The sequence below is a fragment of the Rosa chinensis genome, chromosome 2, assembly GCF_002994745.2.
Source record: "Rosa chinensis cultivar Old Blush chromosome 2, RchiOBHm-V2, whole genome shotgun sequence".
Classification (NCBI taxonomy): Eukaryota; Viridiplantae; Streptophyta; class Magnoliopsida; order Rosales; family Rosaceae; genus Rosa; species Rosa chinensis.
In genome coordinates, this window is record NC_037089.1 from 62725568 (window position 1) to 62797437 (window position 71870).

Genomic DNA, 71870 nt, shown 5'->3' on the forward strand with positions numbered 1-71870 from the left:
GCAATAATAAGTCCTTCCAATAAGGTAGTTGAAAAAAAATACTTTGCTTCCTCCACGGTCCTGTGTATTTTGTGTTATCATTATTTTGAACTCGTTTCCTTTTACGACTAGAGCTTGTTTCCTTTCCCTTTCCAAACTGGAACTCCAATGCACTTAACGCCCTCAAACAATCTAAACCTGTCATTGGTTTAGGGGGTTTACGATGCTCAGTTGATCCATTGAAGTTATTATACCAGGTGCGAAAAATATGGTTATCTGGCAGCCACTTTCGATGTCCCATGTAGATTTCTTTCTTACCGTGATGCAACCTAAAAGAATCAGTCTCTTCACCACAAGTTGGGCAAGCTTTAGATTCTTTTGTGCTATATCCAGACAACATGGCATATGCTGGGAAGTCATTTATAGTCCACAATAATGCAGCTCTCATCTGAAAAACCTCTTTTTTGAACGCATCATACGTAGGAACCCCTTCTATCCATAGAATTTTCAATTCATCTATCAAAGGTTGCAGGTACACATCTATGTCATTCCCTGGACTTTTAGGGCCTGGAATGAGCAACGATAACATCATGTATGACTTTTTCATGCATAACCAAGGAGGGAGATTGTAAACAGTAACGATAACAGGCCAAGTACTGTGGGACAAGCTCATCATACCGAAAGGATTGAATCCGTCACTGGCTAGACCCAAACGAACATTTCGACCATCAGAGCCAAAATTATTGTCAATTTTGTCTAATTCTTCCCAAGCAAGAGAATCGGCTGGATGACGTAGAACCCCATCTCGTGGTCTCTTTTCAGAATGCCAAACCATAAATTCAGAGGTGTGGCGAGACATGTACAACCTTTGAAGCCTTGGCCCTAATGGAAAGTAACGCAAAACCTTGGCTGGTACCTTCTTTGTAGGGGAGGTATTCTCTTTGTACCGACTTGTACCACATACATGACAAACTGTGTTTGAAGCATATTCCTTCCAATATAACATGCAATCGTTTGGACATGCATCGATTTTCTGGTATGTCAGCCCGAGACTTTTGATGAACTTTTTTGTTAAATAGAAAGAAGCAGGAAGAGTTTCCCCTGGGGGCAAATAAGCCTTTAACAATTCAAGCAACTGTGTGAACGATACATCACTCCAACTGTTCAATGCTTTTATTTGATACAGCTTTATCAAAAAATCAAACATCTTTTTTCCTGCACCAGGGTATAATTCAGCGTCAGCTTTTTCTAAAAGCTGGTAAAATCTTTGTGCATCAGGGGTAGGGCCGTTAGGCAAGGATGGACCTTCAGTAGTCTCTGCTGGTTCTAGTAAATCATCTTCACCTTCGTACATACCAAATACATCGTGCAACATATCTTGCACATCAGAATCTGGTTGATGTGATGACGGTCCCGACAAATTAAAATCTGGTTGATATGATGAAGGCCCTGCCATATTATGATCAACTGCAGCTGGTAAATGCTCACCATGCTCAGTCCAGGGGATGTTAACATATTTTGGATCCATGCCATCCACCCAAAGATGCTGCTCAACAACAGCAGGCAGTCTATTGTAGCCATTATGACACCTTTTACATGGACACTTGATTGTACCTTCAAAAGAAGCATGCTCTAAGGCATAATTAAGGAATGCATGCAATCCAGCATTATATTCATCAGTGTGCTTATCTAAAAATATCCATTCCTTGTCCATATTGTTGATCAAAGATTTGTTATCAAGCTGCATAGAAAAACAAAAGGAATGAGTATTTAGTTTTTGGTGAAAATAAAAATTGATTTCTAAAGTCATAAATGATACTAAAAAAAATCGATGAACAGATGTCAATAATAATTGGAATAAAAATTGATACCTTTTGTTGATCGATGCTATCTCTTTTTCAACTGAAAATTTGTTTGATTAAATTTTGTTTCCTGAACCTCAATTCATAGCACCTCAACATCAATGTGATTGAGTGGTTTGCATTGGATGTGCACAACGTGCACAGTTATTAAACATGGAAGTGCTCCCGTGCACAATTAGTATTGGATTTGGAAAGTTATCAATGCATAATTAACATTGGATATGGAAAAGGGTGCACAATTTGCATTGGATATGGAAACTGAAATTGTAGCTATTGGTTACCATATTGGATACAAAAACAAGGAAACGTGGCTAATAAAAACTAAATATGATTATCCGTATGTTAGAGAAAAATATGGAATCTTATTTGTAAGTCAATTCAATTGAAACTTTTTTTTTTTAACTCATTCTCAATTTGCACCTAATATATTAGAAATAATTGATATGCTGCAAATTAAAATGGATAATTATGTCGGCGAATTAAACCTGGTTAATAATTATACTTGAAATACCACCAATTTTTGCTAAACGTATGACAATTTAATGGATACATATTGCATAATTTATTTTGCAATTATGCCCATTAACTTATAATACTAAAACTCTAATAACATATTAAATCTAAAAACATAAGAAAATAATGAAACATATATTTTTTGCAATACGATTGAATATGGAAGTGCACCAATGCACAATTAGAATTGGATTTGGAAAGTCAATGCGTAACTAACATTGGATACGGTAAAAGGTGTACAATTAGCATTGGATATGGAAATTGAAATTGTAGCTATTAGTTACCATATTGGATACGAAAACAAGGAACGTGGCTAATAAAAATTAAATACGATTATATGTATGTAAGAGAAGAATTTGGGATCTTATTTGTATTTTGACTTTTAACCACTACATTTAAAACTTTTTTTTTTTTGAAAACTTATTCTCAATCTACACCTAATATATTAGAAATAATAGATATACGGCAAACTAAAACTCATAATTATGATGGCAAAGTAATCTGGTTAATAATTATATTTAAACAACCATCAATTTTTATTAAATGTTTGACAATTTAATGGATACAGATATGCATAGTTTATTTTGCAATTATGCCCATTAACTAATTATACAAAAACTCTAATAACATTTTAAATATAAAAACACAAGAAAATAATGACACATATACTTTTTGCAATACGGATTGCAAGGAAAGATGATTAATTTGTAAATTTGAAAAAATTAAATACAATAAATAATTAGATATTATTACTTCACACTCTTAACCGTATCTATATCAGATACTTATCTGAATATTTAATATAATATATTAATTTAGTATTTTATTTAGCAATGAATACGGATTTTTGTCTTTAATAAATGTATTAACTTACTTTTATTGATTATATTTTTTATTTTGTCACTGTTATCTGTACCCATAAAACAAAGAATACTAAAAATATAAAAGGGTGTCATTTGCTTTACTCAAATGATACACTTAGAAAAGTGTATCCAAAATGGGTGGCCGCTAGAGATTTTGCTAGTAGTGTGTGTATCATTAACGAAGACAGAAGTAAAAGGTCTAGATTCCTATTACTGCACTTTGTACAAAAGGACCTCTGTACATTATCATTCACATCAATATACATAATTCATTTTCTTTTTCTCTTAATATAATCAAACTAGCTTTCATAAACTTCATTTCCACTGTCTTCAGAGGATTGTGTAGTATTTAAAGCAGAGAAGTGGTCTGACTGAAAAGTACTAAACCAAGTTATTGCTTCAGACAGGAGGTGAGCAGTCTTCATCTAAAACTCCGTTAGTTGACTCAAAGTGTGTTTGGTTAAGATACTAGTTTTGATAATTCAAACTGAAACGACCAATATTTGTGTGAAGATGTGGATTGTTTGTTGAGAAAGTGACTTAAAATGGCGGGTTTTCTGTCGGTTAGAATCCTAGGCTGTTTTTTCTGTTTTTCTGGCAGTAGAGCAACATCAAGGTCGTTCATTTATTATCCAAAAAAAAAAAAGGTCGTTCATTTACTTACAGTTCAGTGTGAGTTTTCTTAGCCCCATAATTAAGTTTATGTCTGTGGATTTTTTGTTTTTGTTTTCATGACATATGTCTGTGGATTTTCTTATAATCCAAACTTTCTGGTTTGACAAAAATTACAAAAATGGTAAATCTTGTTTAAGGAAAAAGAGATTCGAAAGAAATTGTAGAGAGAATTGTGTGTCATATTATTGAGAATAGATAGGGAATACAAAGTACTAGTTCTAATGTTACAAGGAATACCAATCCGTATAGGATTGGGAAATCTAGAACCTTCTCTCCTATTTCTACTCCTAGTTTGATAAGGCACACTAAATCAATATTCCTTCAACACTCCCCCTTGTGCTGCTCAAACTTGGTGGTGACGCTTCATCCGTTGCCTCGTTAAAAACATTGCCAGGTAACAAAAACCCTGTGGGAGCGGACAAAAATAACCCTGGTCGAAGGACAAAAAGAGCACAACACGTCCTTCACTCTTCGAGATCGAACATGTAGACATCATAACTCCCCCTGATGTCAATATCTCCCCCTGATCGCTACAATCGTGGGAGTTCAGATAACTTTCTCAATCCGATGCTCCTTACATGTTTCTCGAATGTGGATTTAGGTAACGACTTAGTGAATAAGTCCGCTACATTATCCTCTGATCGGATTTGATTCACTTCAATCTTTAGAAGTGCTTGTTGTTGCTGATTATAAAAGAATTTAGGCGATATATGCTTGGTGTTGTCACCCTTGATGAAACCTAACTTCATTTGCTCAATACAAGCTGCATTATCCTCATAAATGCATGTAGGTTCATCTGTGGTAGACTTCAAACCACAACTTCGTTGAATATGTCTAATTACAGACCTTAGCCATATGCATTCATGCACGGCTTCATGTAGAGCAATAATCTCTGCATGATTTGAGGAAGTAGCAACAAGGGTCTGTTTCGTAGACCTCCAAGATATCGCAGTGCTTCCCATGGTAAAGACATAACCCGTTTGGGAGCGACCTTTGTGAGGGTCAGAGAGGTACCCTGTATCAGCAAAACTCATCAAGACATCATTGTCGTTTTGATGGAGGGGGATAGGGTGAGGCAGGCCACCCCTGGTGGTGGTGACGGCGTTGGCGGCAACATGGCCAGCCACCTTGTCATGGTGGACGGTGGCTCCATGCCTAATGGGGTCCGATCCCATTCTTCCGTCATTCCTCTTCTCTCTGTAGGGATAAAATAGGCCCATATCAATCGTACCTCTTAGGTATCGAAAGATTGTCTTTGCACCAATCCAATGGCGACGTGTTGACGCAGAGCTATGTTTAGCTAACAAGTTCACTGCGAATGAGATGTCTGGTCTTGTGCATTGAGCTAAGTACAATAATGTGCTTATTGCACTTAAATAGGTCACTTCTGCCTCTAATAGCTCTTCGTCCTCATCCTTTGGACGAAACGGATCTTTTCCTGGCTCAAGACTACGACCGATCATGGGAGTACTCACAGGCTTTGCTTTATCTTCATTAAAGCGCCTTAAGATTTTCTGAGTATATGCAGACTGATGGATCAAAATCCCATCACTACGGTGCTCGAGTTCTAAACCGAGATAAAACCGTGTTTTCCCAAGATCTTTCATCTCAAATTCGGATTTCAAGTATTTAGCAGTTTCCTTTAACTCATCTAGAGTTCCAATTAGGTTCATGTCATCGACATAAACTGCTACGATTGAAAATCCGGAACTTGTTCTTTTAATGAACACGCATGGGCATATTTCATTATTAATATATCCCTTCCCAATCAAGTAGTCACTTAGACGGTTATACCACATCCGTCCGGATTGTTTTAATCCATATAGTGAGCGTTTTAATTTTATTGAAAACGCGCTCCGTGGTTTAGAGCCACTTGATTTGGGTAATTGAAGTCCATCTGGAACCTTCATATATATCTCTGAATCTAGATCCCCATAGAGATATGCTGTAACCACATCCATAAGCTGCATGTCAAGTTTTTCGGAAACTACCAAACTGACAAGGTAGCGGAACGTTATAACGTCCATTACGGGAGAATATGTCTCCTCGCAGTCGATTCTAGGGCGTTATGAGAAACCTTGCGCCACGAGGCGGGCTTTATATCTAACCACCTCATTTTTCTCATTACGCTTTCTAACAAAGACCCATTTATGGCCAACAGGTTTTACATCTGGGGGTGTCTGCGTCCAAATACCTGTCTCTTTGCTAGTGAGTCCAATTCAGCCTGGATCGCATCTTTCCATTTAGACCAATCCGCTCTTCGTTGACATTCTTCGACAGAGCGAGGTTTGATATCATCATATTCTATAATTCCTTTTGCAACATGATATGCAAATGCATCATCAATTGCCATAGAATTTCTATCAATCATCTCATGTACACTAGTGTAATTCATGGAGATCTCGCTATTCTCTGGAATTGGTTATGACATTGGAGCGTCCCCCAATGATGTCTCTTGGACATAACCATAATCCGGAATATTCTCATGAGATGGATTATTTACACCGATGATTAATGGATTATTTTGTGCCAAACTCGCTTTCTTTCTTGGGCGAGAGTCCATCGAACCTATGGGCCTCTCGCGCTTCCTGGCGGGAGCCGTGGGCCTAGCCACAACGTCACTACCACTGTGGACGTTGGCGCCATGCTCAAGTGCCCTTGAGGTGGCGTCATGTCCTCTAATTTTAGGGACATCAATCCTTGCAGGCACGTTTGCAGCAGGTATGTGTGATCTCGTCACTTTAGCGATATCAAAAAACGCATCAGGCATCGATTCTGCTACGTTCAGAAGATCGAGAATTCTCCGCACTTCAATTTCGGACTGTGCGGTTCGGGGATCAAGATGAGACAGAGTGGGGACAGACCACGACAATTCCTGTCGTTCCTGTTGAACATTGATGTTCTTATCTCCCCCTAACGACGGGAAGACTGTCTCATCAAAGTGACAATCGGCAAATCTTGCGGTAAAGAGATCGCCTGTCAAGGGTTCTATGTAGCGGATAATCATTGGAGAATCATATCCAACATAAATGCCTAATCGTCGTTGAGGACCCATTTTGGTGCGCTGTGGCGGCGCAATTGGCACATAAACTGCACACCCAAATATGCGTAAGTGTGAGACATCAGGCTCATACCCAGTCACCATCTGTGACGCAGAAAAGGGTTGAGTGGCAGTGGGCCTCATACGAATAAGCACAGCTGCATGCAATATTGCATAGCCCCAAGCAGAAATAGGGAGATTGGTGCGCATTACCAATGCCCTAGCGACCATTTGTAGTTGTTTAATGACGGCTTCTGCGAAACCATTTTGGGTGTGAACATGAGGAACTGGATGTTCAACTTCTATCCCAATGGACATGCAATAATCATCAAAAGTCTTTGATGTAAACTCCCCAGCATTGTCTAATCTTATAGACATAATAGGATGATCAGGGTGGTGAGCCCTCAACTTAATAATCTGTGCTAGGAGTTTAGCAAATGCAGCGTTCCTAGTGGACAATAGCATGACATGTGACCAGCGTGTCGATGCATCAACCAACACCATAAAATATCTAAATGGTCCGCATGGTGGTTGAATAGGTCCACAAATATCACCTTGGATTCTTTGCAATAATGGTATATTTTCTTTAGTGTCCTTTGCATAGGATGGTCTCGATCCTAATTTTGCTAAAGAGCAGGCTTTGAAGAACGAATAATGGGCTTTAGAAACAACCAATGAGGATTTTGGTTTAGCCATGAAGTTACATTGGACTTTAGAAGTAGAAATTGGAGACAAAGAAGCCTTGGTGGCGTCAATGCCACCCTGAGGCCGCAGGGGTATGGCGGCACCGGCCAAGGATGGCCGGATTTTGGGGTGAACGGCGCCGTGAGGCGCAGGGGCTCATTCGGTGTCCAAAAACCGAGTTTTACTTCTTTTCGTTCTGAAAAAGGGATGTCCGTGTGAAGTCTTTAATATACGGATTATCATGTCACGACCTGGGTGTCCCAAACGGTCGTGCCAAAGCCTATATGTGTCGGAATCCCATAAATCATCTCTCATGACATGGTTGGATTCAATGACTCGAATAGTGGTGGCATGCAACCCACTAGATCGACACATAAGTTTCTCTAAGACTCTTTTATTTCCGTAGTCATTAGAAGTGATGCAAAAGAACTCTTGTCCATTCTCACAATGCGTTTCCGCATGAAAATCATTGGCTCTTATATCTTTAAAACTCAATACGGTTTTCTCAATCAATTGGTCTTTAGTGATTGTTTTTCCACAGAGACTCATCATTGCTTTGATGCTGAGAGCTTCCGAATAAAATTGCATGACAGTGTCAAATTCAGAGAAGCGAAGATCGTTCCATTCTGCTTCTGTATTCGGAAGGATGGAGTCACGAATATTGCCATATCGTTAGCGAAGCGCTTGCCAAAGCTTTATAGCGCTATCCTCATTTATGAACTTAAACTGGAGGTCACTATCCATGTGACGTTTCATAAAGGCAAGTGCCTTGGAATTATCTTTCTCAGTTTGAGGGTCTGGAGCTGTTTCTATAGGAAAAAGCTCTTGGATTGTATGCAATAAATCTTGGGCAGTAAGATGGGTCGCAATGTCAATGGCCCAGTATAAATATCCTTTGCCTGCATAATCCAATGGAACAAAATCGAGTTTGTTCGTGTTTGACATCCTGAGAGATGAAACAGGAACAAGTTAGTTTCGGAGTCAATGCTTCCACGACAACTAAATAATAAGATTTCCGAGTTATGCTACCAATAAATCGATTTCCAAGAATAATTGGATTAGACCGAAACAATGATGTTTATATGGTCGTTAATTGATGCTTACGGACGCTCTTAGTCCGAAGTCTTACGAACGCTCTTAGTTCGTTAATTGCGTGAATCCCCACGATTCCGCTTTTCAAGAATCGAACCCACGTTATAAGAAAGGTGGGGTGTAGAAGAAGGGAGGTTTTGAAGTCCCCGAGAAAAGAAGAAATATTAATTTCGAAATATAGGAACTTCAAAACTTACTCTTTTGAATACTTACTTGTTGAAATTCGGAACAGATTCTCTTCTAAACAGCTTGCACTTCGATTGGTGTACCGGTCTCAAAACAACTCCGATAAGGCTGAAATTCGGAGGTTAGATGGAAGAGACAGAGACGAACAACTTTGATGAAGAAAGTTTTTCGATCTGAGCTTCCGAACTAGACGTTTCGAGGCTTGCAATAAGACGGATGTGCAGTGGGTGTGCGTTGGCTTGTTTGCACAGCAGGGATGCTTTGTTGGCACCAGGCTGGAACGCAGGGCTGCAGGGAGGGGGCAGCAGGGGCTGCTGTGCAAGGTTGCAAAAGCACGGGCGCGCGGGCTGCAGCGAAGGCTCGGCTAGCTCGGGCTAGGGGCTGCTTTGTGATTGAGTTTTGGTTTTCTGTTTTGTGGTTAGAGTCGTGCTGACAACGTGTTTAAGGAAAAAGAGATTCGAAAGAAATTGTAGAGAGAATTGTGTGTCATATTATTGAGAATAGGAGCCCTATATATAGGGAATACAAAGTACTAGTTCTAATGTTACAAGGAATACCAATCCGTATAGGATTAGGAAATCTAGAACCTTCTCTCCTATTTCTACTCCTAGTTTGATAAGGCACACTAAATCAATATTCCTTCAACAAATCTTTCAGGCTTTAGTCGAAAAGAGAAGGTGATATCAATAACAGTTAGGTTTGAGAACATTGATTCGAGTAACAGCAACACCAATAAATCAGATTGGTTAGATAAATTGATTTTAGAAGCATCCGTAGATAAATTGATTTTAGAAGCATCCATAGCTAAACTGCAATAAAAGAAATGCAGGACAGCTAAAGCTTGATAATCTACAGCATGAATTAGCTCTGAATTAGAGAAACACTAACATATCAAAGAGAAAACTTTGCCGTAATCACATTGCTTTATTCGTCTAATCACCAAATAGATACAACTCATTTACAATTACAATGGTCTCCAAACCGACATGAGTTGGAAAAAGAAGTTCAATTTACAAATTACAATACTACAGACTAGTGCAAAACTGGAATAAACCAATATTGAGTATCAATAGATCTCTCCTTCTCGAATTCCTCATTGATCTCTCCTTCCTCCAACTCAACTTCTCGTATATCATTTTCGCCTTCTTCCTTGATCCGGAGACCTAGCTGCTCCAATGGTGACAGGTGTTTCCCTGCTGCAATGTTTTAATAGTTAACTCCTCATATTTTGCTTAGTTATTTCCTTTACTTAATAATTTTTAATTTAGTTTCTATTTTCTAGGTACATTGGAGAAAATGACAAGGAAATGAGCTTAAAAACACATGAGAAGGATGTGAGACATTGGAGACGACAAACCACGGCACAAGGGATGCAGAAATGAGCTGAAATGAAGAAATGAATTATTCCTGGTCCGACTAGGAATCCCAGTCAAAGTAGGAATCCTGATAAGGCTAGGAAACCTGAGGGTACTAGGAGACCATGTGGTTTCAAGATGACTCAAAACTCAAGATTCTTCTAGAATACTTGGGAATTTTCGGCAAACTGAAGAACCCTAGATATTATAGGGGTCTTGGAGGTAAAAGGAGAAGTTTTTGGGGATAAATACATGATTTTCCGTGAAAATAAAAGAAGATTCAAGAAGGTGACGTTTTGAACTTATTCTGGAGAAATTCAAGGGATTACAACAAACAAAAAGGTTCAAAATAGGTCCAGATACATTCCTTGAGCTCCACACTCCATCCTTGGCCGAAATTAAGGAGATAAATAAAAAAATAATCATGTAATTAATGCAAAAATAATCTTCCTAGAATCAAGGTGCTAATTTGAAAGCTTCTTATTGGTTGAATGACATTGGAAGGATGATGTGGAATTATCTGATTGGCTAATGCTGTGTGGATCAATCTTGAAGACTTGGAGACCAAGTTGCCATCCTCTTATAAATAGGAGCATCATTGGGACGTTTCATTCACCACTTCACACACCAATTCTTTCATTCTTTTCACACACCAAAAATTCTTTCCATTCTCTAGTCTTCTAGTTCTGCGTTTTCAAGCAAAGAGGAGAAGAAGCCATGCAATACATCAAGATCCTACCCACCATCCACCCTTGTGTCGTCCCTAGAATGTTCCTTGCTTTTAAGGATCTTCAAGCTCTTCATCTCAAGGCTTGTCATCTATCTTTCACAGTGTATTTCATACTTTCTTTTGTTTTCCTTTGTTTGATTCGTAGAGTTATGAATTCTAGTTAACATGACGTTAAAGGCAAAGTTTAAAGCCCGTTTATATGTTTTGAAATAAAGTTGTGATTTCTATGTGTTGATTTCTTTGTAGCTTATGTGAGATTGCTTAATTGATTTTGGAATATAGAAAACTTTTTTATGTATGTGTTCTTTGGTGGCCAACTTAGGATATATACATGTAATTGGAGCTAGATTTAGGTTAACAATTCACCTAATAGTTTTGTGACCATAAATCATAAGTAGTAAAGGCTTTGGACAAAAATAGAAATCAATTAAAGAGAATTGCAAATAGATGGACTTTTTCATACTAGGTTGTGCACTTTGGTTGACATCCTTTCTTTGTTTTTCATGCGTTGAATGTGTTCTTGATTAGCTAGCTTTCTAGACTATGATTGCATGTTCAATAGGTTTAATTTTGGTGCTTTCACTTAGATTAAATACTCAAGAAAAGTAAAAAATGGGAAATTGTTTGCTTTTTAACGTTTCACATGGTCAACTTCTTTCTCATGACATAGAAGATCAACTATAGGATTTGCGATTGGATTTCATTCATATGGATGTGGTTTTGATCTTTGTTCCTTGTGTTCCACCCTTGTATATGTATTTTTACAATTTCTTTATTTTATTTATTTTAATTTTTGATTTTATAATCCTAAAATCCCCTTTTGTGTTTACTTGTATATATTTCGATTCTTTGTTTTATTTTTGTAAATAATATCCTGTACTTTTATTAATTATTTGTTTATGCAATTACATGTGTACCCTCAATCCCCGGCTTGAACGATCCCTACTTATTCTATACTGACAACTACATTTTGTAGGGTTAAATTGCGCGCTTGTTTTTAGAGTGTCACAGATCCCTTGTAATATGCTCAAGCCTTATCTTATGAGCTTTCATGATAGTTTCGGCAAAGCGGATCCTGATCATTGCATGATTGAGTGTTGTTGGTGACAATGGAGGAGCGCTGGTAGCAATAGAGGAGGATGAGTTGAGCACCTTCATCTTCTTCTTCACCTCTTTCTGATTAACACATAGGGGCTGTGGTGGAAAGGATCGCTTCTTCTTTAACTTGGGGTATTCCGGGAGGACAGAAGAAGAAGAATTCCCATAACTAAGCGAGTGATTGTAAGAAGAATAGTGAACCCTAACTTGTTGACACCCAAATTTGGGGAATTTCATCATCTGGTTTTGGTTGCTAGATGATAGCGGCATTTCTGTGGCCATGGGGGTTTAGAAACCCTAGAACAAGCTAAGGATGAAAAGAGGAAATTGAAGAAATTTCAATCTTCAATTAAAAGAGGAATTGAGATTGTAGTTTTCATATTCAGAACTTGGGATAGAAATAAGCAAAGTTTCTGTTTCCTTTTCCCAGTTGGAGATATAATCCTTCGGAAAAGAGGATTAGCTATAGCTGAGGACGCGTCAATAAAACGTGTAAACATCACTGGACAAAAAAAAAATCTTTTTATCCTTCATTTTTTTCTTTCTTTTATTTTTACACAAAATTTATCAATAACGTGAAGCAAAATAAACAAACAACAAATGAAGGATAAGGGATGTAAGCCTAAGGGAGGCTCACTATTTCTCAACCAAAGAATGAATGTAGGCCTAGGGATTCAAGAACGAGATGAAAAAGGATGTGTGGTAAAGCTGAAATTGAAGGCTGAAGATGGGCCAAAACTTTAAGAGCAAGAAGTGTCTGCTGCATGTACAACTAAGGAGGATTCGGTGTCTTGGAAGCACCGATTGCTTTTTCTTGAAAGGTTTAGGTCATAAAGATAATATAAACTTTTTTTTTTTTAATTTTCATTCGGGATTTCTAGTTTTCTTTGTTTTGAGCTTGATCATAAAAAGTGGGTGTGCTAGATTTTTGTTTTTGTACGTAATGCACTCTATTGACAACTCTTTCTGATGACCCTATTAGGTAAGTCGTTTTAGTATAGTTTGTTGAACGGTAGGATGATTTTTATAAGTCAAAAAAGAAGAGGTTGAAATCAGGTGCAAATCATAACATTTTCATTTAGTTTATAAATGGGTGGTTCTAGTTGGACCTCTAAATTTACTATTTAGACCTCTCATACTTAGTACACCTCTAATTTACTTTTTAGAATACTTGAAAAGCTAAGTAGACCTCCTTATATTTACTAAAACACCCTTGAACATGAGATACGTAACATAGGAAGAATGAATGAATCACGGGAAGAAGAATGAATCAAATCACATGATATTACTCTCTTATGAATAGGTCTCTCCTCCACCAAAATTAATCAGAGGGTTGGTTCTCGATCGTGATATGTTGTTGGAATCCCTTTTAATTTGCTAAAAGAAGGATTTCAAGGGTTTTCGGTTGGAAGATTAAGTATAACTATATCATAATATACATTAAATTCAATTTAATTTAATTTCAAATCATATTGTTTTGAATTTACTTTTGTAGAAAATGATCGGTCATCTATAGAAATGATTATTTTTACTTAATTGTTTTAGGTAAATTATAAAACTATATAGGCAATATAAGGAAATTTCAAAAATAATAATAATTTAATTGAATGTTATATTTAGGGGAGGTAAGAGCATCTTTAGCAATGCTAGTCATTTTTTAGTCAAATTTTAACCAAAATAACTAAAAAGTCATTTTAGCTAGCCATTTTAGAAATACGTCTGCATCAATATTCTCTATTATAGCTAGTTTTGAATTTATATTATTTTTTAAAGGAAAGTTACATAGTTTAAATATATTTAAAAATTATATAAAATAACTAAAAATCAATGATTTAAATTATAGAGAGCCTCACTTCGCTCTCTATATTTAGGAGCGAGATTGCTAAAAGTTATAATGGAGAGCCACTTAGGACTTAGGAGTCTGGTGCAGCTGCTAAAATAGATAAAAAGCTAAACATGCTCTCCAAAATAGCTAAGGAGACAAAATAGAGAATCTGCTAACTGGCTTTGCTAGCCTCGCCGACGCTTATAGGCTGCTGCCGGACGAGATGATAGATGGTATTGTCTGGGGCTTCCAGGGATAGTTGGCGGCTCAAGGTTTGCAGGGTCGACGGTAGAGTCGGGTGGACGTCGCTACAACGCGGTGGCTGTGTTGCCATGATAAAGTAATCTGAGGTTCACATCCAAAACCAATTAGCAATGGATGGAATGACCCAAACTCTTATAAACTCATAGGCACAGTCCCATTTTTCCCATGTGGGATATTCTCAACACACCCCCGCACGTGTGGCGAATTTTCAAGCCATACACGTGGAAAATTTTGGGTGACGTAGAGACAGTGTGGCTGTGAGACATACACATGTGGGATAACCCGCTCTGATACCATGATAAAGTAATCTGGGGTTGATATCCAAAACCAATTGGCAATGGATGGAGTGACCCAAACCCTTATAAACTCATAGGTACGGTCCCATTTTTCCCATGTGGGATGTATATATATTCTCAACACGCCCCTGCACGTGTGGCGAATTTTCAAGCCATACACGTGGACAACTTTGGGTGACGTGGAGCCCGTGTGGTCTTGAGGCATGCACACGTCGGATAACCCGCTCTGATACCATGATAAAGTAATCTGAGATTCACATCCAAAACCAATTGGCAATGGATGGAGTGGCCAAAACCCTTATAAAGCCATAAGCGATATCCCATTTTTTCCATGTGAGATGTATATATTCTCAACACCGGTGGGCCTCGTCGACGGCGTCGGAAGGTGCTAAACACGGCGGCATGGGTCATGGGTGCTAAATCGAGCGATGTGGCGTCGTGGCGGGATGGGTCGAGGGGCTTCGAGGGCATGGGTTTGGTGGGTGCTAGATCAGCTGGGGCAACTTCATGGCAACATGAGTCAAGATGGCGTGGTCCTGCAGACTTGTAGTAGTGAAGAGTCAGGTGGCACTGCATCAGAGCAATAGTAATACGTCCGTATGGGTTGACATTACCTTCTGGGCCTTAAGTTTGGGTCCTATTCTTTGAGCTGCTGGGCTTAATTTGGCTTAGGGGTTTAGCCCTTGGTTCAACCCTATGTTTTTAGCTTTATTGTCTAATTACAATAAATTTCCTTGTATTAGGAACCTAGATCTCTAGCACCTCCAGCGTAGTACCAATGAAGGATCCTCGCTACCTCTACATAATTGATTGTATAATAACTAGGTCTATTTCTATGTACAATTATGGATATTACCACTATCTTGTTGTCTGTCTATGCCCTTAAATGGCAGCAGAAGGATATGTAACGGCCTATTCTGGCTTGAAATGAATGATATTATAATCCCTCGGGCTAATTCACACAAAAAAAAAAAATTACAAGCTGCGAACTTGGCGTAGTGGCCAACTTGCAATGATAACACCATCTTCATTTTTCATTTTTTCTATGTGGTTTTTTTGAACATTAAATCATTGAACTGTATTTCTTTATAATTTTAAAAAGTTTTCTAACTCCAAAAATTATAAGCTTGATTTATAAAATAAGGAGAGCTTCCGATGAATATCTTTAGTATGAGGACTTCATAAAGACTTTCTAATCAATGGTTGTGAGTAGGGCTGTCAATTCCAACACGACTCGAAACCCGCACGAAATAAAGCGGGTTGAACCCGCACGATTAAAAAGCGGGTTAGTCATGGGTCAACCCGCTATGACCCATTTAATAAATGGGTCGGCCACGGGTCAACCCGCCAACACGAAGTGAACCCGTATAACCCTATTATGTTATACTTCTTCTTGAAATTTTAGATGTTTGGAGTATTTGATCATAGGATTAGACAATTTGAAATATTTTACTTCATAATTATTGGCTTTAATTATTTATATTCTTCGCCTTGTGGAGTTTTTAGTGAATTTAATCAATTTATGCATTTTTTTAGTTAAATGGGTCCCATTACTAGCCCTTAAATAGATCATTTTATCAAACACATATTTATTAAATAGGTTAAGCGGGTTGGAAACGGGTAACCCGTTTAATAAATAGATTGGGTTTGGGTTTAAATTTTTGACACGATTATTAAATGGGTTGAGTTTGGGTTTGTATCTTGCGATACGACAGATACCTTGACCCGACACGAACCCAACCCGACACGACCTATTGACAACCCTAGTTGTGAGACTGACTTATATTTCAGTAAATCTTATGCATGAGTAAATCACTGTTTCTCTTCTCTCTCTATTGACCAGATGGTGTCTTGTGTTGGGTTGATCGCGATGGAGATGACTAGCGAGCACTAAAAAGTTTCATTGCATTTTTGGCCAAATAAAAGACCACTGACCTCAAAATCACTAGCTTAGCATAAACCCCACAATTTATCCTCAACAGTGCTATTCATGTAAAAACACTTTGGGAGATTCCACGACTTCATTTCGAAAGCTATACCATAAGTGATGCTGACGCTAAAAGTTTTCAGAAAAAAGAATCATCCGTATGAGTCGTCTGCCCAGAGAGATTGGAAGGAAAAATGCAAAATAAATCTATAAAAATGGATGAGGGAATCGATTAGAACAAAATATAAGCGAGGATAAGGAGAGTTTAAGCTTTTCCAATCCACCTAAATTGAAACGACATTGGGCCCTATTTCTACCATTATGTTTTTGTACGTTGAAGTGCTTTCTTATGAAATTAAGCAACAAACAGGTCAAAAGAGCAATCATTTACTAATGAGATTCTAAACTAGTGGTGTTTGTTCCAAGACCATTTTTAATCCAAATCTGCTTTTGGTCATTAAAGAAGTGCAAGATCTGACCTCTCCACAAAGAAATACTGCTGGAAAATACACAGCAACTTCAAAACATACAAAACTTGCTGGCTGGGCAATTGGGGGCTCCAGTTTATACCCAAACGGGCCATTCTCAACAGAGCCCCCGCTCCCCGCCCCATTTTCCCATCCCTAGAAGTGAAAACAGTATATACAAATCTCCCATTCCACACCAAAATAAATTCCTTTTCAAAAACATGGGAAAAGAATAAAGTGCCTGGCTGAAAGTTCATATCCAAAGCACAGTATCAGGAAAGTGTGAAAACCATTAGAATCAAAAGATGAAAACCCGATCATATTTCAGCTTTTATGTTAGTCTAGAAGTAGATGTTATGATTTATGGACTGCAAATTCTAAAATATAAGTAACTAAAGATTGGGTAGAGTCGGTAGACTAATTAATCACAACAGAAAGTGCATCATAACATGCAACTCAATCATGACAAAGGTTCAAAAAATCAAAAAGTAATATCCCCAATACTTTCTTTTTCCTTTCTGTTTTACTATTCTTCTTCTTCTTTCTAAATTGGATGTATCATATGCAAGATCTATATAGATTGAAATTGAAATGGTAAACAGTAAACCATCGATCATATCATTAAGGATATCTAATTTACACAGATGTAGAAGATCCAGAGTTGAAAGTGAAGACTTCAAGGCTATACTTTTATACTGAGATTTTCACCATAGTTTGTGGCAGTAAAAATGTTGCATAAAGCCTCAAATAGATAGATATTATTGATACAAAAGAGCAACACAATCTTATAAGTTATTTCCCTCTAGTATCACAAATTCACAGCTTTTTTTTCCTTATTCAGTAATTGAAGACTGCAGGATCTATAACTACAACAGAGCTAAATTTCGAACAATTACCCGGATCTAATTCTCTTCTCACTAGATTTTCCATCCGATTTCAAAGTCCCAGCAGATTCTGCTTCTGATGAGGCTTCCATTGACCTGGAAAAATTGCTGGAGAGATCAGCGTAGAGATCTACCACCCTTCTAATGTTGTTGTTAAGCTCTCTAATTAAGCCCACATTCCTGCTGAGGTTATCAGGGATCTTGGACTCATGGTTTTGGTTAATCTCATTTATTAGCAATCTGTTCTGATCCAAAATGTCCTGTACTTGTACAAAGCTCTTCTGAAATGTCTGCACAACCTTGCTATCCAACTGGGTACCATTTCCTATGCCAGTATATATACCACCTTCCATCTAATTTGACTTAAACCAAAACCAAAACCAATGCTTGTCCTGCATCAGAAACAGTATGTATGATGAAAACGAAAAAGAACAAAACACGAAACAAACTATACTAATATTCAAATCTAATCGGCACCCATTAGTTTACTGCTACTTCCAAGTACAATTTACATGGAAATCTAAAAAGAAAAGAAAGTTCATGACTGAATTAGCAGGAAGATGTTGGCAGAGAAGAAAGTAAAGTCTCAAACCTTAGATTTCCAGTATCCCTACAAATGAACTGTGCCCGGTCAAGGTTTTTAAGTAACTTTTAGATTTTGACAAAAAGGGCCAAAAGAGGTGAATTTTGATTCCGTAGAGAAAATAGAGGTGAATTCTTCTATTCTCTCTTTTTCTCTCTATTCTTTTGATACAGCTCTGCAGCACAGGTAACTTACCAAGCAGAACCCAAAAACCTGACAAGGAGGTTTTTCTTGCCTAAAAGCATAAACCCCTTTTATCTTGAAAAGCAACCTTTGGTGTTCGACTGTTCACTAAAATATCTAATCCAAAGTTTGGATTTTGATTTCTAAAATTGGTCAATAAAAAACTCTACTTCCAGAACACAACTTTGTTTTGATTCCAAACTGTGCAGAAAACAATAAGACAAAACAAACCCTGAACTCCAAAACAGCAATCTCTAATTTGGAAAGAAACCAAGTCAAAATTGTGAGCTTCAAAGAATGATTTACCACACAACCGGGACATAATGGAAAAAAAATGATACATACCCATGATTCCAACACAACCCAGAAAAGTTTTGTAATTTTCCTAAGCATGGAAGATATGAAACATAATACCGTGAAGGAATGAAAATTTGCTAGAGAAAGTAATGGGATTTACTTATTTACGAGATTGGTGGTGGTGCTGTGGCGGCAGGGACCAGAAAAATCATGAGAGAAACACAGAGAGCAGAGAGAGAGAGAGAAATAGATAGGATCTTGTGCAGCAGAGGAGATTTGATTGACAGCCACAAGCCCACAACCCACAGCAGGAGTTGTTTTCTCTCTCTAAATCTCTCTCTCTCTTTTAGCTCCTCGTTCACTTGACGTATCTTTTTTTTAGCTTCAGTCGTTGTCGTGGTGCGGGGGGAAGGACTACTGTGTGGGAGCGTGTATGGAACATACAACTGTGTCACAAGGAACCGCAATAAGATGACAGAGGAGTGGATAACCAACATAAACTAATGGCTGTGACTTGTGAAGGACAATTGCCGAGCTCAGCCTGATGCGGGATAACTGTTTAGATTATTCTAGGGGTCCTTATTCTGTTACTCTGTCTTCATTATCGTGGGGGAAATTTTGTAGCGAGTCTCCGTCATATTTATAAGATCGCTTTTAATTTTGACGGTCTTCAAATAGAAATGTATTTTTAGTCAAAGACTGTATTATGGATTTAATGATATCGTTTATGAGATTCACTTTGTAATTACATTTCGGTAATCTAATCATTTAAGTTTTGGAAAACTAGTCAAAGTTCAAGCCAAGATAGTTAATATTGGATAGATTCTGTTTATCCTCACATTTAAGAATTTTAAACAATTTCTTTTAGAAAAATTTTGTTTTGGTTCAGACTTACAAAAGTGATATATGTAGACGTAAAATACAAGGATCGATTATCAAAATGCGATCACAAAATATAGTTCGAAAACAACAAAATAGTATAGTGAATGATTGACTGAGTGTTAAGATATCCAAAAACAAAAGAAAAAAACATTTCCAGAAATTATATTTGAGTTTAGGAGGGAGACAATAATCAATAATTTACTTAATTTTTGGGTTCATCTTGTTTTAGGGAATCGATATTTGAGAGAGAATTGTTGTGTCTTCTCATTAATAATATGGGCATCTTTATATAGAGGATTACAATGCATAGAATCTGAATTGTACAAGGAAATGTAATCATACATTGAATAGATATCTCTAAGATTATCTTTAATTAAAACTCTATTACCACTATGTCAAGTAACCCAGAGTATGAGCTAAACACAATCTGGATTTACTTAAAGAGGTAATGACCACTCACACAATTTTAGACTAAAAAATGTCCACTCACTCCATTAAGAGTTTTTTACTCTCATTTACCCGATTTAACATTCATTGACAGTATTACCCTCCTTTTAATTAATAAATTCCATTCATCTCTCTCTCAGACTCACTCTCTCACCTGGATCTCGCCGGCCCTCCCTCCTTTCACTCTCACCTCGATTTCTCTCTTCTCTCTCTCAGACTCTCACCATCTACTACGACGACGCCTCGTCTAACTGCTCTTCTCCGGCTCCGTCGACAAACCAGATCGCACTGATCCTTCGTTTTCTTCTCCCATAGCCGATCAGGTCCTCGCAATCTTCTTCTTCTTCTGCACCTTCCACCGCAATGTCGACCAAGCCCTCCACCTCCTCGACCACCTCAGCCTCTGTGGCTACCGGCCCGACCCGTTCAACCTCAGCAGCGTCATCCACACTCTCTGCGACTGCAACTGCCTCGAAGAAGCCCACAACCTATTTGCCCACTCCTTTGACTCAGATCTACAACTCAGGTCATCGGCGAATCAGACAGCTGCAATCCCTTTCTCTGATGTTGCTCGTCTCTCATCCTTTGATAAATTCCATTTCTCTTTCTTCCTCTCAGAGATCGAAGCCCAGCCATGTCCGACGAGGAGCACCATTTCGAGCCCAGCCATGTCCTTTTAATTTTGTGACGGATTAGATAGTGAAGAGAGAAAAGGAGCAGGAGGAGGAAGAAGAAGAAGGCATGGGGTGCATGACGTGGAGAAGAGGAAGGCGGTCCGGCCGGAATAGGGCTGGAGGAGCGTGGGTGTCCACAAGGGAAGCATGGGTGGCTGGAGAAAAATATAGATGATTTTTTTTTGGTATACTTTGAACATATAAATTGTGCAATTGAACATATAAATTGTGTCTGTAATGTGTTCCTTTTGGTTTTGGGTGTTTATGCAATTCTTTTGAGGGAAATAATATGATTATTGGGGGCAATAATATGATTATTAGGAAGCAATAATATGATTATTGGAGGACAGTGATATAGTTATTGGGGGGGGGGGGGGGCAATAATAAGATTATTTATTTGAATAAACCTACAAAACCTTCAAAATTATAAACATCTTCATTGTTTATTAATTATTGATCCCTAATAAACTTGTTACTGGAGGCAATAATATGTTCATTGCAGGGGGGCAATAATATGTTTATTGGGGGGGGGGGGCAATAATATGATTACTGGGCATAAAAAAGAATTAATTTGGTATTAGGGAAATAATCTCTTATAATGTTTTGGGTAAATGAGGTTTAAAAACTGTTAGTGGAGCAAGTGAGCAATTTTTAAGCTGAAATTGGGTAAATGATTATTTCCCCTTACTTAAACACTCCCCTTTGTGTCGTCCAAACATGGTGCTTCTCTCGTTGTCTTGTCAAAAACCTGTGGGACAAAAATAACCTCAGTCGAAGAGGGAAAAGAGCACAACACACCCTTCACGTTTCGAGATCAACATGTGGACATCTTCCCCTGATGTCTGTGTCTCCCCCTGATGACTACGATCATGGGAGTTCAGATAACTTTCGCATATCAATTCTTACACCATGTTTCTCGAACGTGGATCCATGACTTAGTGAACAAGTCTGCCACATTGTCCTCAGATCGAACCTGGTTCACTTTGATCTTGAGGAGCTTCTATTGTTGCTGATTGTAGAAGAACTTAGGTGATATGTGTTTGGTGTTGTCGTTTTTGATGTAGCCTTACTTCATTTGCTCAATGCAAGCAACATTATCCTCATAAATGCTAGTAGGCTCATCTGTGGTAGATTCCAAACCACAATTACTTCGAACATGTGTAACTATGGATCTAATCCATATACATTCACTAACTGCTTCGTGAAGAGCAATAATCTCTACATGGTTCGAAGAAGTAACGACTAAGGCCTCCAAGATATCAGCGGTCTTACCCATGGTAAATACATAACCAGTTTGGGAACGACCTTTGTACAGGTCAGACAGATACCCAGCATCAGCAAAACCTTCCAAAACACTTATGTCATTTTCGAATGAGGAGAGAGAGCGCAAACCATTGTTGATGGTGTTCTTGACATATGATGGGTCCGAATCCATCGTCTCTCTATAGGGATAGAATAAGCCCATATCAATCGTACCACTTAGGTATCAAAAGATATCTTTAACACCAGTCCAATGACGTCATGTTGACGCAGAGCTATATCTAGCGAACAAGTTCATGGAAAATGAGATGTCCAGTATTGTGTATTGTGCTAAGTACAATAATGTGCCTATTGCACTTAGGTAGGGCACTTCTACCTCTAGTACATCTTCGTGGTCTTCTTTTGGACGGCATAGATCATTCTTTGGGTCAAGACTATAGACGATAATTGGGGTGCTTGAAGGCTTAATTTTGTCAGTATTGAAATGCCTAAGCATCTTTTAGGTATCAGCTGATTGATGAATCAGGATACCGTCTTTGAGGTGCTCAAGTTCCAAACCGAGGCAAAATCGTGTTTTCCTAAGATGTTTAATCTCAAACTCGGATTTCAAGTGTTCAGCGATTTCCCTCAACTCTTTAAGGTGCCAATTATGTTCATGTCATCGACATAAACCACTACTATAGCAAATCCTGAACTTGTTCTTTTTATGAACACACATGGGAATAGTTCATTGCTAACATATCTGTTCCCAATCAAGTAGTCACTTAGATGGTTATACCACATCCGTCCGGATTGTTTCAATCCATATAGTGAGCGTTTCAATCTTATTGCAGACGCACTCCGTGGTTTAGAGCAACTTGATTTGGGTAACAGAAGTCCATCTGGGACCTTCATGTATATCTCTGTATCTAGATCCCCATATCGATATGCAGTAACCATATCCATAAGCTGCATGTTCAGTTTTTCTGAAAACTACCAAACTGACAAGGTAGAGGAACGTAATAACGTCCATTATAGGAGAATAGGTCTCCTCATAGTCGATTCCAGGGCGTTGTGAGAAGCTTTGTACCACAAGGCGAGTTTTGTACCTTACAATCTCGTTTCTCTCATTACGCTTTCTAACGAATACCCATTTATGACAAACTGGTTTGGTGTTGGGTGGTATTGGTACAACTGCCCGAATACCTTTCTCTTTGCTAGAGAATCAAGTTTTCTCTGGATCACATCTTTCCATTTTGGCCAATCAGCTCTACATTGGCATTCATCAACGGAGCGTGGTTTGATGTCATTGGTCTTAATAATCTCATGCGCTACTGAATACGCGAATACATTATCAATGATGATGGAGTTTGTTTCCCACGTCCCATGTACACTAGTGTAATTTACAGAGATCTCTACATTCTTAGGGATAGGTTCTGACATTGAGGCGTCCCCCAAAAATGTCTCTTGGTCATGACCATAATCCAAAACATTCTGAATGGACGAATTTTGAGTATTGATGATCAAAGGATTTGTTTGTACCTCATTCGTTCTCTTTTTAGGCCCAGTATCCTTCGAACCAATTGGTCTACCACCCTTTCTCGCAGGAATTGCGGCCATAGAAGCCATATCACTGCCAATCTAGGCAGTGGCGCCATCTCCTGGTGTCACATGAGTGGCGTTATGTCCAATATTTGGGATGTCAATCCTTGTAGGCACGTTTGCAGCAGGTATATGTGATCTCGTCACTTTAGTAACATCAGAAAACTCATCAGGCAGAGTGTCTACTACATTCTGGAGCTCGATAATTCGTCGCACTTCAAGTTCGGACTGTGTAGTACTGGTACGGGGATCGAGATGAGACATAGTGGGGACAGACCACGACAATTCATGTTGTTCCTGTTGAACATTTATGTTCTTATCTCCCCCTAACGATGGGAAGATTGTCTCATTAAAGTGACAATCCGTAAATCTAGTGTAAAGAGATCGCCTGTCAAGGGTTCAAGGTAGCGGACGATAGTTGGAGATTCATATCCAACATATATGCCTATTCGTCTCTGTGGACCCATCTTGGTACATTGTAGCGGTGTAATAGGCACATAAATTGCACACCCAAATATGCGTAAGTGCAAGATATTAGGCTAGTACCCAGTCGCTGGATGTAACATAGATAAGGTTGGTGGCAGTGGGTAGCAGACGAATTAGCGTCGCTGGGTGCAATATTGCATATCCCCAAGTGGAAACAGAGAGATTGGTGGGCATAACCAATGTCTGTGCTATCATTTGTAGTTGTTTGATAATGGCTTCCGCAAGACCATTTTGGGTATAAACATGGGGAACTGGATGCTCTACATCAATCCCTAGTGACGTGCAATAGTCATCGAACTTTTTCGATGTAAACTCTCTAGCATTATCAAGTTGAATTGACTTAATTGGGTGGTCTGGGTAATGAGCCCGTAGACTGATAATCTGGGCTAGGAGTTTAGCATAAGCATCATTTCGAGTGGATAACAGCGTGACATGTGACCAGCACTGCATGTCAACACATCAACCAATACCATAAAGTATTTAAAAGATCTGCATGATAGTTGAATTGGTCCACAGATAACCCTTTGGATTCTCTATAAGAACGGAATGAGTATTTTGGGATCATTTGCGTAGGATGGTCTCGATCCTAATTTCCCTAAGGAACAGGCTTTGCAAAATAAGCGAGGGGTCTTAGAAGTAACCAATGAGGATTTTGGTTGGGCCTAAGAGTCTGAATTGCTATTATAAGCAAAAGTTGTGACTACATCACCCATCATGGCGTTGGAACCACCGGAAATGGCACCCATGGCTCCATTGCCATGGGTGACACCATTTTTGGCATTGTCAAGGGGAACAGAGGCAGCCCTAGGCCGGCGGTGGATAGCGGTGCGCCAGAGGTGGCTGCGGCGACAGTCACACTAATTACGGGAATCAACCTTTGATTCTTGCTTCGTTTCGCTAAAAAAAATGGATGTCCGTGTGAAGTTTTTAGTATACGGATCACCATGTCAAGACCAAGATGTCCTAGTCGGTCATGCCAACGCCAAAATGTGTCGGAATCCAAGAGATCTTCTCTTATTATGTTATTGAATTCAATAGGTTGAATGGTAATGACATAAAGTCCACTAGATTGACACATAAGGTTATTGAAGATGCGCTTTCGTCTACAATCATTAGAGGTAATGCAAATGAACTCTTTTACGTTCTCAGTATGTGTTTCCACATGGAATCCATTGGCTCGGATATATTTAAAGCTCAATAAGGTTCAATTTGCCTTAGGAGTGTAGAGAGCTTCTACGACATTAATCAAGGTGTCATTTGGCAAGAGAATTGGGCCATTCCATGTCCTTGGACTAATCCTGATGGCCCATCCATCGTAGTCACAGAGGAATATGCAGGCAACATCTCCGAGAATAATTGCCTATGGCAGAGAATGATGTGTGTAGTCTTACTATCCGCAAGACATTGCAGTTCTCCATAATCCATTCCTAAAAGAAAAAACTTGTAATTAAAAAAGGAGTCATAAAGAAAAGAACTCAACTTTTATTAATAAGCCAACATAATTACATTATTGTCTCTTTTACTATAGAGAATCTAATCTAAAAGTAGGCCTGGGCACGGTCCCAGCCCGAGGGTCAATATGCTGAGCCCGAGACGGAGCCCGAAGTTTTCTGGTCGGTCTCAGATGAAGTTTTCCAGCAGTCGGGACCAGAGAGAGCCTGGACAAATGTTTTCCAGGTAGGGTTTCTCGGGTTTTCGGGCCTTTTGCACCATCTCAAGATTTGAAAAATCTGGTGAAGATCCACCACCGATTAGGTTAGAAACATATCAACCGATGAAAGAACTTGAAGAATTTGAGGAGATCGAAGAATTTGACGAAGAAATCCTGCCAAAAACATGTTCGACGGGGTTTAGATGGAGGAATTTGAGGAGGTCGATTGGTTGAGGTTGTCGCTGTAATGGCAACAGTAGCCATGCTCTGGAGAAAGGCATAGTTAACGAACCTCGTTGAAGGAGACGGGGCTGAGGAAGCAAGAGGGAGAATAAGTGGGTCATGATGGTGTTGATATATGTGGGTCGCCGGAGGTGGGTATATCTGGAAAGAGAAGAATTGAAGAGAAGAAGAAAGAGGAGAATAAAGAAAGAAGAAAATCTAGAGGAGAAAACATGTGGAGAGAGGAGGAGGTAAAGAAAGAAGAAAATCTAGAGGAGAAAACATGTGGAGAGAGGAGGAGGAAAAGAAAGAAGGGCCCAACGTGGAGAGAGAATGAGGAAGACTAATAAAAAATATTAAAATATATTTATTAATTAAAGGAGAAGACGTGTGGAGAGAGCGGGAATAAAAGAAAGAAGGGCCCAACGTGGAGAGAGAAGGAGGAAGACTTATAAAAAATATAAAAAAAATATTTATTAATTAAAAGAAGGCTCAACGTGGAGCCTATAAGAGAAAGGCATGTGGCATAATGGCATATATAACCTATTCGGGCTTTTATCCGGGCTTTCATGGTGGTGTATTCTCAGGTCCGGGACCGGCCCATTTTATTCTTAAACGGTCCGGGCCTCAAATTTTTGTGTTTTTTTTTTTCTTAAAGCCCGGCCAGAACCAGATTGTCCGGACCGGTCCAGGCCTGTTTTTAGGGTTTCCAGGTCAAAACGCCCAGCCCTATCTAAAAGCTAGCTAATGTAAAACAATGGTAGTCATCTAACTTCTTTCGGTAACTCCAAAGAGTAGAGAGATGTCGGTAGAGTAAGGCCCACTTAAGCACCACTTATCTCAAAACCTTCTTAGACATCACATTTACTTTGGGTGAGCCTACTTTGAAGAAAAACTAAACAATTGACATTTACTACAAAAATAATATGGCAATTGCCTACATCTCTTGGAAAATAAAAAAACTTAATCCAAATCGCCAAACTCTGGATCTCGGCCCTTGAAGTCTTCCACCCTTAGATCGAGATCGCCATCTTGACCTTCTTGTTCTATGTAATGTGCTTACCTTGCTTCACGATACATCTTATATGAGTTTGCAACATTCTAGGATGCTTTACTGTCACACCGTAACTCAGGGATTTTTTTTTTTTTAGTTGAAGGCATGACTTGTACTAAAGAATAGAAACATAATAAAGAAAAATCGTAGTCCATTTGAATCAGATTTGCAGTACTGAAAGAAATAACCAAGTTGTTTTTCCAGCAGAATTACTAATACAACAGACCTGTAACTTTGGAAAATCATAACTAATTCTAAAAAAATCCTTTTCAAGAGATTCCAATTCTGAAATGATCTTTAAGATGTCTACTGCAACTTTTAAGAAGACACCCACTTTAAATACCCAACTGAAATGTACAGTTTTCAACAAAAAGGCAACTGCGTCAAAAGCTTAGAAACACAATTGCAGATTTGCATATCTCTGTTCTACCTTGAACTTAACCAATGAATTTTAAACATAAGAGCTGGAAAATAATGAAACCAATCAAAGAACTTAGAATCAATTAAAAGACATAACCGATTCCATGAACATAACATGAATTATGGAAAAAGAAGAAATTTATAATGCAGCAAACATAATTATATAGATTACAGTACAAACTTTCTTGATAGTTCATTATTTCCACATAAAATTCAAACCTATATTTCAAAGGCAAACTACAGACTGGCAGCCTTTGCTCTTATTCTAGGGAACTAAACAAAACAAGTCTCACACTTCCTTCACATTAATCACAAGCTCTTCAAAAGGGAAAACTAAACTTCATGTTCAGTACCTGAAATATTTGATAGGGGTGAGCATCAATAGCTCAGTAGGAGGCTAAGCCTCTTTAAATAAACAACACAAACCAGTAATAATCAAAACAGTAATACATGGATGTATGCAATGCTATTTTCATCTATTACCTGTTAACTCACATGGTAAGACACAAAGAGTCTACATCTACCATACCATGTAATTTACCCTTTTTGAGGTGACTCTAGATCAAATAACATATGAATTAACCCCATAACCCAAACCATGATTCCCTTTTTGCTAGTCATCTTACTTAATCTCGATCACCAAAATCGTACAGCTCTATTAGCCCACATGAAATTTGGTCCTTACGGATTAAGCTCAACTACACAAAAGAATACTCCCACATATTTCATTCCCATTCTATTCTATCAAAACCATCCCTCAGATTTCATGAACATGCTAATGAAACAATATGATAAATAACAGATAACACTCATTAACTCATCCATCAATCAAATTTCATAACTGAAATCACATATAGCAACACAGCAACCAAGCAAATTAAATAGAGGTTTCCCCAGATCCCCCTACCTCGTTTCAGAAGTTAGTTTATACTTCTCAGGTTCCTCCTTAGTCTCAAAATTTCTCCTTCCCTCACTTTTTTTTTTGTAAAAACAAATATAGGGAACTCAATCAAGAAAGTAGAACAAACCTGGATATTTATAGTGTATGGCAAAGAGGACAGATTTTAATTCTAGATAGGCACAACAGAGAGTAGATTTAGATGCCAACACCATTGGCTTCCTCCATGTTTCGATAAGGACTGTCACCTCCTGGTTCTAGGTCTCCATCACATGCTTCTAGGGATCCACCTCCTGCTACTAGCTTTGATGACTCACAACTCTGGTAACTGACTCTCCAAGGCTCTTCAGCAACATCGACACCTCCAGCTTCTAAGATTAATCTTATATGGGTGGTCTATCGTAGTGGTCTTGATCCTAAATACTTTAGGTGGAGTGGTGCTTGCAAAGAAAATCAAAATAGGGGAGGAATACGATGAAGATAGCAGACAAGATTTTGAGATTGGTTTGTCGTTAAATGACATCCAACATAAGTATAAATCAATTCGTCTTGGGCTTTTAAAATTGACTTGGGTTAAAAAAAAAACAAATAATGGGCTGGTCTAAAAATATAGAGATAGCATAAATACTTATATATATCTAAACAACACGTCTTGGTGATGTGTGTGTTTGTATATATTTATATATATCACACCATAAAACAATTATACATATACACACACCCATAATTAAGAATATAAATTAATACTCAAGCTAAAATAAAATATTCACTATACCTTTTTTTTTTTAATATTATTAAAAGTATAGGTCGTCACATTTACACACCCTTGCCCAATGTCCGGGTAGTCCACACCCCTAAGACAAGCATCTTTATGGTCAAGTTCCCTTGATCGAGGCTCTTTAGGAGCACTTTGGGGACGACTTCTCTCTTTGGTGGCGTCACCACCATAGCCGGAGGCTTGGCCTCTCTCTCTCTTCACACATTTACCTCCACGGTTTCGTGTATGCCTATCTTGGCAGTTTCCGTCCTCTTGAGAGTGAGAATATGGACCAGAACATCAAGAATTATCGCTTTCCTTAGGGTTTTGCTCCTTGCGCCCTCCCTTGAGGGTGTGACTATAATTAGACTCCGGAATTGACTTGGCTCCCACGGGTCTAGAGTTATAGTTCTTCACAAGTATGTTGTCGTGCTTTTCAGCCACGTTCATGGCACTAATAAGCTCATGAAATCTTGTGATGCGTTTGGCATTGACATCAATTCGATAGTTCTTGGCTATCATCAATGCAGAGATAGGGAAGGTAGAGAGAGTCTTCTCGATCAACATAGTATCAGTGATTTTCTACCCACAGAATTTCATCAAAGATTTGATATGAAGTGCTTCCAAATTGTAGTGAACTACATACTTGAAATCACAGAAGTAAAGGCTATGCCATCTCACTTCTAAATCAGGGAGTCACGAACATTGCCAAAACACTGCTCGAGTTCTACCCATAGTTTTCTTGGGTCTTCCTCATTGAGGTACTCATTCTGGAGCGCGTCATTCATGTGCCTTGTCATGAAAATAATGGCTTTAGTTTTATTTGCCTCTCTCATATCTCTATTCGCTTCAAAAGCGACAGCTTGTTGAGGAGTAAGCACATTCTGACTTGGCTCTTGGATCATACTTAGGATCTCATCAGCCTTAAGATGCTAGCGCACATCACAGACCCACTTGTGGTATCCTGTGAGGAGCGAAGCTCAAATTGTTTAGGTTACTCATCCTGAAAAACAACAAGAAAATAGGGTTAGTTTCGGAGTGAAAAAGACTACCACGAAAACAATAAAAATTTCTGAGCGTAGTCACTTCCAAGAAATTCAATTCCAAGATTGGATTAGATAGAAACAATGATGTTTTGTGGTCGATCGTTTCTTCTCAACAAACTCTAAGTTTGGAGGACTTTACAAGCTCCAAGCTCGGAGTGAGCATAAACCCCCATAGTTCAGCTTAATTAGGTCTCCCCTATGATGAAGAAAGGGGAGGGGGTAGAAGAATTGAGTTTGCAAGTCCCCGAGAAAAAGAAGAGAAAGAGAACAAAACTTCAAAAATGATAACTTTTAGTAAAAATGATTTCGAAATATGTCACCGGAAAATTTGGCCTGAATTTGTGACGTGGCCGTCTGACGCTGACGTGTTAATGGCTTCTGGGCTGACGTCAGCGGGCTTCGTTAGTAGGCTTCTGAGCTGCCTCCTTCTTTTCCTTTTTTTTCTTCTGGGCTTTTGGCGTTGGGTTTGTAGGCTTATGGGGTTGGGCTCGGTGGTACTGTAGATGTAGACCGGCTAGGGATGTCAGGGGATCTACTGGCCCGTTCTAGGTCTCTACAGCCTGTTCCTGGGATCTTTTGGCTGGTTCCCGGATTTTGGGATAGGGCTGCAACTTCTGACAAAAGACGGCGGTGATAGATGGATAAAAAAAGTGTGAACCAGGCAGGAGATCATCTGCTTCTTCTCGGGGCCGGTTCGGTGTCCTTTTAGCGAGTTTCGGGGGTGGCGCCGCCGGTTCTGGACTCCTGGAGTTGAGGGTTTCAAGGCGGGCGGTGGAGGTTTCTGGGATTTGAAGGCTACAAATTTAGGGTTTTAGGGTTAATGCTTCGTGCTGATAACGTGTTTTAAGGAATTGACATTTGAGAGAGAATGAGGTTTCTTTATATAAATGATTACAGTGCATAGAATCTGAATTGTACAAGGAATTTATGTAATCATACATTGAATGGATATCTCTAAGGTTCTCTGAGATTATTTCTAATTAAAACCCTATTACCACTAGATCAAGTCCAGAATTTGGGTCAGACACAATCTGAATTTACTTAAACACATCTAATATTTTGACTCACATATTGCGCCGTATATTTTGAAAAATATATGAATCCACCTTGAAAGAATGATAAGAGTAACGAAATTACGCACTTTTGAAATAGTGTCAGATAAGTGGTGCGGCTGCCCAATAAAGGCAACCTTCGAGCACTTTTGCACTTCAGTTTCAAAGTTTCCAAATAAAAAAAATAAATAAAAAAAATTGCCACAAAAATAAGGGAAAAAAAAAAAAACACTAAATATCTAGTTGATCTAAACGACTGTCGTTTTTCTTTGTCTGCACACGTGCGGACAGTCCTCCCTGTTAAACTAGTTAACTCGTACCCGCTTCAATTTCAATTTACGGATTTGACCTCCACCTCCTCCTCCTCCGTCTCTTTGTTTCCTTCCCAACTTCATCACTCCCCAGAAAACTGTCCTCCGGCGAACCTGAAACTCCCACATGCTTCGTCCTTGTCCTCCATGGACTCCATTCTAAACTCAGCGATCGAAGAAATCTGCTCGTATCTCCAAAACGGCCTCTCTCTCCAGACCCTCTGGTCCCGACTCTCCTCCTCCTCCAACCTCGACCTCTCTCCCACCCTCAAGCAATCCCTATGGGACGCCCTCCGCTCCGTCCCCACTCTCAAATTCCGCGCCCAAAATGACCGTTACGCCCCCACCGACTCTTCCATTCACTCCTTCCAAGACGCCGAGAAGCTCAATTTGAAGCTCGTCGCCGATGAGGCCCTCCGGAACAACTTCATGGGCCTCTACAATGTCGACTCCGTCAATGCCAACCTGTCTGCCGTTCAACGCCACACTCTCGAACGCGTCGTCATGGCTAGGTCAGTCTCTGTGTTATCTCTAGGGTTTACTGAATTGCTTCAAGTTTAATTGTAATGTATGGTGTTGGTTGAATGGAATGTGGCTCTATCTATACATCATTGAAACTTTTCATATTGATTTTCGGAGCAAGATTGAGGAATAAAGATGTTAGTGATTGCAAAAACTTTGGGAGTTATGGTGAGGGATTAGTTTTGTGTGTTCATTTAGGTTTCGGCGGTCATTATTCGAATGATTATTGCAGGGGGAATGGGATTACACAAACTCAGCTTGCTAAGGAGCTTGGCATTGAGGGGAGAAACTTTCATTATGCTGTGAAGAACCTCGAATGTCAAGGTTTACTTGTACGGCAATCTGCGCTGTTAAGGACAAAAGAAGCTGGTGATGAGGGGGAGCTGAGGAACAATCCGAGTGTGACAACGACCAATATGTTGTACTTGTATCGACATGCAAAACCTTTAAGCGCGCAACAAAAGATTGAGATCACAAAGGAAGAGAGGGCTAAGGAGAGTTTTGTAAATGTAAAAGAAAGTCCTGCAAGTGGAGATGGTTTTGCTGGAAATGTGCTCGTAAAGGACTATCTACCGGCAATGAAAGCAGTCTGTAATAAACTTGAAGAAGCCAATGGCAAGGTCATATGACTCTAGTTTCTTGGAAGTTCTTATGCATGTATCAGTTTAGTTTTTATTTTTATATTATCCACTTAAAGCTGAACCTGTTTCATATTACTTTGGTGTTAAAGGTTCTTGTCGTTTCGGATATTAAGAAGGAACTTGGCTACAGTAAAACATCAGGGCATAGAGCTTGGAGAAATGTAAATGTTTATTTATGGTTTACTCTCAAATTTCTGAATTATCAATATTATAAGTTGTGCTGATTGCTATATATCGCATTGTCTCTTGCATATTTTGCTTTCAGATTTGTCAGAGGTTGAAAGCTGCTCATCTTGTGGAGGTGTTTGACGCTAAAGTGAATGGGAAGGTACTTTAACTTTTGCAATACTGTTTCTCAGCATTGGGTTTATTCTTTAGAAACCAAATTCCCCTGCTTCCCTGATTCACTATGGTTGTTACTTTCTTTAGAACTAGATGATCATGTTCCCTGTTTCTGTTTGCAATTACAATGTGTTTAATTGACAAGTCAGTAGTTTCATACTTTTGTATCTTCCTCATTAAATCGTTATAAATTATTACCAGAGTTGTATTGATTGTTAAGCTCTTTTTGTGTGTGATGATTTTGTAATAAATAAAAACTAAGTTGAACCTTTTCGAGGACAAGACCCTTTCATGTTAGTTCAGTTGCCACTAATTGATATCCCTTTTTCATTTTGGACAGGTTGAGAGTTGCCTGCGTTTTGTAGAAAATTCTTCTCCAATGAAAGTTGAGCCAAGAGAAGTTGTACATGTAGATGAGGATTTTGTTGAAGAACAACAAGTGAAATTCGGAAAGAAATGTAAAATCAGTGACCAGCTTGTAGAGCTTCCTATTGAGCATCAAATTTATGAATTAATAGATGCGGCAGGATCAGAGGGGTTGACCAGGAATGAGGTGTGTGCATTAATCTCTTGAATAGTTATTATTATTTTTCTCTTTTCAGTATTGTAGTATTATAATTAAGTTGATCAGTAGATTGATGCTAGCTGGGAATTTTCTTAGTATTAAAGAACCAGGGGTCTCTTAAATATCAATGTTGGTACAGTTAGTCTCAGTTGAAGCTGGTTGTTCTAAGGTGAACATATGCCTGGAACCAAAATCGTTAATGTCATTAACTATTTTGGTTAATGTACATAATTAAAGTGAAGAGGGACGTTTTAAAATGATTTTGGTGCATTTCAGTTTCAGAGACCATTAGTTATAGTATCATTTATTGCTATATCTTTTCCAACATTTACTATTTGCTGGAATTGGTACTTCCAGATTTGGTGGGGACTGAGGGGTCTTCTATGGTTTACTTGTCATGATTTATTTCTATTATTATTCCATGGTTTAACCATGTAACCCTGCCTGAATCAAATAGACATGCCTGTTCTTAAGCAGTGTGTGACTGGTTATTACTGTCCAGAAATAAGTACTGATAGATCGACTGGACTTCCTCTGCTTTGAGGATACAGTTTGTGTTACTACTTCATTCTTAATTATTATTATTTTGGAGGTGCTTGCCTGGGCTTTCTGTGCATTATATAATCCTGCAAATCCTTAAAAGTTTCTATTCGACCATAAGTTCTTAACAGAGTTTAGTATGTGCTACATACAGGTTATGGAGAGGCTTGGAATTGACAACAAGAAAAATTATACCCGCTTTGTTAGTATGTGCTCTAGATTTGATATGAGTCTGCAACCAGAAATGCACAAAAAAGCTGTGGCATATCGATTTCGGACATCTGGGAAACACAAGTCTGAATCAACTAATGCATTTCTTCGAAAATCAAAAGATGCCAATGACAGTAAAATTTTTAGTCTAAATGTTGGGAGTGTAGATGCTCTGAGATCAGATCAATTTCAAACTGGCTCAGTGTCAGATTGTTGGTCTCTGAACAGTGATACTGCTGGCCCTGAAAATATGAATAACATAGAGACTAATACTGACCCTTCTGCTGGATCTCTTGGGCGTAATGAGTTTGACGATATGCCTGAAACTTCCCAACAGTTACTTCTTGGACCAAAAGATACTACATCTGATTCTCAAGTTAGTTTAGTGAGCGCAGGAGTGGAACCAAATGGCGCCTTATCAGAAATACCAGCTGCTTTGTCAAAGCCACTTGCTAAAGGCTCAGATCCAAGGTACCCATGTATGTCTTTGACCGTGGATAACACTCGAAGGGAAAAGAGGATACTTGAACGGCTAGAGGTTGTTATCATCATCTATTGCCTTGGAAACTTGTGTTGGTCCTCTATTTACGTTTATATTGATAGCTAAACCTAATATTTTCGTTTCTTTTGTTCAGGGTGAGAAGTTTATTTTAAGAGCTGAGCTGTATAGATGGCTTGTGAGCTTAGAGACGGACAAGTGCACAGCAACTGACAGGAAAACAATTGACCGAATTTTACAAAAACTTCAACAGTTAGGGCACTGCAAGTGTATAGATATTAGCGTCCCTGTCGTCACAAATTTGGGCCGTACCCGAACCACTGTAGTGGTTCTGCACCCATCTGTTCAGAGTTTAACTCCTGAACTTGTTTCTGAAATTCATGATGCTTGGAGGTCTTTTGAGATTCAAAGTCGTGGCAAGTGCTCATCTCGGTGGCGGGAGAAGAACAGTGGATCAGTTCCTGTACTAGAAGATGTTCAGAGAACTCAGACCCATGTTAGTGCACAGCGACAAACACTGAGTTCAGAAGCCATGCGTGCTAATGGATTTATTCTGGCAAAAATGGTTCGTGCAAAATTGCTGCATAGTTTCCTGTGGGATTACCTGTATGGTTCGTCCGGCTCTAATGATGCTTTATCATTTGGAAGAGATGTTATTGAGCCAAGAGATCCTCACGGTACTAGAAAATTGTTTTCTCTAGAAGCAACAATGAAGGCTATTCCAGTTGAGTTGTTTCTACAAGTTGCGGGATCCACCAAAAACTTTGAGGATATGATTGAGAAATGTAAGAGGGGTTTATGTCTCTCTGATCTCTCTCGTGAAGAATACAAGTCTCTGATGGATACCCATGCAACTGGAAGGCTCTCATTGGTGATTGACATTTTACGACGATTGAAGGTACAGTTGTTAGTTGTTTCAAAATTGGGCCTGATATCAATGTCCTATCAATTATTCAGAATGGTGCCTCATTTTATTCACATAATTGGTTCATCTCTGCCTGCTTTACATATCAAAGGTCATGCAGTACTGGTTTGAGATAAGGTTCAGATCTTTTAAGTATATTGAAGTTTGCATTTTATTTAACCTCACTGAGAAGAAGCTGTCTCTATTTATATCCTTATACTGCCATTGATTCTTAGGTGATGAAAGAACGGTAGAGAATAGACAGCTAGTCCTCAACATCCATTTGTTTCCTTACCATTGTTTAGTTATCATGTTTGTAGTTTTGAGAGAGACTGTGATGTCCCACATGTGGGTTTGCGTTACTACATTTTAGACATGCTTGCTCTGCTTTCACATTGTAGATTTATGTTTTCATGCCTAATAATTAATTCTTTGATGTAGCTGATTCGAATGGTTTGTGATCACCACTCAGAAAATGGATTCCAAGTTCCCCCTCCCATGATTTCTGCATATGCATTGGAACTTAAGCCTTATGTAGAGGAACCTGTTTCAAAAGATGCGATATCTTTGAGTTTTGGATCACGTGATCTTCGTCCACGAATCAGACATGATTTTTCCCTAGCAAGCAGAGAAGCTGTTGATGAGTATTGGCAAACTTTAGAGTATTGTTATGCTGCTGCGGACCCAAGAGCTGCCTTACTTGCATTTCCTGGGTCTTGTGTTCATGAGGTATTTACATGAATCTTTTTCTCTTATATTCTATACAAACATGAATTTGCAGAGGATTATTTTAAGCTTTTCGTACTCCAAAACTTTTATATGCATGCTGTCCATTATACATGTTTCTTGTTTTTCTTTTCCCTTCAGTTTTTGAGCTCTATATCATGTAGTGGAATTTTCCGTAACTCCAGGAATTCTTGCACACCCCAGATGCTTGGGGCCAAAGTTTAAGATGAATTTTTTTTTTCTAGTCAGGTCATTTTACCTACTTAGTAGATTTTACAAATCATTCATGATTAAATCCTTTATTACCTGGATTCGACATGAATTTGTAATTTTTAGTATTGCCTTGAAATTGAAGTAGAGGTACTGCTAGGCAGAACTGGTAAATCATTTATCTGAAAAGTCATCTTATTTCCTTTCCACAGGTGTCCCATCACAGGTCATGGACTAAACTTGGAGTTATGACAGCTGCTCAGCGTGATGAGCTCTTAAAGCGTGTTGTGAAGGATGATCCAAGTGAAAAGCTTTCATTCAAAGAGTGTGGAAAAATTGCGAAGGATCTCAATTTGACCCTGGAGCAGGTAATACCATGCTATGACTTGCTTATTTGTTTTCTTACCTCAGTTTCCATATCAATAACAACTAGTGATGCCAAAATTGTCATTTCAGTCTAAAATGTCTATTTTCTCCATCGCGATATGAAGATGGTTAATTCAGTTTGTTAAAGATGTAGCCAAATTATCCAAGTTTTGGAGATATATTGGTAATTTATCAATATTTGAAGCAAGAGAAGAGGCTGGATATATGTTTAACGTTTTCTCAATATTTTGTACAATAGTAGGTCTTGAAACCATATCCTAAGTCACTCTATAACGTTTTCTCTGATTCATTATTCTTGCATATTTGTCCCTGGAATGCCACTTGCAGGTGCTTCGTGTGTATTATAATAAGCGGCGTCAACATCTTGATGGGTTGCAAAATAACACAGATGAAGTTCAATCTAAAAAACGTAGACGTCGTAAAAGGAAGAGATCTTCTGAATCTAGGTCAGTAGATTTTACTGAAAATTATGAGGTAACTGGACAGCTGGAAGAGCAGATACATCCCACAGTATCTGATACTGTGGAACAATTAGAAGAACTAAATCTCTTGGTCACTTCTTATGAGCATGATTCACATTTGCAAGCATTGGACAATTGTCTAGAAACTGGGCAGGAACCTGAACCAAATGAAGACAATGAGGGGTGCCATTCAATTATTACCAAGGGTTCCTTTTCAAAGTTGAAGCCACTACGTCCTTCTAAAAGAAACAAGTTGCACTCAACACGTCAACGAAGGTTTTCATGGACAGAGGAGGCTGATAGGTAAGGGAACAGATTTTATTTACCCATGCACTGCAAATGCATTGAAACCTAAGACACTGATTTGTTTTTTAAAATAATTATTTTTTTCCACTATCAAGTAATAACTTCTCATCTCACATAATACCTAACTAGAAGTTCCTTTTAATCCCATGGCCTATCTACCATAGAACAAACTATATAAGCTAGCAGTGCAGTCAGTCGGGATGAAAAGTATAGGAGGGTAATGGGATCTTTCAATTATTGGTCAATCTCAATATTATTTTTCTCTAATGTTGTTGTCCTCTGATGATAGATGCTTTGAACATTTAAATTTATTGCAGTGCAGTAATGAAAGAATGATGACCACGATTTTTTGTTTTGTTTTTTTATATTTTTTTTATTAAGATGTTGAATGGGAGAATTCAGTTTTTATCTTCCATCGATTAAATGGATGTTGTAAACTCTATGAAGTTGGTGATTTCTTTATATGATAAATTATAAAGTAATTGTTGGCTTACTCCAAACAACTTGAGGTTTTAGCTAAAATGTAAATAACCGCCTTTATTATGGAATCTGGTCATGAGATCACCAGCTTGAATCTCTGCAATGTAACCTCCCATTATCAGTTGAATATTGCAAGATAGTATATAATCAACTAATTTTATCATTATCAGTTGAATATTGCAAGATAGTATATAATCAACTAATTTTATCATGATCTTGAAAATGAATAGGATTCTGTTTGTTCTTTGCATGCGAACAGTGCTTTTTTCCATTTTACTTATATTGGTCCCACTCTTTCAGGCAGTTGATTATCCAATATGTAAGACATCGTGCAACTCTTGGGGCAAAGATTCACCGGATAAATTGGGCTTCAGTTACTGACCTCCCAGCACCTCCTATTGCCTGCATGAAAAGAATGGCATCTCTGAAAAGTAACAGAAAGTTCAGATTAGCTGTAATGAGGCTTTGTAACATTCTCAGTGAACGATATGCAAAGATCTTGGAAAAGACTCAGAACAGGTCACTGAACAAAGATGATTGCAATCTGCTTTTGCGAGATTCAATAGGTGAAGGTCATGACAGCAAACTTCCCAATATCAGTGATCATAATCCAGAGACAGGTCTTCAGGAAGAACCATGGGATGATTTTGATGACGTTTATGTTAAAAAGTCCCTTGAGGAGGTACTTCACCACAAGAGGTTGGCCAAATTTGATGCCTCCAAAAGAGTTGGATCTACCGGTGAGGACTGGTCGGATCTTAATACAAGTGAATGTGTAAGTACTCAATCCCTAGACCTTAAATTAATTAAGTTTCTACATCTTCTTTTCAAGATGTCATATTGGAAATCCATGTCAGTACCTGATTAGCTGGCTGAATGCGCTATGTGTTTAATTTATGCAACCTGTGGATCTCTGTATCTGTGTATCGGTATCTCTGTCAATTATTCATGTTTATATGCACTATGATCACTTTCACTGGTTCTGTATCCTTTTTGATTGATTTCTCTTCTCCTTTTGCCTTGTGTCTATATGCTTATATTTGCTTTGTATACATATTGTTATCACTTGGAAATGGTCTGTTCACTGAAAAGCTATTTGTCCTGTAGGATCCCCAGGAATCTGAATTAATTGTATCAACTGCTCCATATGAAGATGTTCAGAATCATGGTAGCAGAGAAAAAATTTCGGCACGAAGATCTTGCTATCAACACCTTAATGAAAAATACTTTAAGCTTTTGCATGGAGTTGATGTCAGTACACAAGTCTACAAATCATTAGCTGTTTCTAATGCTGTAGAGCTGTTTAAGCTTGTTTTCCTCAGTACCTCAACAGCACCAGAAGTGCCAAATCTGCTTGCAGGCATTCTACGGCGGTACTCAGAGTGTGATCTATTCGCAGCTTTCAACTATCTTAGAGATAAAAAGTTCATGGTAAACTTGGATTTTGTTAATTTCCCTGCTCACGCTATCTTGTCATACCAGGGAAACAGACAGGCAGATCCTGTTTATTTCTGATAAAATTTAAATTCCTGTCACATATCAAATTCAGTTTCATGTTCCCATAATTTTTGTTTCTCCAATTTATATGTTGGATACATTTCATCTGGCAGGTTGGAGGTAATGGCAGTCAAAAATTTTCTCTCTCACAACAGTTCTTGCATAATACTTCCGCATCACCATTTCCAATTAATTCTGGGAAGAGAGCTACTAAATTTGCCCATTGGCTCTACGAAAAAGATAAAGATCTTATGGAAGGGGGGATAGATCTCTCCACAGATTTACAGTGTGGGGACATATTCCATTTGTTTGCTCTAGTTTCTTCAGGTGAAATGTCAATTTCTCCATGCTTGCCAGATGAGGGTGTGGGAGAGGCTGAAGAATCAAGAAGCTCAAAACGTAAAGCAGATATCAATGAACTTTTAGATGATGAAAAAACTAAAAAGCTGAAATCATTTGTGGCCGCAGAAGGTGAAATCATTTCCCGTCGAGAAAAAGGTTTCCCGGGTATCACGGTATCTGTAAGTCGTGCAGAGTTTTCTATAGCCAATTCTATAGATTTGTTCAAGGAAGACGCTCCTATTGGTGACAAACATTTTGGGGGAAATCATCAACTAGAATGTACATCTGATCAGAGTAGCTTATCACATTCTGACTGTATGAAAGAAATCTTCAATTCAGGCAGTACTGTCCCTGTATTGGAGATTGGTTGCGAGTCACCTTGGGAAGGTATGGTGGCTTATGCCGAACATTTGTTGCCATTACATCCTGCTCAAGATCAGTCAAGTCCCATCCAGCCTGAGGTCTTTAGGACTGTTTACATTGCTATTCAGAAAGCTGGCGATCAAGGTCTGAGCATAGAAGAAGTTTCCCGAATAATGAATATCCCAGGTATCGATTATATGACCTTTGATTCCTGCAGGAAGGTGATATTTACGTATTCCTCTATTATTGATATTTTTTTTTTTTGGTTTTTCTTATAGGAGAAAAGATGACTGATCTTATCATTGATGTGCTTCAGACATTTGAACGAGTCTTAAAGGTTAGTTTTCTGATGACTTAAAGAATGTAACATCTGAACTAAACAGCAATCCAAGGTCCCCCTCATATGTGGGCAGCATTCTAGCACTGGAGTCCAACATGGGAAATTTAAAGCTGTTTCATTGTGTTGTGAGCTGATAATATTTGGATATCAGCAATCCTCCTCTCACATATGGCTTAAAATCCCAACAGTTTAACATAGCTGTGGGGAACTAAGTTAACCCTCACATATAAAATCAGTTCCTGTAAGGAATAGATAACAATTGTAGTCACAACTGTGCATTTCGGGAATTGTGGTAAATTAACAAACTTTAGTATGTTATAGTAAAAGAGCAGAATATTCTGAGTTGGAATCCTTACAATTGCAGCCTTTCAAGAGTTTAACATTCCTTAAAGGACATGATTTCAACAGATCAACCCAATCTCGTAGACTTTAACATTGGTTCTGTCTAAATTATTTCTTCTTTGTATACAGGTCAATGCTTATGACTCTATTCGTGTTGTGGATTCTTTGTATCGTGGCAAGTACTTTATGACTTCAGTGTCTGGAAGTAATCAAAAACTCAAACCACCTTCCTGGAGAAAGCCACTAGGCGATGACGGCCATATACTCTTCCTTTCAGAAAATCGTGATAATGGTGCTGCTCCTTCGGAGAGGGAGATAAATGCTGATGTCCATAAATTGACAATTCTTAATTTTCCTGAAGAGGTTGACGAGCCCTCATATGTAAAACAAATTAGCAGTGTTCCTGAAAGCTATAGGGAAGGAAAAGGAGGAGATGCTGAGGATGAATCTTCTAGGTCCTCTAATGATAGACTATGCATGCCTATATTTCCATGGATAAATGGTGATGGGAGCACTAACAAGATTGTCTACAAGGGACTCAGGCGACGTGTGCTTGGGGTTGTGATGCAAAATCCAGCTATATTAGAGGTACACGCATTCTTTTTTTTTTGAATAAATGGGGACCAAACGGCCCAGCAACAAAGAAGAGAAAAATTACACTCTAGGAACTACTGTCCTATATCTATAAAATTACACTCTAGGAACTACTGTCACAAAGAAGAGGTACACGCATTCTTTGGGTTTACATAAATTCTGTGTTTCTGAAACTCTTGTGCTTGCTGATTGTTTTAATTTTCAAACTCTACGAAGCAAAAAAAATAATGAAAAGTATTTCATACTCTTCCAGCACTCTCTGCTAGTGAGCTCTGGATACAGAAGCAAGGCACAAGGTTCCCTTGGGCCTTGGCTGCCTTTATTGGATCTTGTGTGCGCGTGCGTTTCTGCGTGTGTGTATACTGACAATATAAGCACATGGATGTCATGATTTTGTGGTTGAGGTTGCTATCCTCCTGGTTATCCGAAGACTCCAGTTGGTCGTCTGCATAGGTCCTTTACATATGAGTTTCAGTGGTCTACTCAATCGGCTAGCAAAAGATGCATAGTTATATTAAGAAGGATTCTTTTCTTCGGGGTTTTGCAATTACAAAATGTTGGGTTCAGGATACATGACTGACATCTGCATTTGTATGACATGCATACATATCAATTCTTTGAGAACTTGATTGGCAATGTGGTCACTAGGACCTGAATTGGTTGGTTGTTCTGCTGGGTCTTAGGCAGCATTTGGTCACATTGGCCACATTGAGCTTGAACAAATAGCTTTTACTGTAATACATTCTCACTTCTTCTATCTTTGTTTCTTGTGTTAGGATGAAATTATTCGCCGGATGGATGTATTGAATCCCCAGGTATTCCAACGCAATTTGCTGCATGAATAAATCCTCTATACTTATATATTGTCTCTGATCTTTTTGATTCAATGCTAGTGCTAACTCATAAACTTTGTTACAGAGCTGTAGAAAATTGTTGGAATTGATGGTTTTGGATAACCATCTTCATGTGAGGAAGATGCATCAAACTGCGTGCATTGGGCCCCCACCAATTTTAGGTACCCTCCTTGGAAGCAGCTTCAAACCGTCAAAGCTGGTTTGTCGCGAGCACTATTTTGCAAATCCCATGAGTACATCCTTGTTGTAGGGACGATTTAGCTGCGTAAGCTCTGTGTTATCTAGATATAGGTCCAGGTCTTTTGTGGGTTAACTTAACTGTATAGGATGGGTAGTTATAGTTACTGGAACCAACTTGGCAATCTCTGTACAGCTCTGCAATGTGCGTATACTGAGCTCTGCAATGTGTATATTAGGTTCTTCTGAACCAGTATGTCTATTAACAAGCATTTTAGATGCTGGCTTTGCAGTGTTGTACTATCATATTGGTTTGAATTCCCATCGTTCTCTGGGGTATCAATCACCGAGAATTTTTAATTTTTCCCCATCTCACTCATTTCACGATGCCGGTGAGATTTAAACGTATGACTATCAGAATACCAACATGTCACTGCTTACGGCTAAGCACATGAAAAATAACTACAACTTCCTGGTGCATTCTGTACTTTCCGTATCATAATTTCATCGTTACTAATCCGAATTAAAGAAAATTTGTATTATTAAGATAAAAACTACTCACCTAGTCGTCTGAAATCGATTCTTCACTTCCAAAGTAGTGACTATATGATCGTAATTATCGACTATTGCCTTGATATATTTTCTATCGGCAATGTATATTAGGGAAAAATTCACCAACGGTGTCTGAACACTTTGGTGACTTTTAGAATGATACCTGAACTCTGAATGTTATCAATGTGATACCTAGACTTTACTTTTCGTATTATCGTTGTACCTCTGGCGAACTTCCGTCACGTCTTCGTCAACTGTGAGCACGTGTGACTCACGTGAGCCTAAAAATGAGGGCAAAAAAGACATTCTGCCCTCAGTTTGTTTTAGGAAAAAATTCACCAACGGTGTCTGGACACTTAGGGGACTTTCAGAATGATATCTGAACTTACCCTAATTTGAATCATCAAGATTTAAATCATCTTGCTCGTCCGATTCCCACCGCCGATTGCCGATCAAACACCGCCGCTATGTCTCAATCCACCTTCATGCACCGCAGATGTTTATGGTTCCCCCCACTTCAAATCCTACAACAAATTGAAATTGCACTGAGGCTTCGCCGCTCACTCCGAGTTCATCCCCGCCGCCGCCGCCGCCGCCGACGACTTAGCCACCACCACTCTCTTTCTCTCCTCCGACCCCCTTTTATACACCATTGATCAGAAACTCAGACCCTGCCAGCCCTCCACTCTCAAATCACAGCTCCAATCCCACCCTGCCATCCTCTCCGTCGTTCCCGACATGCAACACCACCTCCACACCTTCCTCACCTGCAACTTCATCGGTCTAGCAGACAACTTCGGCCTCTAGCCAAACTTCGATCAGAAGCAATTGTAAGCAGCCAAAGATTAACAACTTCGGCCTCCACACCATCCTTACATGCAGAAAATTCGAGCTGTTTTGATTCACCAACTCCGCCACTCCGCTGCTACCCACCATTGCGCCTCGCCGATTCCACCATCGAGAAATGGAGGCTCGCGTTCTGCATGTCTTGCGCGGCAGATATCGGCACCGTCGGAGAAGATGTTGTCTGAACAGAAATTGAGTTCGGGTTCCACGGCGGCAGCTCGTCGATTGCGGCCTTGGCTTTCTTGATGACCAATCGACGGCCTTGCTGGGCCGGTCGTATCAGAGTCGGTCTTGCACATCGTAGAATTGAATGGCGGTGTGGGCGGCGAGCCGAACGCGGTGGTCCCTGGGGCCTTTGGAGGTGTAGACCTTGCTGTGGCGGTCCTTCCGGTTGGTGGCCCTTAGAATGTGGCCTCGACCCTCCACGATTTCGCTGGCGATGGAGGAAGAAGCAGTCCTTATACCCAAACCCAATCGAGAAGCAGCGGAGGACGACGTCATTGCGCGATGGTGGAGGTTGTTGTGGCTCTCCCCCATTTTTCTTCCTGCATATTCCATGGTGGGTTCTCCGAAAGCGGTGGTGTTGGCAAGGAGAGAATAAAGAAACTGAAAAAGAAGAAGAATAAAGAAAGAAAGAAAGAAAAGAAAAGGAAAAAAATAAACTTTTGAGGGTAAATCAGTCTTTTTGTCTTTATTAAGTAACTCACGTGCATTGCACGTGCAAAATTTAACGGCTCCGTGACCAAAATCGGTCGTAGGTACAACGTTGTTATGAAAAAATGAGTCCAGGTATCACATTGATAACTTTATAAGTTCAGGTATCATTCTGAATGTCCCCTAAGTGTCCAGACATCGTTGGTGAATTTTTCTCGAGGGTAAATCGGTCTTTTTGTCTTCATTAAGTGACTCACGTGCATTGCACGTGCAAAATTTAACAGCTCTGTGACGGAAATTGGTTGTAGGTATGACGTTGATATGAAAAAATGAGTCCAGGTATCACATTGATAACCTTGTAAGTTCAGGTATCATTCTGAAAGTCCCCTAAGTGTTCAGACACCGTTGGTGAATTTTTCCCTGTATATTAATGATTGTAATCGTTGTTTCAATGGATAATTACATAACTTTTGATTTTTGAAGGCATTTCTGCAAGGCTTTTATTTTTTATTATTTTTGAAGGCATTTCTCTAAAGGTAATTCTAGTCATATCTCCAAAATTTCTTTTTGATCTCTCAACTTTTTTGAAAATTTAGAAATCCTCTTTTACCCCCGGTAATCAAAAACTTTCCAAATACATACAATCCTACTCAATTACCCAATGAATCTACCTTGCCTTCCACCACCGCAACTCTCTCGGCCTTGGCATTGGTGTCAACTACACTAATGAAAAATATTTTTCCACATTAAAATCGTACTATCCTAGCTTGCTCTTCCCAACTTTATCAATTTACTCTGATCTATACCCAGAAAGAAAAAGGTCGGTTAACAAACCAAAAATCCATTGAAACAAGAGCAACGTGCTCAGACTTTAAAACATGAGGCAAACAACTAGTCTACCAAAATCATGTATAAACTCCAGTAATTAATTGGGAATAGTTCATAATCATATCATGAATGTTAATTATCCTACATACAATACGTGAATAAGAGAAAGAAAGTTTATCAATGTGGGAATGGTCAAATTCTGCTGGGCCGACAATTAAAGCTATTAACTCCGTAGTTAGTATGACGTTAAATTTCAGTCATGAATGCATCGATTATTACGACAATAACTACGCACAATGATTACGATTATAAATGCGCAATGAATGACTATCGTAAATACGCAATGAATGACGGTCGTAAGTACGCAATGATTAACTGTTATTAGTGCAGCAATAATTGTCATCATAAGTGTGTAAATAAATGTAGCCATAAAAGCAGAAATAATGGCAGCTTGTTCCCTAAGTAAGTCATCGCCTATATAAAGGAAGACGACGTCCAGGTAATCAATCGAATTCCAATTCTCTCTACTCCACTACTAAGAAACGTACTGACTTAGGCATTGGAGGATTTTCCACAGGTACCCGCCCTTCTCCTCGAGCTGACGGTCAGACTTTAGGTCAACGCTCGAAGGAAGCTTCTAGATCATTCCCGGTCAGCTTGCGCTCCAGTCCGCATTTATTGGTGAGTCAAACTCCTCTACGGAATCTTTTGTCACCAACAATCAATATCAATTAAAATAAAAGGGCAAATGAACAAGAATATCTCTCTTTGCAACGTGGCAGTGGTAATGCGAGGTCTTGGCGAGATCGGAACTTCATGCCTTAGGGAAGAGGAAGAGAGTACGAAATAGAGAAAAGGGGTAAAGATGGAAATTTGATAGCAAAACTTTTGAGAGGAGATCCAAATAGCAAATTTAGAAATTTGAATAGACTCACCCTTTCCTTTCTCTAAGGAGGGTTTGTTTTTTTTTTTTTGTTGAATGGAGGGCTGGGATATCAGCTAAAATTCAAGAGCACACTTGGGAAAAAAAAAAAAAAATTGTGGAATGATCGTTGGACAAAATTTTAACGGTCTTGATTTCCAAGCATACGATCTGTTGACTCTGAAGTTCTTGTTCAACCAAACTCGCAAGTGTGAACCGCACACGGACCAGATTCGACCTCCCCCTTTCCTCTGTTCCTCTTTCTCTTCTTCTTCTTCTTCTTCTTCTTCTTCAACCCCTCTCGCTCTCTGAAACTCCTGTACTTGACAGTTTTAGAAAGCCACCAAAAGTCCCACAATGAATTAGCCCAGAAACCCGGAATTCCTGTGAGAAAATTCAGAAACCATGGCCGATAGTGGCTCATCTCCATCCCAAAAACCCCCAAACCCCAATAGCATTGAAGCATCAACAGCAGCCACCCCTAACATTATAATCACCCAAAACCCATCAAACTCCACCTCAAACCCACCAATCCCATCCCCGCAACCTCCTCAAATCTCATCCCCACCCCTCCCTCCTCTCCCCCAGAACCAACAGCTTATTTCCCCCACCGTCGGATTGGATTACACCCAGAAACCGAATCAGCTGCAGCAGCCATTGGTGCAGCAACAAGTGCAGACTCAGAATGTAAATGTGAACGCCATGTCGAATTTCCAGCTGCAGCAGCAGCAGAGCATGCAGCGATCTCCGTCGATGTCGCGGCTGAACCAAATTCAGCAGCAGCAGAATCAGAACCAGAACCAGAGCCAGCAGCAGCAGCATTTCGGCATGATGAGGCAGCAAAGCAATTTGTATAGCCAGGTCAATTTCGGAGGCTCCGGTGCGATTCAGCAGCAGAGCCAGACTCAGCAGCAGCAAATTGGCGGGGGCAACTTGCCCCGAGCTGCCCTGCTTGGCCAGAGTGGCCACTTGCCCATGCTGTCTGGTGCTAACGCAGCTGCGCAATTCAGTATGCAGACGCAGCTGTTGGCTTCGGTATGAGTTTCGAAACTTGCGTTTGTGTTTTGATATTGACATGTGAATGCGGTGAAATGTAGTTTCAGCAATAGAAATTTCTTGATAGTGGTGCTTGTATGTTGTATCGATAACTGATACAGCTGGGGTAGGAGAAAGACCATGGTGGCTAACATTTCAGAACATTGTTATTTATGTTGTCATACTATTCATAGAGAACTCTTAGAATTTCACAGATCTATTTTCATTTGTTCGATCATAGGGGAGGGGATATTCGAACTTGGGACGCCATCCAACATCATGGATGGAAACTACCAATAGACTAATAGGCTAATAGCTAGTTGGTAGCCTTTGCAATATTTGAATTGAATATTGATGCATTTGGACTGATAGACTTTTTTCTGTAATGTTGCATAATATAGGGACAGTCAATTAAATAAATAAAAAACCTGTAAACTTTATGCTCTCCTAAGCTCAGAAAAGTTCTTGTTTAACAAAACCAGTAAATTTTGATGCAGCCGAGACAACAAGGCGGGTTAGTCCAAGGTACCCAATTTAGTTCTCCTGGACAATCTCTACAAGGAACACAAGCAATGGGTATGGGAATGATGAATTCCATTAATTTGACCCCACAACCAAGAGCTAATGGAGCCTTAGCTGCTTATGCTCAGCGATTCAACCAGGGCCAACTTAGACAACAATTGTCCCAGCAAAGTTCGCTCGCCTCTCCGCAAGTAAGTTCTTTACTGTTTCCTTTTTTGATCTGGTGATTTGGACATCATTGTTCTTTATTGCACCAACTGCTACATTTATGCAGTTTTTCTTTCTTATAGTTATATGCAAGTTTCAGATTAGTGTTAAGTGTGTGAATCACTCATTTAAAAGCCAGACTATGTCAAATGTATTTTGTCGCCTAATCAGTTGTCTTTTCCTAGACTTGGTTTAGTTTGAAGAATCTAATTTTGACGAGTAATTCAGTATTCTCTAATTATGATGTCACTCCTGCTTTTGCAGCCAACTATTAATAATTGCCGAAACTTCTCTTTGATTGACTAGAACTGGATATTGTATTTGAGGTCTGTGCACGTGTCCTAGCTGTTTTTCAATGTCTCCAGATGTCCAGGACAATTTCGAATTACTTAGGTGAAATTTGGAGAATTAATGGAAAAGAATCATTTTATTTCATGACACGACTTTTACTGCTGGGAAGCCTTTAAAACCCCCAAAAGGTAGTTTTGTTAGCTTTCCATACCACGCCAGTCCCTTTGAGGTCCTGGGTCTGTACCTGGTAGCAACAGAGTCCCCAATTATCGCACTAGCAATTCTACTTTTCTTTTTGTATTATTTTGGTTGGTTGTCATGATGACTTGTAGCAGTTGATATTAACTTCTTCGATATCAGATTACATGTATAAGATTGTTTTTCAAATTTTAGAAGAATGACATTTAGTATTCTTCTTTAGAAGTATAATTTTCTTCATTGACTCACTTTGTTATGTCATGGCTTGCCTTGATGTATGTTTTAGTGGAAATTTTTAGAATTTAAAGTTGTTGGGACTGTATTGTCATTTTGTTCAGCTAGAAGATCTATTTATGAAGTTTGACCACCTTAGACAATGCTGATACTCCATGCATGTCTTTGCTATATGCTCTTTAATTCCTGTGGGACATTTAATCTGACTTTACAAACTCATCTCCAGAACTTGCCAAGAACATCCTCACTTGCATTTATGAGCACTCAGCTATCTGGGCTGGCTCAGAATGGACAGCCAGCTATGATACAGAATCCTTTATCACAACAGTGGTTGAAGCAAATGCCAGCAATTTCAGGCCCTGGCTCACCTTCATACCGCCTTCAACAACATAGGCAGCAGGCCATCTTCCAGCAGCAACTGTCTTCACCCACTCAGTTGCATCAACAGCCTATGCCCATGAAACAGCAAAAACAGTTACAGCAACAGCAGCAGCAGCAGCAGCAACAATTGGGGCTTCCTCAACTACAGCATCAACAACAGCAACAGCAGCAGCAAATGCAGCAGCCACTACAACAACAATCACAGCAACAACAGCCCTTCAATCAACAACAGCAGCAGACTTCCCCAAGGATGCCTGTACCCGCAGGCCAGAAATCTCTTAGTTTAACAGGATCACAGCCTGATGCTACTGCATCTGGTACAACTACACCAGGAGGGAGTTCAAGCCAAGGAACAGAAGCAACTAACCAACTTCTTGGGAAGAGAAAGATGCAGGACTTAGTCTCACAGGTTTTTCCTGCTTTTATTTGGTAATTTAGTTTTTTTTTTTTTGTTAAATTTGTCACTCTGAAAACCACCTTTTCTGTCCAGGTTGATTCACAGGGAAGGTTGGATTCTGAAGTTGAAGATCTTCTTTTGGAGATTGCTGATGACTTCATTGATTCAGTGAGGCTTGCTAATATTTAGTGGCGTTCAAATACGAATATAACATGAGGACTTGCATATCATTTGTAGTCAATTTAGATGCATGTCACCTCTGTATTTAATCAAGTGGTATATGAGTCCTCAGTTTGGATCCTAGTCAGATCATGCTCGTGTATACTACACACACACACCCCAAATACTGAATTAATTTATACTGCTTGCTGTGTATTTTTTTTTTCCCCATATGTATTCATGCTTCCTCTGACATGTCAGGCAAAAAATAGAAGAAAGCTTTGACGTGTGTAATTTTAAACTTATTCCATACTTACTTGCAGGTGACTACATTTGCATGCAGTTTGGCTAAGCATAGAAAATCTTCAACTTTAGAGTCCAAGGATGTGTTGCTGCACTTAGGTTTGTGCTGCACCGGAACTGGTCTCCATATTTCTTGTTACTACTGGGACTTTCTTATATGTTTGTGATGCAAGTCTACTCATCTCCATAGATGTTACATTTTTGGTTTACTGCGCTCCCAATTCGGTCCTAGAAAAATATCTTTATGAATTAAGAGAGGATTCAAAAAGATAGGTTGATGATTATGCAACTGAGTTATCAGTTTATTTAACTGCTCTTTCCTATTGCTAAAAGATCCATATTCATCTATTTGATGTGATTCTTGTGTATAAAAAATTGATTGATTATTGTCTTTGCGATTCTGATCAACCTATATTTCTTCTTTGTGCTGCTGATCTTTCCTTTTACTTCTCTTGATTGATGACTTATTTTTAAAATCTATTACTATTCGATCTTCGGTTTTGTATATTCCAAGACTATATGTAGCTCATGGATGGATACAGTTCATTAAAGGCAATCTTAGGTTCATAGGAATAGTATGATACGGGGTTTTTTGCAAATCTCTATAATGGCACAGAAGCTGTAGTAGAATTTAACTTATATCTTCTAATCATGTAAATCCATATGCTTCAAACATTTGCCTTATCTGTATTAAACTTAATATTGAGTTAATTTTGCAGAAAAAAATTGGCATTTGACAATTCCCGGATTTTCAAGTGAAGAGAGGAAGTACCAAAACAAATCTGTAAGCATCTTCAACATCTTGGGAGAAACATTATGGTCCTGTAATATGTTTGACTGTATGTTTTCAATAGACTAATCTAAAATCTAAATAGAAGACATTATTGAGGTGAATATGTTATACTTGGTTGGTTGCATTTTGCACTCATCTGTTGAATGCAACATTAGAATGCACTCATCTTCAGCATCGTAACATGCATACAAAATTGTGTGTGATGGGTAGAAATGTCCCTTAACCACACTTTTTAGTGCACAATTCTTTGTTAACCTCTTGCTTTTTAAATATGCAGTTGTCAAGTGACGTACATAAGAAACGTTTAGATATGGTAAGTTGGAACTTCTTTATACGTGTTTTCCTGTTAATCTACTGTTTCTTCTTAATGAAAAATTTGAAAGTTGGTCTACAACTAACCATTGGTCAGATACGGACGCTGATGGAATCATCGCACCTGGAAACAAATACTAATAATCCTAAGGAGGTGATCAGAGGGTATGGCAACCCAGTTGGTGCCAACCACTTGATAAGACCTTCCCTTGGTTCAGAACAGTTGGTTTCCCAAGCAGCTGGTTCTCAGATGCTGCAGCAGATAACACGGTTTTAGTATATATCAGTTATCAGTTTTTATGGGGGATTTAAGTGCCTAGATATGTTGGTAAGCATATTTATTGTTTGTCCCTTTTTGTCTCATTGATACTACAACAGAAATACAGCAAAATTTATTGTTTGGTGAGAATTGAATCCCGCATTGGAATTCAAAGCCTTGCATTTAGACTATTGGCCTTTCAATTACTAATTGGTTTGGAGTTTGATGATCTAAATGCCAACATGAATATATTCCTTTCTTAAAGGTCTTCAAACTTCAGAACGAAAAAATAGTCATCCTAAGTAAAGCTTACCAGATTCCATTGCTTTCAAACTCCGGGTTCTCTTAATCTTTATACAGTTGTTTTGTATCACAGGTCATTAGCGAAAAGCAGGAGCAGTATATGGATTGATAAAAGCACAAATCTGTAAATTACTTGTGTCAGCAATGAGAATTATTCATAGGCCAGAGGAGAGGAGCATAAGGCCGAAGTCTCAGCATAGTATAGTTTTGGTTGGGTTGGGCTGTGTAATCTAATTGATTGTTTGTAGACGTTTTGAGTTCTCTTTTCGAAGCTTTTTCCCTTGGTTGTTATTTGTTACGAAACAAAGATGGGCCTGCTATTGTATACAAGTTTATTTGATTTCTTGGGTGAATTTGTATACTGATTTGCTCTGAGCCCAAGAGTATCAATCCTAAAAGGTGAACGGATTCAGATTTCATATCCTTGTACTTCTACTCGTGTAATGAAGTCCCCCTTTTACTCCTTGTCAGCATCCTCTTCTTTTCTCTCCTCAAATCATAGCTCATACTAAATATAATGGCCAATACTGAAGAGAAAGAAGATGAGAGTTTCTCCTGTTAAGTCAATGAAAGTTTTACTGTATAAATGTAATGATATATCAAGTAGATTTAGTTCGATACATAAGTCAGCAGGTTTCATGTGTTGGTAGATTAGTTTTGAGTTACTCTATATATTTACTTTTCAACTAGTCTATATCTATATAGAATTAAGGGCACGTTTACTTACTTGGAATGGAATGGAATGTAATAGAATGATTACGGAGTAAAAATACCCATGTGTTTACTAACACATAAAGGAATCGGAATGATTACGGAGTAAAAATACCCATGTGTTTACTAACACATAAAGGAATCGGAATGATTTCAGGTAAAAGAATTCATGTGTTTACTAACACATGAAGGAATCGGAATTGGTGTAGGTCCCACCTATTTATCAGGAATCGATTCCTGAATACTCAGGAATTCGATTACGAAGGGGGGAGATGGGTTTAGGAATCATTCCTCCGGAATCAATACCGATTCCTTTCTTCTCCCATTCCACTTGTCTCCGATTCATGATTATTTTCCATTCCAAGTAAGTAAACGTGCCATAAGTCTACTTGATTATTAATCACTTGATATATTGGTCGACGGCGATGCTCTCGTCTCTAACTCCCACAAGGGAGGTTTCTCGACGGCGGTTATTTTCGGGTGGTGGCGGTCTTGTGCTGTTGACTATGACGGGTGTCCTTTCACCTTTCTCTAGTCTAATTCTTAGTGGTGCCGGCGGGACTACTCGACGGTACTCCTTGGTTCTGGGCTACTGCCTAATTTTTCTTGTCGCTGGAGCTCGCTGTGGTGATGGTGGGTCTAGACCGATCTGATTTTGGATCGGTATGCTAGTGAGGTGGATTCTTTGGGGAGGATAGTTGAGAAGGTGGGTATCGGTGTACGTTCTGTGGATGGTGGCAGTGATTGCTTCTATGGTGATCGTCGTGATGATTCTTCAAGTTGGCTATCCTGGGATCACATGGTTCCAAGGGTGGTAAGGGGTGGATTGGTCTTGCTCGTCAGCGGACCTGAGTTGTTGTGGACCGGATCTGATTATGCTATGTGTCCATGACTGTGGGTACGAAGTCGGTGGTCAAGGCTTCTGTCTGTGCAGCGGTGTTCGCTATGGTGGTAGTGGTGGTCTCGTTGGGGGCGGCGGCGGCGGAATCATACAGGAGGCTAGGGTTTCTCCTATCTGGGCTTGCTGTTGGGGTGGGGCTCTAGGGTTATGGTCAATTTTGGCTGGGCTCTGGGTCCTCGAGCCTATGTTTTTGTTGTTTAATTTAGTGGGCCTCTCTCTTTTTGTTCAAAAAGAGGTTGGGTCTATTTTTTTCTAGGTTTGAGTGGGAAAGATTGCAAAGGTAGTTTTGGGCTCTGTTGTCTTTTTTATTTTTCTTCGGAGCTCTGACTTCTCTTTGTTTGCGCTTCATTAAAAAAAGTGGGTGTGCTAGGAGTGTATTGAGTAGTATACTCACACAAGGAGTGTGCTCTGTGTAATGGCTTCTTCTGACTGCCCTATGGGTAAGTCGTTATTGTACTGGTTGCTGAAATTTATACGAGGATTGACATTTTCAACTCAAAAAAAAAAAAAAGTCAATCAATACATCGATATATTGTAAACAAATGACTATAAACTTTTAAGATGTGACCAAAAAAAAAGTACATGAAATCGATTTGAATGGTCGTTGCATGTGTGTGTAAGACATTAGACTTATTTCATCTTTAAGCTAACAGTCAAATCCATCAAGTTGTCAGGAAAAGATGAATAAGAAAACCAATAAACCAATAAACCTCCAAGGCTCCAACTTAGTGGTGCCTTACGCATCACGTATGCTGTTCATATACTCTTTAGTTAATTAATCAGAATAAAGAATACCAAACGAGGTTGAACAGTTCCACTGTTCTACATGCTTTCACACACAAAGACAGATAGAAGATCTTTTTGGAATTTTCTATTTTGTTGTTAAGTTTATCTGATGACTATTTTATCAATTTATCTTTGTTTATTGTGTCCTCTCCAGTTAATATATTTATAAATTGCAAGAATTTTTATTTCAGAAGTCATTGTTTGGATCATGACACCATACCTTCTGTTGGTTAGTCTTTAATTACCTTATATCTAACACCTCTGCTTATAAGATTACAAATCCTCTAATGATTGTATATTTTTCTGAATCGAGGATGGGAACACAATCTAGGCAAAAGAATGAGGATATTTTATATATTAACTTCATATACACAGTCATATAGGCAGGATGCGCTACTAGTCTAACTCATTTAAATTGTCAAAAAAAAAAAAAAACTGTTGACTAGAGTATCAATCCCCATGTCGGCTATTTTGAAGTTTTATATCATAATTCAAAAGAAGATCAAATTTGAAAATCTTCACCTCTTATTGTCAATTGATTTTATTATGTTGGATACTCCAACGTTTTACGGTATACATTTAAGAGTGGACTACTAAGCATTTAAGATCCAAAAACAAAAGTGTTTTATGCCATTTAATGTACTTATTTTATGCATGTGTTTGGTCCAAAAGGTTTGAATTTGTTCATTTACATCCGAAATCGAATAAATAAACCCCGGGGTAGCGTGACCCAAAGAAAAAGGTTATATTCTGCCATCTATTCAAATCTTTTAGGATCACCTAATTTGTTAGTTGAAATAGCTGAGTCCTGGTACATGAACTCGCCGGCCAATATACTAAGTCAGCTATACTTATAATGAACTCTCTTATGTATCAGCTAGTTGCTTTCCAATGATCAAATTGTCAAAGTAAACTTGGAATTGTGGTCTTATTTTACCAGACATGCGTGTAGAGATAAACTTGCACAAAATGATCGAGAGACTTCCTTAATTAAGTTATCAGCAAATTTACGGAAAAGATAACAGATGACCTATTCCATTTTTAGAAATTGAAAATAATAGTCTAGTTAAATAGCTCTACGCCATTCCCACATCCAGTGCAATGGTAATGAACTTGTCTTATGTTAAATGGATGGTAGCTAGGAATCCGACTCGTTACAATGTCGTTGGATGTCACAATCGGCTATTATAAGCTAGGACTTAGGCTGTGCTACTTGGACGGTAGGAAATGCAAGGGGCAAATTTCCATCACCATCATCTTTAAATGTTGGGGGAAGGTTCTATTTGCACACGCTTCCTTAATGTATCCAATCGAACAACTAATATATTAACTTTACGAATTTATCTACCGTTTACTACTAATATATTAACTTTATGAATTTATCTACTGTGTAATATATCAGTAGTTTTTTTTTTGGCATTAATATATCAGTAGTTTGGTATATGAAGTAGACCAACTTCATGTATTAATAGATTGGATCTATGCAGTGGTAGACTAGCTTGGTGCATGTGGTCTCGAGCTAGTCTGTTAGAGTGTGCTACATGGAGTTAGGTCAATTATTGTGAGGAGATGCTCTACCATTGTCAATGGTATTGAAGACTTTTCCATATATATATTAAATAACAAATTTTCAGTTTTACCCTCTCACCTAGACCATAAAAATTTCTTATTCAAAGTTTGATAACTTGGATGTCCCTTTGGAATAGCATAAATAGTTATATGAGTTAAATTAGGACTAGGATTAGGTTGTACATACATGGTATTGTCAAGCATAATCAGTTAAGACTTGAGGCTACCTCTACATGTCTGAAGCTCATTAATGGTGTAACCCCCAAGAACCTGCGAGCTCAAGCTCAGACCGAAATTATCCTTAACGCGCCGCCACGCACCATGTTAAGACCGCCTCCCAAAGGCATCAGAAAACACATACTGATCCTTATCAGTCCCATATCGGAAATCAAATTGAGTTCACTTTCTCCTCCACCTATAAAATGTCCACTATTCTCTCCTCATTGATTACGCATTAATTAATTATTTACCTAACGTTACTTTATCAACATAAATACATTGACTGACTTAGGTATCGGAGGAGCGAAGACCGCCAACCGCAGTCTTCCTCTTGACGACCAGTGTATTTTACTTGATAGATGACACTAACGCTTGCCTCCACTAAATCCACCGAGACTCAGGACCCCCGTCCGCATTAACAAGATCAGGCTACCCTCTGAATCTTGAGCATTAACATAGACTAAGTAAGAGGTTCGGTCATCTCTAATGTATTGGGGAAAAAAAAATCTATCTCAAAGAAAAATCGTAATAACCTGGAGCATGATTGTAGACTCAACTGTAACTACGTTATCTTTCTGCAGAACTGAAAATGACCTTATTATATAGAAGCATGTGGACCAACAATAGAGGTAGACATAACATGAACACCATTTACAATGATTTGGTCCACACCATACGTAAGCAGGGGCGCCAAGAGATGTGTTGTCGGTGGTGTCAATAATGCTTCTAATTGTGCGACAAAGTTATAGTGTGTGTGTGTGTGTTTATAAAATATTAGTAATACAAACTGGAGTGTAGCACCAATTCGCAAAGTCGTTGGATCATTCTTGAGGTCTCCAATTATATAGTGCGTCAAAGCCATAACACACACACACAGAGGACCTTTCTAGTGAAGGATCCCATTTTTTTAGTCATTTTAAGGGGTTTTTTGTGGGACACACTTTTTTTATCATATGTCGACATCTTAACCATTCACTTTTTTATTCATTTTAAGGGGTCATTTGTGGGACTCACTTTTTGAATCATATTTTGGCATCTCAACCGTTCACTTTTTAGGTCCAATTTGTAAATCACTTATGCAAATTTTTAGCCAAATTGATTATCATCAAGGTATCGAACTAAATTAAATCAAGGACTAAATACTGTTTAGTCCTTGAGCTTTTGACCATAAAATACTTTAGTCCCTGACCTTCTAATTTCACACGTTTAGTCCATGTACTTCAAAATTTCAGACCAATAGGTCTTTGCCATCAAAAATTCGAGGCGAAATGTCTATTATGCCCTCAGTTTTTTTTAAAATTAATTATTTTATTTTTTTGGAAAAGGAATATTTTTTCCCTTTCTTTCTTGCTGTTTATTTTTTTTCTGTTTTTTTCCTTTCTTTCTTTCTGTTTGAAAAAAAAAAAAGAATAAAAGAAAAAGGAATAAATTTATCCAAAAAAAAGAACTGAGGGCATAATAGACATTTCGCCGCGACTTTGAGACGGCAAGGACCTGCTGGTCTGAAATTTTGAAGTACAGGGACTAAACGTATGAAATTAGAAGGTCAAGGATTGAAGTGTTTTATGGTAAAAAGCTCAAGGACTAAACAATATTTAGTCCTTAAATCAATGAACGAATCAAATTTATCTAACATGAATTCATGTTTATAATTGTAAATCACAGTTATGAATGTTTTTTTTTTTTTTGAAATAAAGTTTTGAATGCCTTAATGATTATCAATTTAGCTGAAAATTTACAAAAATGATCTACTCATATAGACTTAAAAACTAAACGGTCGAAATGTTGATATGTGATCGAAAAGTTGGTCTAATAAGCGATCCCTTAAAATAGTCCAAAAAAAAAAATCTCTCACTAGAAGGGTTGTGTGTGTGTGTATTTTATAGACCTTCTCCCACTAAAGTTAACTTTATTTTAATTAAAAAAAAAGTGAATTTCACTAAGTTGATGGACAAATACAAAGCATCAAATTAATGAAACTAATATAGTAAAAAGGGTTAATAATAGGGAAAATGATCATTTACCCAATTTTGGGGTTAATTAACCCCACTTATCCAAACACTCTAAGAGATTGCCCACTTAAATAATATTTTATATATATTTTGCCCTAATACCAATTAAGTATTTTTTTATTACTTTTTATTTATTTTTAGGATAATTTTGCCCTCTCCTTTTTTGTCACTTAGAGAGAGAAGTTATCGGAGACTTTGCCGAACTCCTGTGACTGGCGATCGGCCGCAGACTCCAGTGACGGGAATCTGGCCACCAGATTCCAGCGTCCGATTTTATTGCCCCCTAGTAATATCCAATAATCATATTATTGCCCCCCCCCCCCCCCCAAAAAAAAATACTTTTTTTGTTGCCTCCCAATAATCATATTGTTGCCTCCTAATAATCATATTATTGCCCTCCAGTGAATTGCATAAACTCCCAAAACCAAAATGAATACACTATAAACACAATTGATCAGTTTATGTGTTCAATTCTACATGTTCACTTTTTTTTTCCTTCCCCATTCTTGGAGCTCACAGTGTACCAAAAAAAAAAAGAGTTGGCCACCCAGAAATTCCTCTAGGCACCAGATCAGAGCAAACTTCAGCCTTCCACCCCCCTGGCCGGGACTTCCTCTCTACCAATCCTTCACTCAGCATCGGCCTTGGACATGATGGAGAGTCGGCTCTGCCGTGGATGGAACTCGGCTCTCCACCTCTGCTGGTGCGTAGAAGGACGAATCAGAGCCGTCAAGGCTCTCTTCACCCACTCACCCTCGAGTCCACTGACTTTATAGAAATCACTTATTAACTAAGAATGACGTATAAGATTGATATGACTTGACCCAAGTTTAAGATTGATGAGTTTTCTGCTTCAAAGGCGCCTTGAATTAAAAACAAAGTTCAATGTCATATAGTCTTTTACGTAGTTATAAAAGCTTAATTTGATATGACTTTTTTCATGCTACATTGAATTTTTCTCTTCTACGCCACAATTAGTAAGATTTCATTCAAACTTCTGAAATCTCAAGACCGAACTTGCCTACAAAAGTATCAACGTTTTAGAACATCCTTCATCCCAAATCCAAGCAACTAGTACTGCAAGCGACACCTTTAATTTCTTCTTTAGCCTAACCAAAGTAAGACACTTTGTATATATATTAAAGGAACATATGGTCTCGTGCTGCTTAATTCCGCTTGTTCTAGCCCTTTTTTTAATGATTATTATTATTATTTTTTTATAATATCTTCAATTTTTTTTTTTTGAATCGCCTGATCATGTCTATGATTATTTGATCCCCGATGGTTCCCTTTTTAGATTTATGCTTTTATTGTCGAACGAAGTCAGGTAGCACATATGCTTCTTAAATAATTTCAATTCGTTTTGCCTCCAACCAGTCGACGTGATTAGGACATATCATCATCTAGTCATATAGAAACAACAGCATCATTTTTGTACAAATCTTTCTACGGTAAAAAATAATGTACCTTTAGTGGCACAATATTGGTCAATGCAGGTCACTTGTAAAACTGCAAAACCAATTTACAGATGTACGTTTTTTTATTTTTTATGTTTTGTCATCGTTTGTTTTTTTTTTTTTTTTTTGAGAAGTTTTGTCATCGGTTAAAAGAGGAAATGATTGATGCAACACAACCTGCAGGTACTACCAAAGTACCACCTGCCGACTAATATGCACCAATGACTCTTTTTTGTCTTGGTGAATAAAAACTAAACCACACTTTTCTTGTTATATATATTTTCTGACTGTCGGGCCAATTGAATGAGAGTGAAATGGTAAAAACTCAGAAAAAAGAAATGAGCAAATTCAATATATTTTTGAGTTTTTGAATTGGAATCTCCAAATTTACTCACTTGACCTCTATGTTTTTTACACTTCTTATCAAATTTTCAAATACTAAATTTACTCACTGAACTTCCTCAAATAATCTTACTCATATTATCTTTAAAATAAAAAATTTAGTCATTTCAATGATTTAATCATTGTATAAATCTTAACTAAATATACATTTCTTAATCAACTTGAGTTTCAAAAATTAATGTCTAATCAATAAGAAAATGCAATGAACTATTATTTTTTCTATTTTAGTTGTGCAAAAAAAAAAATTTGTTTTTATTCTCAAACAAAAAAAATCATTTATTTTGTAATGTTTATTTTTTTTCCTGTATTTTTTGTATCACATGATTAATTAAATTTTTTTTTTTTGCAAATATAATGGATTGTTTTAGATTGAGGATTTATTTTGTTTTCCCTCACCAATATGTGTTCAACATGTGCGTAGCTACCACCAGGCGGACTCTCGTCGTCAGTGAATCCTGATCTCTCACGTGGGAGGTCTTTTAGGCGTTGCTTCACAGCACGCTGTCTATATCGCTGCTTCGTCGGCGACAATATTTGCAGTTCGTCAGCGACGCTGCACGTCCCGGCGTCTGATAGATATGGAGGTTCTGGCTTGGAACTGTCGTGGTCTTAATAACTTTGCGTAGCTTCAGGCGCTGAAGCTGTTGATCCAACAACAGAAACCCTCGATCATTTTTCTTTCGAAGACGAAGGTGGATGATTGGAACTATCTGAACGATCTGCGACTGCAGATTGGATATCTTAACTGTGAAGCAGTCTTCAGTGAAGGGCAAAGCGGAGGTGTGGCTCTGTTTTGGGGAGATGGACTGGATATCAGGTTTCGTTCTAAGAGTCGAAACCATGTTGATGTTGAGGTGTGTGAGACGGACGGTTCCGGCATTGCCTGGCGGTTAACTGGGCTATACGGTCACCCTTCTACTGTTGATCGTTACCGAACGTGGGATTTGCTTCGTTCTTTAAGCGCTGAGTGTGCACTACCTTGGGTGGTGGTGGGAGATATGAATGAGCTCCTTTATGCCTATGAGAAAGAAGGGGGGGGGGGGGGCAGTGCGTAGGGAAGGCCAAATGCAGCCCTTCCGGGATTGCTTGTCGGAGTGTGATCTCTATGATTTAGGATTTCAAGGGCAGCCATTCACATGGAGTGGTCCAGGTATGCGCAGCCGTCTAGATAGAGTTGTAGCCACTGCAACATGGATGGATGTGTTCACTGCAGCCAGGGTTGTGCATTTGCCTCCAGTTCATGGTGACCACATTCCAATTTTGTTAGGTGTTCATAGTGGTAATCTCCCCACTGTGGAACGTCGTCGATTCCAGTTTCGGTTTGAGAGTTTCTGGACTTTGCATGTTGATTGTCATGATGTGGTGCGTCAGGGTTGGGAGATGACAGCAGAAGGTTTGCCTATGCTTCAAGTCAAGAAGAAGATAATACAGACTTGTTTCTCTCTAAATCAGTGGTAGCGTGTCACATTTAGGGCAAGGAGTCGTGAGATTGGGTACATAAGGGACAGATTGCAGATCCTTTATTCGATGCCTATGACTCAGGTATACCAGGAGGAATGCTTTGATCTGCATTCTCGGTTAGAAGGGCTTTTAGCTGAGGAAAGTGCATATTAGAGGCAGCGCTCTAAGGTGTCTTGGCTTACAGATGGGGATAGAAACACAAAGTATTTCCATTGGAAGGCTTCCAATCGTAGAGATAAGAATAGATTATTTGGTTTGTTTGATCACAATGGGGTCTGGCAGGATTCTATGAAAGGAATGGAAGAGTTTGTCTTGCGTTAGTTCACTGGATTGTTTAAGGCAAATGATGTTAACTTTATTCATATGCAGAGTGTGGTTGAATTGGTGCAACCAAAGGTGACTGCGGAGATGAATGCTGATTTGTGTGCTCCATACTCGGCAGCTGAGATAAAAGATGCTCTCTTTCAGATGTATCCTACGAAGGCCCCTGGTCCTAATGGGATGCCACCTTTATTTTTTCAAAAATATTGGGAGATTGTGGGAAGTGATGTAGTGTCTGCTATTCAACACTTTTTGCATACTGGTCAATTTCTTGGTGAGATTAACTATACACATATTTGTTTAATTCCAAAGGTAAAGGATCCTGTTTGGTATCGGATTTGAGGCCTATAGCTTTGTGCAATGTGTTGTACAAAATATGTTCTAAAGTGATTGCTAACAGGCTTAAGAAAATTTTGTCGCATATTATCTCTCCATTTCAGAGCGCTTTTATTCCAGGCAGGTTGATTACAGACAATACTCTGGTGGCAAATGAGGTGTCTCATTTTATCCATAACTGTTACTCTAGCTCAGAGGGTGTTTTTTCTTTGAAGTTGGATATGAGCAAAGCATATGATTGGATGGAATGGAGTTGTCTAAAAGCGGTGTTGTACAAGTTAGGCTTTGATGAAAATTGGATTGGAGTTATCATGAAATGTGTCACTATTGTGAGGTACTCTTTTTTGATTAATGGCCAACCGAGAGGTTATCTAACTCCTACTAGAGGACTCCGACAAGGGGACCCCTTGTCACCATATTTATTTTTACTATGTGCTGAGGTTTTCTCTGCTCTACTAGCACGTAAAGTTACTCATGGTGAGCTACAGGGGATCAAAATTTGTGAGGGTGCTCCGGTAATCCACCATCTTTTCTTTGCTGATGATAGTCTTCTTTTTGGGAAGGCCACTATAAGTGAATGTCAGCATATACAATCTGTTTTGAATACTTATGAGTTGTCATCTGGTCAACAGATTAACTTTGCTAAGAGTAGCATTGTGTTAAGCAAGAGAGTTCCTGAGGCTGATAAGCTTTCTTTGGCAAGTTTTTTGGGTGTGGCCATTGAAGTCAAGCATGAGAAATATCTGGGACTTCCTACTTACTTGGGGAGGAATCGGACTGAATCTTTTGCTTATATAAAAGAACGCTTGAGTAAGAAACTAGCTGGTTGGCAAGGTAAGCTCTTGAGTGGAGCTGGCAAAGATTTGTTGGTTAGGGTGGTAGCGCAGGCTCTACCATCCTATGCTAGGAGTTATTTTTTACTTCCAAATAATTTTTGTGATGATCTGCATCAAATGTGTGCTAAGTTTTGGTGGGGCAGCAAACCTAATGAAAGAAAAATTCATTGGATGTCATGGGAGCATCTTCGTCGCTCCAAAGAGGAGGGTGGAATGGGTTTCAGAGATTTGCATGCTCATAATTTAGCCTTGTTTGCCAAGCAAGGATGGAGACTGATACGGTATCCGGGTTCTTTGGTGAGTCGGTTATTTAAAGCTCGTTATTTTCCACACTCTTCTTTTTTAAATGCTACTACACCTACTCCTGCTTCGGCATGCTGGAGAGGAATATTTGCTACTAAATCAGTGTTACAAGCGGGTCTTAGATGGCAGGTTGGAAACGGTACTTCTATTCGGATTTAGGATGATCCTTGGATTCCAAGGCCGAATTTGTTTCGTCCAATAAGGTATGGTCCCTCTCCTCTGGTGTTAGTTAGCAATCTGATGGTGGATGGTCATTGGAACAAAGAGCTCATTTCTGAAACTTTTCCCGCGGATGAAGCTTTACTAATTTGCTCCATTCCGCTTAGTAGAAGCATTGTTCCGGATAGACTAATTTGGCATTTTGATATGAAAGGTCTGTTTACTACAAAGAGTGCATATAAAATTGCCTTTGCTTCACTACATCCGGTGCTCACTAGAGGCTCTTCCTCTAATTCCAATCTGAGTCATTGGAAGTTTATTTGAGCAGCTCCTATCCCTGGAAAGGTTAAGGTACATGTTTGGAAAGTTTGTGCTTCTATACTCCCAACTGCTTCTCAACTCAGAAGTAGAAGGGTCCCAGTTGAGGATGGTTGTTTGTTCTGTAACTTGGAAGAGGAGACCCTATCTCATGTTAGTAGGGAGTGTTGTTTTATGCGTGATGTCATTGGGTTGGCACCATATTTGCGTCCGGTTTTGCATACTCCACCTAGCTCTTTGCTAGATTGGCTTGCTCTATGTTATACTCTAGTCACACTTCGTGCTTTTGCTTTTTTGCTGATGTTGTTATGTGGGGTGTGGAAAGAGAGAAACCAACGACTTTGGGTTGGGAAGGAAAGGACTGTGCAGCAGGTCTTTTGTCATACTACTTCTATATTGCATTCTTATGTGGTAGCCAGACATAGTGTGACACCTAGATTGGGGAGGCAGGTTAAGCCGTGGAGTCCTCCTCCTGCAGGTTGGCTTAAGGTGAATATCGATGGTGCCTTTGATCAAGGCACACGTCGGGCGGGTTAGGGATAGTAGTAAGAGATGAAGATAGCACGGTGGTGGCAGGTGCTTGCAATCAGTGTTCTGATGTGTTGCAGCCACTAGTGGTGGAGGCCTTGGCAAGCAGATTAGCTTGCAAGCTAGCTAGTGGAGGAGAATTCTCTAGCTCCAGTTATTTTTGAATCAGACTGCCTGCAGTTGGCTCAAGCTATCCAAACTAATGGAGATGATACCTCGCAGTTGGGTAGAATTGTTGATGACATTTCTTTGTCTATTTCTTATTTAGCTGGTTCTTTTTCTCTCTCATGTTTATAGAGAATCAAATATGCTAGCTCACAAGCTAGCTAAGTATGCTTTGGTTTCAGGATTGCAGATTTCTTGGAGTGGCCATGTCCCTCCTGGACTTAGCAATTTATTTTGTAACAATTAGTACTTCTCAATGGAATATGACGTCCTCTCTTAAAAATAAAAAAAAACATATATATCATATATTTTTATGTCACATGATCTTAATCATATTTTTAATTCTTATTAAATATATATGAATGCTTTAATGAGTATGTAGTGAAATTGGAAAATGAAAATAGATAAGGAAAATAATAAGAAATACAATCTATTATTATTGAATTGGAAAGTCTACATAAAATAAATATAATATTTTTTTTTGGGTATGATTATTGTCCTTAATAGTCATTTTAGAATATATATGTCATTTAATAATTCAAAATAAAGTGAGGTCAAGTGAGCAGATTTGGAGGTCTTAATAGAAACTCTCTATATTTTTCTCATATCAATTAGTTCTAATGTTATTTTAGATAGAGAAGTTTTATATATACACCTATAATTACTTAATACACATCCCTTATATTTTTTTGTCATCAAAATTTTTTCTATACTCCTTCTCATTAATAAATAATAAAAATAAAAAGAAAGAAAAATCCACAAAAATAAAATATGAATTAAATACTTTATATATCAATATATTAATCAAATATTTTCTGATAGGTTAAATTTTCTCCTCGTATGTCTCTGTCTCTGTCTCTCTCTGTCTTTGTCTCTCTCTCTGTCTCTCTATTATTTAATGATGTTGTCTTAATTTGTTGTACATCGTTTGGTCGAGGTTCATAAAAAATAAAAAAATAAAAAAAATAAAAAAATTAAAAAAATCTCCTCGTCTTCATGATTCATCAACCTCTGTTCAAGATCATACGTGAATGTCAATGGCAAATAAAATAATTATAGTCCACATGAAGAATTAGTATGTAACCAAATCGGTTGAAACATAATGAAAAAGGTTAAAAAACCATAAAATATATCTTGGATACATGAAAACATTATCATCAATCACTTCATTTGGAAAATAACCACCATAGCTCATTATTTACCAATTTTAATATTGACCATGACTATATGTTACAAGAAAAGATATTGACATACATTGAATTTTTTAAATTTTAGAGACATCAAGTTTTTCAACTTGAAGAACAATAAATGTAAGAAAGTTAAGTTATTCAATAATCTAACAATATACCAATCTCATTTCTCCTCATTGATATGAGAAAGAATAAAGGTAATTAGTAATTACTATATTGATATGTGCCGAAATTAATTTCAAAATAAATCAAAAAATTATAGTAAAAAAATGTATTAAATAAAAATTTATGTTACTTAGCTGACTTAATATTTTTTCATTTATTTATTTAATGAGGAGGGTCATGGATGGAAGTTTAATAAAAAAATGAGATAAAAAATATATATAGGATGTGCATTAAATAATTGTGGGGGTGTATTTAAAATCACAAAGTCAAAATTACAAATTTGAGGGGGGAATAATAATAATAATAATAACAAGCTTTAAATATCTCAAAGTTTCATGAAGTTCAAGCTTGTCCTGTAAATGGCAAAGAGCGCGTTTGAAGCAGTGATTGATGAGATGAGCTCAAAGTGGCCACATATGGTTTCAAAAGCGAAAAATATTTTTTGTGTCGAAGTATTGAGTACTAAAAAGTGCATATAATGTATCTTCCATTATTTCCTGAATGCATTGAGCATCTACCTAGGCCGACAAGAACCGGCCGCGAGTTCACACCACGTACGTACATCTTGCCAGTCACTCCCCCCGTCACAGTCGCTTAATACAAGTTCCGCACGTTCTGTGACAATGAACATGCAAGTGGACGACCCGCAGGGCTCCGTCAGTAGTTCTCTAAACTTTACAAAAAGCCAGTTGTGCTGAGGGCTGAGGCGCAAGCTGAGGTATCATGAGCTATCATTCCATCACAAAAAAATAGGAACTAATAATAAAGCTAAACTGGTGATCCACCCAGTTTGGACACTTCGATCGGTCAGTCATTCAGTCGTACATTTCTCTTTACTGATCCGACTGGTACCAGAAGCTACTGGCCGCCTCCAAACAAGACAAAGAAGTTGGTCGCTCAGAGTCACGTTCATATAATGGAGGATAGGAGACTATATATGTTCGGCACTTGAATTCTACTATGGTCTACAGGCAGGGCCGGTCCTGAGAATTCAGAGACCTAGTGCGAAAATTTGACAGAGACCTTATGTTCATTGCATAATGATTTAAAAAAAAAAAAATTGGTACAATAAAAAAAATGTTATGACAAATTATTGAATAATAATAAAAAAATTTACTAACAAAAGGAAAAAGAAAATCCTAAATCCTAAAGGAATGTGAGATGTAAAAAAAGACAAAGAAAAAGAGAGAAGAAAAAGAAAATCAGGGACACGGAGAGTGAAAGAAAAAGGAAGATTAAAAAAGAAAAAGAGAAAATTAAAAAAATCAGGGACACCGAAGGTTTAAAAAAAAAAGAAAAAAGGAAGAGAAATAAAGATTAAAAATAGAAGTCTGGGATTCGAACCCATGACAAGGATATAAAAACCCAAGCGTGCCTTGGCCAGCCTACTAATTGGACGACACAAGATTCTATGCATGGATGGGGAACTAAATTAATTATATTCATTTGTACCTATATATACTCGAAACTCAAAGTCGGAGGCCTCCAATTTTCGGAGGCCTTGTGCAGCGGCACTACCTGCACACCCTTAGGGCCGCCCCTGTCTACAGGTAGACCATTGGCAAAATGAGGGGCAAAATGGGGCATTTGGATGCAAAAAATGCTGATTCTTTTGCCTTGGGGCAGGTGGACCAAGGTCCACACAATATTCTTTTGCTTAATTAATTAGTATCCACCTTAATTATTAAAACTACCCTGTGGGTTGAGTAATTGCGATTCTCTAGAACTAATCGCAAGTACTGCGTTAATTATGCTCTATAATATAATATTGGCATCATCCATCATCTCCTACCTAAAAGTTTGAATCATATTACATATATATATATATATGTATATTATAAATTTTCATCATGTGTTATGTATATAGATTTAGATTTTGGATAGTAGATTGGGAATTATAAGCTAGGCAATCTACATAAAGGATTAATAACTGGAAGCTAGAATAAGAGTGAAGAAGCAAACTATAATAATTAAGAGTGAACAGCAAAGTGATACACATTGGAAGAGGTACGGTGGATCGAGCCATTATGGATACCTACCCTTTTCATTACAATAGCGGCTTAGCTACTAGGAAAGTTATTTGAGGATCAGTGGATCCGTGGTACAAAAAGTTGGATCTAGGATATTTGGAATGCTTCTATATTTGCTTAAGCATCCGAATTTCAAAAAGTACTCTTGGACACCTGATTTTGAAGAAAATTTCAAAATTACATCTCAATCAAAATGAGATTTTGGTATTTCATCCGGAATTAGAATATGTATATGTTTCATTTTTGAAATATTTTCGGATTTTACTCGATAATAGACGTAACCTCTAAATCACACCTCTAGTCACCCATACAAGGTGTAAAATTGCTACCCAGCTCGCTCGGTGATGGAATCTTCACTCTTCACTCTTCCACTTGTAGGCCGTCACTATCGATCTCCCTATCTATGTCAACGTCATAATCGTCATCACCAAGGTTCAAAATCTCTGCGATATATCCGATATATCCCCCGATATCTCTTTTTTTCGACGGACCGATATATTTATGGGGGTAAATATCTTATCTGTCACCGTTTCTACGAAATTTCTCCGACATCGTCAAATATCCCCGATATATTAGATATTTGCGATATATCCCGATAAAGTGAAGAAATATCTGTAAAATTTGAGGTAAAAAAAAAAACTCAGTAATTCTCTACGTTATAAAAATAAAAAATAATGATTATATATATAGACTACGTTATAGTACTTCTAAAAAAAAATCAAACATATATAATATATATAAGTATATAACAAACTGCAACCGACAATTCTCTATTTTTCTCCCATTTTCTCCTCTTTTCTGTCGTCCCCTCCGGCCTTCCCCACCTTTTCTTCCCTTTTCTTCTCTTTTCAAATGGTTAATGTAGATTGTATGCTTTAAAGATGCAAAGGAATCATTTGGGTCAACCATAGCAAGAAAAACAAGAGAACCCAAAAATACAGGTTTGTGGTATATCCGTATATGTATACATTAAAACACACACATATAATTTCTTTAATAGAAAATGTTGATCTATTATAGTAGTAACTCATTGTAGTAGCTTTACAGCTGATTGGTGGACACAATTTGGGTATTCTGCACCAAACATGCAGAAAATTGCAATGCGTATTTTGGGACAAACGGCTTCTTCTTCTGCGTGTGAGAGAAATTGGAGTACATTTGCTATTATTCATACCAAGCAAAGGAACCGTTTGGCATATCAGAAGTTGGAAAAGCTTGTATACTGCTACTACAACATGAAGCTGCGGCTGCGAGATAAACAAGCAAAGAATAATGTGGTCAATGAAAACAACTATATATATCTACTTCATGTTGCAAGCGAGCCGCTTGATAATGGCATTGATCCACTTCATGATTGGATTATGCCTGCACACCTCGATGATGAAGCTGGAAGACCTCTTCCACAAGTTGTAGAACTGCAACTAATGCTGGAATCAACGTAGACAGAGTCTTATCTGAAGAAGTTGTTAAAAACCTAGAAGATAATTCAGATAGTAATGATGTGTGGAGTGGTACAGCAACTCCAGATAGTTCTGATGATGGTGGAGAGGGTGGAAGCGGAACAGGTGGTGGAGGTGAAAGATATGAATATGGACAATCTTCTGTGGATGAAGGATTCCAATTTACCTGTGAAGGTAATTTTGATCATGCCACCCAAGATGAAGACCACGGAGTGAGAACAGCTGGTCATGGTGCTAAAGAGAAGACCCGATATGGGAGGAGGACTAGAGGTGCAACTGATGATCAAAGTACCCTATCTGATGTTTCTTCAATTGCCTTAAGTTTTGACTCTATCAGTTTAGGCACAGAGCGCAGTGGGATCTCAAATGAATCTCATGAAGGCAACAATCAATTTGGTTATGATGCTTATGGATATAATCAATATGGAGAAGTATATGATCAGTCATCTAGTTGGGTTCATCCTTATTATCCCCTTATAGGGGAAACAGTCGGCAGCTCTAAAGAGATCTATAACTATCATGTTCATCACTACAATTCGCACTATATGGGTCATATGTCTTGGTCTGATTATTGCATTTTTGTAGACCAGCGAGCGCCTTTTCAACCGCCTAGAGTCTCTTTTTGGATGTAGATGAAGTTTACATTCATATGTATTTATATGTAGTTCTAAATTTCTAATAAATTGACTTTTTTCAAAAACGATATTTTCGTACACTGTATCCCCGATATATCCCCGATATATCCGATATCTCCCTTTTTCAAAGTACCGATAGATATGAAAATACCGATATTTAAAACCTTGGTCATCAGCACTACCACTGATCATCGATCACCTCTTTCTACCTTGATTTAAAGTTTAATGTAATTTTGGATGTCCGATGTTGTTTTTAGGTTATATTGGTGTTAATCTATCCAAACGCCGGTTTCACTACCACACGCGCGCGCGCGCACGCACACACACATATATGTAAAATAACACTTTAACAACTTAACATACATCTGAAATAAGTTCAACAATCACTTTCCACCACGGGACTACATATGTGCGTGAGATCCTTTATACAATGAAAGGGCTGAAGATTTCCTCATTTATGATTGTAAACTACCAATTGATCAATGTGCTTCCCAGTTCATCGACACAGACAGCACCTCTGAAGTAGTGCAGCTAGCAGCTATACGCCTATACCATATATTGTTCCGTACACTTGGGAAGATTTGACTACCAGAGTTTTAATTAATTGAGACTTTTGTTTCTTTTTGTTCAACTAACTTTCAAGACCTGTGTGAGAAAGTTAGCTAGTTAGGATTAATGAGGAAGCAAATTAAGCAGCCAGCTCCGAATGAGACACAATACTACATTTTCCCTTTTTTCAAAGGCAGGTGGTGAATTGATTTATTCAATCGTTAACAAGCAAATATTTGCTATAATTATTTTATTTTTAGCCTTTTCTGGTATAGGAAAATGAAATGTCGATGGAGATCGATTGTAAGCAAGTTCAAATAATTAATTATTTTTTGGTGAATTAGGCAAGCACATATAGTTAATTAATCAATGTCCAAGCAATGAACCATGATATTATATAATAACTATTACATGATTACTGGAATTAACTGAAAGTGTTAGGCACAATTCACATGCAAACCTAAACTACCTCAGTGGCAATTCTTTTGCTTATTTTTCTTTGAGAATAAAAGTAATGATAGGGAATCAGTAGACCCCTCAATGATTTATTCAAGGCCTTCCTTTTCTAGGCCTGGCAATATATATATAGTCTCCCATTCTCCCTATCTGCCCAGAAAACCAAACTGCAGAGAGAGAGAGAGGGAGAGAGAGAGAGAGAGAGAGAGAGAGAGAGAATTCTGGAGTTTTGGAGTTCCTCTGTCCATCATAGCTAGATAGATGGGGAGGAGTCCTTGTTGTGCAAAAGAGGGGTTAAATAGAGGAGCATGGACAGCTATGGAGGACAGAATTCTTAGAGAGTATATAACAACTCATGGTGAAGGCAAATGGAGAAACCTTCCCAAAAGAGCAGGTGAGCAAGCATATACGATTGTGGCAAAACTCTTTTCTTCCATCTAAATATACAAAAATCAGAAGAAAACGAGCCTTTACCCCTACACCGAAGATTCTGAGTTCGCTGTCTGTGGGTTTTGCAGGGCTTAAGAGATGTGGAAAGAGTTGCAGATTACGATGGTTGAACTATCTAAGACCTGATATCAAGAGAGGAAACATCACTCGGGATGAAGAAGAGCTCATTATCCGGCTTCATAAGCTCTTGGGAAACAGGTTAGTTTACTTTTATCTTTTGACCTTGTATTAATAAACAAAAATAATTATCTATACATCATTTAATAAGTGTCCTTCTATATTCTTTTTTTTTTTGTGCTAAAAAATAATAAATTCTAAATCCTTGGAAATTATTCTATGCACCGACGGTGCAAGTGACCCAATCCTTATAAAATAATCTCAACCCTTGATATTTATTATTAACTTTATT

General features: G+C 38.4%; 5 protein-coding genes across 10 annotated transcripts in view; 3 read left to right on the plus strand and 2 right to left on the minus strand.

The window, feature by feature from the left end:
- The window catches only part of LOC112184726, a 3950-nt gene extending 2257 nt beyond the window's left edge, over nt 1–1693 (minus strand). Inside the window, exon 1 of the mRNA XM_024322962.1 lies at nt 1–1693. This exon is cut by the window's left edge and continues 236 nt beyond it. Within this exon, the coding sequence (XP_024178730.1) occupies nt 1–1693 (1693 nt within the window).
- Nucleotides 1694–17472: 15779 nt separating this feature from the next.
- Nucleotides 17473–19178, minus strand: LOC112190831 (protein ELF4-LIKE 4). Of its 3 annotated transcripts, none has more exons than XM_024330332.2 (2): nt 18852–19178; nt 17473–18132 (listed from the first exon to the last, which is right to left on the minus strand). In XM_024330332.2, exon 2 carries the CDS (start codon nt 18091–18093, stop codon nt 17749–17751), a length of 345 nt encoding a protein of 114 aa, XP_024186100.1. In that variant the 5' UTR covers nt 18094–18132; nt 18852–19178; the 3' UTR covers nt 17473–17748. The 3 variants fall into 3 exon arrangements, with proteins under 3 accessions (XP_024186100.1, XP_024186098.1, XP_024186099.1); XM_024330330.2 differs by having other exon boundaries at nt 18964–19160; XM_024330331.2 differs by lacking the exon at nt 18852–19178 and adding an exon at nt 18333–18838.
- Nucleotides 19179–31577: 12399 nt separating this feature from the next.
- On the plus strand, nt 31578–43152 carry LOC112186324. Of its 3 annotated transcripts, XM_024324696.2 has the most exons (18): nt 31578–32056; nt 32299–32686; nt 32797–32868; nt 32973–33035; nt 33390–33602; nt 34309–34902; nt 35000–35761; nt 36209–36496; nt 36916–37071; nt 37418–37854; nt 38638–38923; nt 38960–39112; nt 39445–39768; nt 39948–40725; nt 40818–40876; nt 41351–41809; nt 42592–42630; nt 42734–43152. In XM_024324696.2, the coding sequence occupies exons 1-18, from the start codon at nt 31692–31694 to the stop codon at nt 42917–42919; spliced, it is 5622 nt and encodes a 1873-aa protein (XP_024180464.1). In that variant the 5' UTR covers nt 31578–31691; the 3' UTR covers nt 42920–43152. The 3 variants fall into 3 exon arrangements, with proteins under 3 accessions (XP_024180464.1, XP_024180462.1, XP_024180463.1); XM_024324694.2 differs by having other exon boundaries at nt 38638–39112; XM_024324695.2 differs by having other exon boundaries at nt 38638–39112; nt 39454–39768.
- Nucleotides 43153–46836: 3684 nt separating this feature from the next.
- Nucleotides 46837–52515, plus strand: LOC112187563 (transcription initiation factor TFIID subunit 12b). 2 transcript variants are annotated; one of them, XM_024326413.2, is made up of 9 exons: nt 46837–47683; nt 48181–48396; nt 49362–49925; nt 50007–50081; nt 50396–50474; nt 51095–51159; nt 51446–51481; nt 51578–51808; nt 52100–52515. In XM_024326413.2, the coding sequence occupies exons 1-8, from the start codon at nt 47054–47056 to the stop codon at nt 51755–51757; spliced, it is 1845 nt and encodes a 614-aa protein (XP_024182181.1). In that variant the 5' UTR covers nt 46837–47053; the 3' UTR covers nt 51758–51808; nt 52100–52515. The 2 variants fall into 2 exon arrangements, with proteins under 2 accessions (XP_024182181.1, XP_024182180.1); XM_024326412.2 differs by having other exon boundaries at nt 52116–52515.
- Nucleotides 52516–71160: 18645 nt separating this feature from the next.
- The window catches only part of LOC112189312 (transcription factor MYB1), a 1976-nt gene continuing 1266 nt past the window's right edge, over nt 71161–71870 (plus strand). Inside the window, exons 1-2 of the mRNA XM_024328615.2 lie at nt 71161–71405; nt 71530–71659. Coding sequence (XP_024184383.1) covers nt 71273–71405; nt 71530–71659 — 263 coding nt within the window. The 5' untranslated portion in view covers nt 71161–71272. The remainder of the gene's footprint in view (nt 71406–71529; nt 71660–71870) is intronic.

Bases quoted from the DNA above. Each gene is read 5' to 3' on its own strand.
- LOC112187563 (XM_024326413.2), top strand. From the start codon at position 47,054: ATGGCCGATAGTGGCTCATCTCCATCCCAAAAACCCCCAAACCCCAAT. The intron at 47,684-48,180 runs GTATGAGTTTCG...ATTTTGATGCAG, and splicing joins AGACGCAGCTGTTGGCTTCG to CCGAGACAACAAGGCGGGTT. The intron at 51,160-51,445 runs GTAAGCATCTTC...TTAAATATGCAG, and splicing joins GGAAGTACCAAAACAAATCT to TTGTCAAGTGACGTACATAA.
- LOC112190831 (XM_024330332.2), bottom strand. From the start codon at position 18,093: ATGGAAGGTGGTATATATACTGGCATAGGAAATGGTACCCAGTTGGAT.
- LOC112186324 (XM_024324694.2), top strand. From the start codon at position 31,692: ATGGACTCCATTCTAAACTCAGCGATCGAAGAAATCTGCTCGTATCTC. The intron at 33,036-33,389 runs GTACTTTAACTT...CATTTTGGACAG, and splicing joins ACGCTAAAGTGAATGGGAAG to GTTGAGAGTTGCCTGCGTTT. The intron at 36,497-36,915 runs GTATTTACATGA...TCCTTTCCACAG, and splicing joins CTGGGTCTTGTGTTCATGAG to GTGTCCCATCACAGGTCATG.